This window comes from Zea mays, chromosome 3 (genome assembly GCF_902167145.1).
Source record: "Zea mays cultivar B73 chromosome 3, Zm-B73-REFERENCE-NAM-5.0, whole genome shotgun sequence".
Classification (NCBI taxonomy): domain Eukaryota; kingdom Viridiplantae; phylum Streptophyta; class Magnoliopsida; order Poales; family Poaceae; genus Zea; species Zea mays.
Window position 1 is genome coordinate 187,672,234 of NC_050098.1, and position 70,738 is coordinate 187,742,971.

At 50.2% G+C, this 70,738-nt stretch overlaps 2 protein-coding genes across 14 annotated transcripts; one reads left to right on the forward strand and one right to left on the reverse strand.

Annotated features, from left to right (window-relative positions):
• Positions 1-13,622: 13,622 nt before the first annotated feature.
• On the forward strand, positions 13,623-17,649 carry LOC100273111 (uncharacterized). Of its 10 annotated transcripts, none has more exons than XM_035965727.1 (6): positions 13,623-13,991; positions 14,966-15,072; positions 15,149-15,514; positions 16,012-16,233; positions 16,470-16,589; positions 16,726-17,649. In XM_035965727.1, exons 2-6 carry the CDS (start codon positions 14,995-14,997, stop codon positions 17,425-17,427), a joined length of 1,488 nt encoding a protein of 495 aa, XP_035821620.1. In that variant the 5' UTR covers positions 13,623-13,991; positions 14,966-14,994; the 3' UTR covers positions 17,428-17,649.
• A 1,992-nt stretch (positions 17,650-19,641) lies between these two features.
• Positions 19,642-51,726, reverse strand: LOC101027153 (histone deacetylase 10). 4 transcript variants are annotated; one of them, NR_183228.1, is made up of 9 exons: positions 51,497-51,697; positions 50,356-50,660; positions 49,813-49,887; positions 49,399-49,500; positions 49,191-49,275; positions 21,015-21,071; positions 20,663-20,914; positions 20,379-20,560; positions 19,642-20,250 (listed from the first exon to the last, which is right to left on the reverse strand). NR_183228.1 is itself a non-coding variant. In NM_001279674.2 (9 exons), the coding sequence occupies exons 2-9, from the start codon at positions 50,605-50,607 to the stop codon at positions 19,950-19,952; spliced, it is 1,293 nt and encodes a 430-aa protein (NP_001266603.1). In that variant the 5' UTR covers positions 50,608-50,612; positions 51,497-51,697; the 3' UTR covers positions 19,642-19,949. The 4 variants fall into 4 exon arrangements, 3 of the variants coding, with proteins under 3 accessions (NP_001266603.1, NP_001402758.1, XP_020405596.1); NM_001279674.2 differs by having other exon boundaries at positions 49,191-49,262; positions 50,356-50,612; NM_001415829.1 differs by having other exon boundaries at positions 49,191-49,262.
• Positions 51,727-70,738: the final 19,012 nt, after the last annotated feature.

The following is a 70,738-nucleotide window of genomic DNA, read 5'->3' on the forward strand; positions in this document are numbered from 1 at the left end:
GGCTGCCCACTCCTTCCGCCCGTTGGTCTGGGCAAAAGTGGGGGGTCGCTTGTAACCGCTGGGCGGTTGCGTGCACCACGCGCGGCGCTTTGGCTTCTTCTGCTCTGAGCCGGTTTGCATGACATGCGGGACCCAGCCCCCGCGCCGCAGGGGAGGGCCTTGGAGCGTGTTGGAGAAGACTCAGCCCGTGGCGTTTGGGGGCGCACGTAGGGAGAGTTGCCTTTAAAAGGAGGGCGACCCCTTTCGAAAGGCAACCATGTCTTCTTCCTCCCTTATGCGTCGTGTCTTTCCATCTTCCAAGCCCCCGGATGGGGGGTACCCGCCGTCTTTCCGCCTCATCGTTGGAGGAACGCAACTCCGCGGGAGTTGGTACCTTTCAGCCATCGTTCGGCTTCAAGGATTTTCATCATGCAGCCCGGCTGCGCCCCTCCACCGACGGTCACCCAAGATGGTGACCTCCAGCTTGATGGTGGGGGAAAGCGAGCCGGGCTGCGGCCTCTGCCCCTCCCTCAGCCTCAAGGATTTTCATCACCAAGGCTGGGGAGGGGAGAGTGCCGAGTTGGGGTCGGCCCCTGCGCGGGCGGTGGCCCGCTCCTTCACTCAGTGATGGGGGGAGGAGCGGTTGTTGTCCGTGGCGCTGGCAGCTGCAGCATGCCCGGTCTTCAGACGCGAGTGGCTTCGGAGCCGCTCGCGGCGCCGGCGTCTGCCACAGCAGCTGGAAGAGGTTCTTCCGCCGGCGTGATAGCCGGGGCCGGCCACGGGCTGACCTCCAACTCCACGGCCTTCTGCCGGTCCTTGCCTCACAAGTTTTGGCATGGGCGGGGGCCTCCTGGCAGCAGCATCCGCCCTGAGGTCAGTGCTGCCGCTGTTCGACCCCCCGGAGCAGAAGTCGTCGTCGTCGCCGCTGCTGGAGCAGGTGACGGTGCGCCGTTCGTCGGCCTTCCGTTGCTCCGCAGGCCTTCCCCCATGGAGTGGGGTTGTTCGTACCTGCGGAGGGGGAACCGGAGTTCCGTTTGTGATGGCACCTTGGATGCCAGTGTTTTTGTTCATTGTGGCTGTCGAGGCCTGAACATGTATGTAGTTTCGGCACGGAGCCGTGTTTTTTCCTCATTTTCGAGCACTAAGTCTCGCCTGTTGATTATCTTGAACCGCTTCACCAAGCATGAGTCGCCCCGTGTCAAGGTGACGAGTGAGGTATCCGTATCCCGGAGGCGTAGGAGTCCCTCGGCTCGATCGGCCTTGTTGTCTGAGGCTCCTCTAGCTTAGTTAAAGAGACCCCTCGGCCGCTCTTCGATGAGCCGAGGCCAGGGGTAGCGATATCAGCTCGAATAGAGGCAGAGTTGGCTCGAAAATGGGAACCTGGTTGGCCGGAGCCTAGCCGGGTTGTCCGTCAGCGGGGCCAACGCCGGAGTCGATCAGCCGAGGCCTCGGGCCGGGCTGGCGCCCTTGGAAGATGGTTGGCCGAGGCCCCAGGGGTAACCGGCCGAGCCGCCTGCTCGGGCCGGATTCCCGGAGAAGTCCCTGGACCGCGTCGCCGTCCGAGGCTGGGTCGAATCTCGCTGAAGGCGTCGTCGATGCCGAGGGTGCTATAGCCCCCTTCCAGCGTGAAGACCCGAGCCTGCAGGATCAGATTATCTTGTAGTGTGTGCCTTTTGCGGCCGCTGAGGCCAGAAAACACACCCTCGCTGCGCTATAAAGCTGCGTCTCTTTTCCTCTTATTCTGAGCATCTGGACTTTTTTGTCGGTAACAGGGATGTTTGTGCGGGCGAGAGTTGCTTCTCGCGGAAGGTGATGAGTGAGGTATCCGTATCCCGGAGGCGTAGGAGTCCCTCGGCTCGGTCGGCCTTGCCGCTTACGCGTACTTTCACCAGTCCATGAGGCCCTGTCTCCGACTCAGTCGAGAAGGCTTGAAGGACCGCTTCGGCAGAAGAGCTTATGAACGTGAAGACTTGTCCGGTCCATGGAGTCACTTTATCCGAACGCGAGTTACTTATCGCAGAAGGTGATGAGTGAGGTATCCGTATCCCGGAGGCGTAGGAGTCCCTCGGCTCGGTTAGCCTTGGCTGCTTACGTGTACTCCGTCGTTTCCAGGATCCGCTTTTCGAAGTAGTCAAAAAGCACGAAAGAAATTCTGCTAAAAAGAGATCTTTTTTCGAGGAAAAATTCGACGCAGAGGGGGTCTCCCCCTTTTAGCCCCCGAGGGAGGGTCGGGCTTTGCCGAGGCGAGGCCGACCCTTCCTTGATGACTAAACTTTTTTGCGTGGGCGCGAGGTATATGAACAACTTGAAAACATCTTAAGGGTAGAAGCGACGTAGCTGTTTGATGTTCCAAGCGTTGCCGTAGACCTCGCCTTGATTGTTGGCCAGCTTGTATGTTCCGGGCTTCAGAACTTTGGCGATGACGAATGGCCCCTCCCAGGGGGGCGTGAGCTTGTGCCTCCCTCGGGCGTCTTGCCGCAGCCGAAGCACCAGGTCGCCCACCTGGAGGTCTCGGGACCGGACCCCTCGGGCGTGGTAGCGTCGCAGGGACTGCTGGTACCACGCCGAGTGTAGTAAGGCCTTGTCCCGAGCCTCTTCCAGCTGGTCCAGTGAGTCTTCTCGACTAGCTTGGTTGCTTTGATCGTTGTAGGCCCTCGTCCTCGGGGAGCCGTATTCCAGGTCAGTGGGCAAGATGGCCTCGACCCCGTAGACCAGGAAGAACGGCGTGAAACCCGTGGCTCGGCTTGGCGTTGTCCTCAGGCTCCAGATCACCGAGGGGAGTTCCTTCATCCATCGCTTGCCGAACTTGTTGAGGTCGTTGTAAATCCGGGGCTTGAGCCCTTGTAGAATCATGCCGTTGGCACGCTCCACTTGCCCATTCGACATGGGATGAGCCACGGCGGCCCAGTCCACCCGGATGTGGTGATCCTCGCAAAAATCCAAGAATTTTTTGCCGGTGAACTGGGTACCGTTGTCAGTGATGATGGAGTTTGGGACCCCGAAGCGATGGATGATGTTGCTGAAGAACGCCACCGCCTGCTCGGACCTGATGCTGTTCAGGGGTCGGACCTCGATCCACTTGGAGAATTTGTCGATGGCGACCAGCAGGTGCGTGTAGCCCCCGGGCGCCTTCTGCAAGGGACCGACGAGGTCCAGACCCCATACAGCAAAGGGCCAGGTGATGGGTATCGTCTGCAGAGCCTGAGCGGGCAGGTGGGTCTGCTTCGCATAGAATTGGCACCCTTCGCAGGTGCGGACAATTCTAGTGGCGTCAGCCACCACCGTTGGCCAGTAGAAGCCTTGCCGGAAAGCATTCCCGACAAGGGCTCGAGGCGCTGCATGATGGCCGCAAGCCCCCGAGTGTATTTCTTGCAGGAGTTCCTGACCTTCGGCGATGGAGATGCATCGCTGGAGGATGCCCGAGGGGCTACGGTGGTAGAGCTCCTCCTCATCGCCCAGCAAGACGAACGACTTGGCGCGTCGCGCTACCCGCCGAGCCTCGGCTTGGTCGAGGGGTAGCTCTCCTCGGCGGAGATACTGCAGGTACGGGGTCTGCCAATTTCGATGAGGCGTGGCTCCGCTCTGCTCCTCCTCGACGTCCAGTGCCTCGCCCTCGGGGGCCGAGGGTACCTCGGGCTGAACCGAGGACGCCTCGGGCTGAGCCGAGGGTGCCTCGGGCTGTGCCGAGGGTGCCTCGGGCTCGGGAGCGTCGTCGATCTTGACGGAGGGTTGATGCAGATCCCGGGAGAAGACGTCCGGGGGAACCGTTGTTCGCCCCGAGGCTATTTTAGCCAGCTCGTCCGCAGTCTCGTTGTAGCGTCGAGCGATGTGGTTGAGCTCGAGCCCGTAGAACTTGTCTTCCAGGCGCCGAACCTCATCGCAGTAGGCCTCCATCTTCGGATCGCGGCAGTGGGAGTTCTTCATGACTTGGTCGATGACGAGCTGCGAGTCTCCGCGGGCGTCGAGGCGTCTGACCCCTAGCTCGATGGCGATCCGCAACCCGTTGACCAGAGCCTCGTACTCAGCCACATTGTTAGACGCCGGGAAATGGAGGCGTAGCACGTAGCGTAGGTGCTTCCCGAGGGGTGAGATGAAGAGCAGGCCCGCGCCGGCTCCCGTCTTCATCAGCGACCCGTCGAAAAACATGGTCCAGAGCTCCGGTTGGATCGGAGCCGTCGGCAGCTGGGTGTCGACCGATTCAGCTACGAAGTCCGCCAACACCTGGGACTTGATGGCCTTCCGAGGGGCGAACGAGATTGTTTCGCCCATGATTTCCACCGCCCACTTTGCGATCCTGCCCGAGGCCTCTCAGCACTGGATGATCTCCCCCAGGGGGAAGGATGACACCACAGTTACCGGGTGAGACTCGAAGTAATGTCGCAACTTTTGCCTCGTCAGGATTACTGCATACAGCAGCTTCTGAACTTGTGGGTAGCGGATCTTGGTCTCGGACAATACTTCGCTGACGAAGTAGGCTGGCCTCTGAACGGGCAATGCATGCCCTTCTTCTTGCCTCTCGACCACAATCGCGGCGCTAACCACCTGAGTGGTCACGGCGACGTAGACCAAGAGGGCTTCTCCATCAGCTGGGGGCACCAAGATAGGCGCCTTTGTAAGGAGCGCCTTCAGGTTCCCGAGAGCTTCCTCGGCCTCAGGGGTCCAAGCGAAACTCTCGGCCTTCCTTAAGAGGCGGTACAGAGGTAGGCCTCTTTCGCCGAGGCGTGAGATGAAGCGGCTCAGGGCCGCGAGACATCCCATGACCCTCTGTACGCCTTTTAAGTCCTTGATGGGTCCCATGCTGGTGATAGCTGCGATCTTCTCCGGGTTGGCTTCGATGCCTCGCTCGGAGGCGATGAACCCCAGGAGCATGCCCCGGGGCACCCCGAAGACACACTTCTCAGGATTGAGCTTGACTCCTTTCGCCTTGAGACATCGGAATGTCACTTCAAGGTCGGAGAGGAGGTCGGAAGCCTTCCTTGTCTTGACTACGATGTCATCGACGTAGGCCTCGACTGTGCGACCGATGTGTTCGCCGAACACATGGTTCATGCACCGCTGGTACGTTGCGCCCGCATTCCTCAAACCGAACGGCATGGTGACATAGCAGTACATGCCAAACGGCGTGATGAAAGAAGTCGCGAGTTGGTCGGACTCTTTCATCCGGATCTGGTGATACCCTGAGTAGGCATCGAGGAAGGACAGGGTTTCGCACCCAGCAGTGGAATCCACGATTTGATCGATGCGAGGCAGAGGGTAGGGAACCTTCGGACATGCTTTGTTGAGACCAGTGTAGTCTACACACATCCGCCATTTCCCCCCTTTCTTCCTCACAAGCACAGGGTTGGCAAGCCATTCGGGATGGAATACCTCTTTGATGAACCATGCTGCCATTAGCTTGTGGATCTCCTCGCCTATCACTCTGCGCTTCTCCTCGTCGAATCGGCGCAGAGGCTGCCTGACGGGTCGGGCTCCGGCCCGAATATCCAGCGAGTGCTCGGCGACATCCCTCGGTATGCCGGGCATGTCCGAGGGACTCCACGCAAAGACGTTGGCGTTTGCGCGGAGAAAGTCGACGAGCACTGCTTCCTATTTGGGGTCGAGCCCGGAACCGATCCGGATCTGCTTGGAGGTGTCGCCACTTGGGTTGCGAGGGACGGCCTTAACCGTCTCCGCTGGCTCGAAGTTGCCGGCATGACGCTTCACGTCTGGCACCTCTTTGGAGAGGTTCTCCAGGTCGGCGATGAGGGCCTCGGATTCGGCGAGGGCCTCGGCGTACTCCACGCACTCCACGTCGCATTCGAACGCGTGTTTGTACGTGGGGCCGACGGTGATGACCCCGTTGGGGCCTGGCATCTTGAGCTTCAGGTAGGTGTAGTTGGGGACGGCCATGAACTTTGCGTAGCATGGCCTCCCCAGTACCGCGTGGTAGGTTCCTCGGAACCCGACCACCTCAAACGTCAAGGTCTCCCTTCGGAAGTTGGAGGGCGTTCCGAAGCAGACGGGAAGGTCGAGTCGTCCGAGGGGCTGGACGCGCTTCCCAGGTACGATCCCGTGGAAGGGCGCAGCGCCTGCCCGGACGGAGGACAGATCGACGCGCAGGAGCTTGAGGGTCTCGGCGTAGATGATGTTGAGGCAGCTGCCCCCATCCATCAGGACCTTGGTGAGCCTGACGTCGCCGATGACGGGGTCGACGACGAGCGGGTATTTCCCTGGGCTCGGCACGAGGTCAGGGTGGTCAGCTTGGTCGAAGGTGATGGGCTTGTCGGACCAGTCTAGGTAGACTGGCGCCGCCACCTTCACCGAGCAGACCTCCCGGCGCTCTTGCTTGCGATGCCGAGCCGAGGCATTCGCCGCATGCCCGCCGTAGATCATGAAGCAGTCGCGGACCTCGGGGAACTCTCCTGCTTGGTGATCTTCCTTCTTGTCGTCGTCGCGGGCCCTGCCACCCTCTGCGGGCGGCCCGGCCCTGTGGAAGTGGCGTCGAAGCATGACACACTCCTCGAGAGTGTGCTTGACGGGCCCCCGATGGTAGGGGCACGGCTCCTTGAGCATCTTGTCGAAGAGGTTAGCACCTCCGGGGGGCTTCCGAGGGTTCTTGTACTCCGCGGCGGCGACAAGATCCGCGTCGGTGGCGTCGCATTTCAATTGCGACTTCTTCTTGCCCTTCTTCTTGGCGCCGCGCGGAGTAGACGCCTCGGGAGCCTCTTCCGATGGGCGGCCCTGGGGCTGCTTGTCCTTTCGGAAGATAGCCTCGACCGCCTCCTGGCCAGAGGCGAACTTGGTGGCGACGTCCATCAGCTCGCTCGCTCTGGTGGGGGTCTTGCGACCCAACTTACTCACCAGGTCGCGGCAGGTGGTGCCGGCTAGGAACGCGCCGATGACATCCGAGTCGGTGATGTTGGGCAGCTCGGTGCGCTGCTTCGAGAATCGCCGGATGTAGTCCCGGAGAGACTCTCCCGGCTGTTGCCGGCGGCTCCGGAGGTCCCAGGAATTCCCGGGGCGCATGTACGTGCCCTGGAAATTGCCGGCGAAGGCTTGGACCAAGTCGTCCCAGTTGGAGATCTGCCCCGGAGGCAGGTGCTCCAACCAGGCGCGAGCAGTGTCGGAGAGGAACAGGGGAAGGTTACGGATGATGAGGTTGTCGTCGTCCGTTCCACCCAGTTGGCAGGCCAGGCGGTAATCCGTGAGCCACAGTTCCGGCCTCGTTTCCCCCGAGTACTTTGTGATAGTAGTCAGGGGTCGGAACCGGGTCGGGAACGGCGCCCGTCGGATGGCCCGACCGAAGGCCTGCGGACCGGGTGGTTCGGGCGAAGGACTCCGATCCTCCCCGCTGTCGTAGCGCCCCCCACGCCTGGGGTGGTAGCCTCGGCGCACCCTTTCGTCGAGGTGGGCCCGACGGTCGCGACGGTGGTGCTCGTTGCCGTGGTGGCCCGGGGTCGCAGGCGCGGTGTTGCGTGTGCGCCCGGTGTAGACCGAGGCTTCCCGCATGAATCGGGAAGTCGCGGCATGAGGTTCCGAGGGGTATCCCTGCCTTCGGGAGGCAGTGCTCTCGGCCCGTCGGGCCGCAGCGCCTTCCAGGAGATTCTTGAGCTCTCCCTGGATTCGCCGACCCTCGGTGGTTGATGGTTCCGGCATCGCGCGAAGGAGCATCGCCGCGGCTGCCAGGTTCTGACCGACCCCGCTGGATGCGGGCGGCGGCCTGACCCTGACATCGTTGGCGACGCGGTGCTGGAGACTTTGGGGCAGGTGACGCATTTCTCCGGCCGGGGGTTGGCCCGCCCATACCTGCCCGACGTCCCGATGGATCGGCTCAAACGCTCCTGCCCCCTCGTCGAGCCTGGCCTGCGCCCCGCGGACTTGCTCGAGCTGTGGGTCGTGACCCCCCGCCGGAACGGGGACCACAGCTAGCTCCCGCAGGATGTCGGCGCGAGGCACCGGCCTAGGGAGATCACCGTCCTCCGGCATGCCAAGATTGTTGCCTTCGGAGGGATCCCCTAGCTCGACGTGGAAACATTCGCGGCTTGGGCCGCCGTCCTCGTCGTCAAGGCTGCGGCTATCATCGGAACAGTCGGAGAGGCAGTAGTCACATGCGGTCATGAAGTCCCGCATGGCACTGGGGTTGCCAAATCCGGAGAAATCCCAACAGATGTTGGGATCGTCATCTTCCTCGGACCCAGAGGACCCGTAGGTCGAGACGTCCGTCAATCGGTCCCAAGGCGACCGCATACGAAACCCCAGTGGGGTTGCACTCGCCTCAATGAGAGCGCCCGCCAAAGCAAGGTTGCTAGGCGGGTTGAGGCCGAGTCGAAATGACGTAAGATGGGAGTTAGTCAGTACCTTTTGGTCGACGAGGAGCGACGTAGTCACATCGGGGACTGGTTGCACCGTCATCTCAGGTACGAGGGCGACGTCCTGCAAGCTCTCCGCGAGTGCGCCGGCGTCGTCCACTTGCTCGGGATTGGCGTGTCGCGGGGGGACGGCGCTCGCCTTCGTCTCGAACGCGAGGTCGACGCCCGGCGTGCCTTCTGTCGGGGCGCTGGGGACGTCGATTTGCTCGACAGCCGACGAAGCGCGGCCTCCCGCTTGGCCTTGGTTGCCCCGCCTCCTCCTCCGTTGGTGGGGGAGAGGACGGGGCGAGCTCGAATGTTGTTCTTCCACCGCGCGGGGAAGATGTCGTCGGTTCCGCCGCCGGCGGGCGGGATGTCGGCCGCCATTGTCGCTGTCGCGCGGCGGTGGAAGGAGTATCATGTCGTAGCTGCCGTCGAAGGACATGAACTCAAGACTCCCGAAACGGAGCACCGTCCCGGGCCGGAGAGGTTGCTGGAGACTGCCCATCTGGAGCTTGACGGGGAGTTGTTCGTCAGCACGCAGCGTGCCCCTACCTGGCACGCCAACTGTCGGCGTTTCGAGACCGGGGGGTCCCTAAGCCGACGAGTGAGTGTGCCGCGTGCCCCAGCCCAGATGGGTCGAGCGCGTGGGCGAGCGCGAAGGGGGGAAGGCGAGGTGGCCGGAGACGGGCGTGAGAGAGGTGGAAAATCCCGCGGCCTTCGTGCTCGTCCCGCGCCCAGGTCGGGTGCGCTTGCAGTAGGGGGGTTACAAGCGTCCACGCGGGTGAGGGAAGCGAGCGGCCCCAAGAGAGCGCCTGTCCCGTCCTCGGTCCCGCGCGGCCAACCTCCTCTAAGAAGGCCCTGGTCCTTCCTTTTATAGTTGTAAGGAGAGGATCCAGGTGTACAACGGGGGTGTAGCAGAGTGCTACGTGTCTAGCGGAGGGAGAGCTAGCGCCCTAAGTACATGCCAATGTGGCAGCCGGAGAGATCTTGGCACCCTGCTGGTGTGATGTCGTGGCTGTCGGAGGAGCAACGGAGCTTGGCGGAGGGACAGCTGTTGGAGCGGTCGAGTCTTTGCTGACGTCCCCTTGCTTCCGTAAGGGAGCTGAGAGCCGCCGTCGTCACAGGGCACGCGGGGCGCCATCATTGCCTATCTGGCGGAGCTGGCCAGATGGGACACCGGTCTTGTTCTCTGCGGCCCGAGTCGGCTCGGGGTAGGGTGATGATGGCGCTCCCTGTTGATGTGGCGGGCCCGCGCCCGAGGCCGGGCGACGTGGGGGCTCCTCCGAAGCCGGGGTCGAATCTGTCTTCCGTTGCCGAGGCCGAGCCCGAGCCCCTGGGTCGGGCGAGGCGGAGGTCGTTCGGTAGAGGCCAGGGCGGAGTCCGAGCCCTGGGGTCGGGCGAAGCGGAGTTCGTCGTCTTCCGGGTCTTAGCCCGAGTCCGAGCCCTGGGGTCGGGCGGAGCGGAGTTCGCCGTCTTCCAGGTCTTAGCCCGAGTCCGAGCCCTGGGGTCGGGCGGAGCGGAGTTCGCCGTCTTCCGGGTCTTAGCCCGAGTCCGAGCCCTGGGGTCGGGCGGAGCGGAGTTCGCCGTCTTCCGGGTCTTAGCCCGAGTCCGAGCCCTGGGGTCGGGCGGAGCGGAGTTTCCTATGGCGCCTTTGGCAGGGCCTGACTGCCTGTCAGCCTCACTCTGTCAAGTGGCACTGCAGTCGGAGTGGCGCAGGCGGCGCTGTCCTTCTGTCAGACCGGTCAGTGGAGCGGCGAAGTGACGGCGGGCACTTCGGCTCTGCAGGGGAGCGCGCGTCAGGATAAAGGTGTCAGGCCACCTTTGCGTTAAATGCTCCTGTGACTTGGTCGGTCGGTGCGGCGATTTAGTCAGGGTTGCTTCTTAGCGAAGGCAAGGCCTCGGGCGAGCCGGAGATGTGTCCGCCGTTAAAGGGGGGCCTCGGGCGAGACGGAAACCCCTCGGGGTCGGCTGCCCTTGTCCGAGGCTAGGCTCGGACGAGGCGTGATCGAGTCACTCGTATGGACTGATCCTTGACTTAATCGCACCCATCAGGCCTCTGCAGCTTTATGCTGATGGGGGTTACCAGCTGAGAATTAGGCGTCTTGAGGGTACCCCTAATTATGGTCCCCGACATCCACTCTCTCTCAGGTGCGAGCAAGGAGCACGAGCGCGAGCCCAGCCATACGACCTCGGCAGGACACCTCACAGCATCGTATCCAACAACTCCAGGTTATTCCTTATCTATTCATCGTTCATTGATTTTTATATATCTTCTCTTTGCATTATCGTAACATTAGGGCGAAATATTACAGACTCAGCTAGATGATGAGAGGAGGCAACGTGAGGAGCTGGAGAAGAGGATGGCGGAGATGTTCGCGTACATGCAGAGCCTTGGCGCCGCACAGGGTCATGCTCCACCACCTCCGTTGTTCCCTGCAGCTGACCCTACAGAGTTCACTACTCCTGTGAGTATCAAAATTTTAGTACTGCATGATATTTATTCATATGTTCTCACACATACAATCTCTTCTCTGTGCAGGGTCAATCGGCGGCGTCGAACAACCCTCATGCTTCGTCCAGCCCTTCGCCGAACCAGTCCAGATGCCCACCTCGTTGATGATCTGTTTTGTGATGATCCAGACTTACCTTTATGAGTGTTGGTGATGTTAGTTAGACTTTATCTTGTGAGATACTTGGTGATGTTAGTGATGATGCAGACTTATATCTGTTTTGTGATGATCCTTACTTATATTTATGAGACTTTGTGATATATATGGTGTTGATGATAAATGTGTTCATTATGTGATGTGATTGATATATAATGTGATGTGAATGATATATATCTTTTGTTTGTTTGGATGGAACAACAAAAGCAAATAAAAAAGGGACATCCTGGTCACTTTGCCGAGTGTAACACTCGGCAAAGGGTCGCTTTGCCGAGTGCTATGACCATGGTACTCGGCAAAGAAGGCAACCTGGGAACCGGTAAAGCCATCTTTGTCGAGTGCTCACAAAGGCACTCGGCAAAGAAGGAAACCTGGGAACCGGCAAAGACATCTTTGCCGAGTGCCTTTACCAAAGCACTCGGCAAATATACTGGCGAAGGGGCCCACTGGAGGGTTCTTTGCCGAGTGCCAGTCCACCTGACACTCGGCAAAGAGGCTGGCGGTGGGGCCCACTGGACCAGTCTTTGCCGAGGGCCTCTAGAGCAAACACTCGGCAAAATTGGCCTCTTTGCCGAGTGCCACAGAAGGCACTCGGCAAAGGATCCGTCACCGTCACTTGGTGCCGTGACGGTGACTTTTCTTTGCCGAGTGCCCGACAAAAAGTACTCGGCAAAGAGGCTGTTGCCGATGTACAGTTCGTCGAGCGTTCTTTGCCGAGTGTTACACTCGGCAAAGCCTTTGCCGAGTGTAAAATAGCCTTTGCCGTGTGTCTCAGACACACGACAAAGGAGCTGATTCCGGTAGTGAGTATGATATATAGTGCTATATATATCCGATAACACTAGTGCTTTTGCAAAAGTTGGACCGCCCATTTAATTATCTATACGGTTAGTATTACTCCCTACATTCTAATTTATAATTCGTTTGACTTTTTCACCCTAAGCTTGACCGACTCGTCTTATTAAAAAATCATAATTATTGTTAATTTTTGCTATGATAGTGTTTAGTATATAATATATTTTAAATGTGGCTTCAATTTTTTTTATTTTTTCGCAAAAAAATGAATATGACAAACCGATCAAACTCTTCAACATAGATAAATTTTGACGAGTTTTGTATTAACAGTTCGTAACTGCGATGAACAAGGACACATTTTTTTCGGTAGAAAGTCCAGTCGAGGGTGCCCGATAATTCCTGCGTTCAAATTAATACAAAATCGATTTGACTCAAATTTAACATTTTTTATCGCTCTGATCGATATTAGATAACGTGAGTTGTCTTAATTTAAGAATTCTCTGCTGCTTTGTTCAAGACGAAGGGAAGAAAAAAAATACTAAAACCTAGTCCTATATGAAATTCTCTACAACTATTATTTAGGACCCACACCCGCTTAAATATTTTGACTACGATTTTCCAAAACAGCCGAATCCACTGCCTTTAAGCCTATTAGGTCGACTAGAGTTGGAAGTTTAATTAAGCAAATTGTCGAACAAAAACCTTGCTTAAAATAACCTATCTAATAATCCTAACAACATATCCTATACTAGAGCACACACACCACACAGTTAAAAATGTGATAATGGTTTACAAACCTTGATCAAGCAAGTCTAACTCATTCTAAGATAATTTAGCATACATACACCACTCCCTAGTAGGATAGAATTCAAGAACATAAACTTCTAGTGTTTTCAAGCACATTCATAATCCACATCAAATGACAAACAACTCATGAATTAAATTCAAGTTACGAGTGATTAATAATATTTGTATAAACATGTTTAACACCATGTTACACTACCCGCCGTCCCCGTACAATGGCGAAAAAAATGCGTGACGGTAAAGGTGGCTGGGCGACTGCCCAATCTGGCCTTCGGCACGTGCGAGAGCACTGGCCACCGGGAACCGAGGGCAACAACGATGGCCGTGGCCACCACCAGTGGCCTCCACCGAGTTGGCAAGATCCGGCAGGCATCAGGACGAAGGACAACCGCGCGAGGCTGGCGCGCGTAGTTTTGAATAAAAAACACACACATACAAGAAAACGGATCTCATCGCAGGTCGCAGCCACTCTCGGTTGCACTGACACCAACGCTATTCTAATCATATACGTACTGATGTGGCCGTTCCATCGGCTTTGGCCTTTGCTCTCGGCTCCACTCGACTACTCTCTCTCAGTCAAGTCTCGCTCCTCCCCATGCATGGGCCTATCCACCTGTGGGAGTAAAAGAATGGCAGGCAGGTAGGCAGAGGCAGGCAAAAAAAAACTGCAAAAGACCAGCAGCGTTTCACAGGCTACTGCACCATCAACTGATAAAAGCTGTAAAAAACGGCCGAGCGAAGCCTTTCCAGGCCTTTTTCCACCGTTGGGGGCGTTTAATGACGGAGTCACCAAGGTGTAAATGCCCCCCATTTAACACGGGCATTTAACGGGATCAAGTTGGAACGGTAGGGGCGCTGCCGCTGGGTACTTCCGTACTACCCGCTATCGGTTGCCTAACACACGGTGCCGCAGCAATCGCCGCGAAGAAAGATCAGCGTCCGTCCATGACGTGTGGGCCACCAGCCGGTTGGCCAGCGGCGGGACCGCGGGGCTGCAGGCTGCTGCTGCCTACAGGCCACAGGCCATGAGCCAACGCCAACGTCTCCTACTCGTACTCTACCAGTCGTCGCAACGCAACCGGCTAACGTCTTCTGCCGCGACTGGTCTGCGGCCGCGTGGCGGGCCCCAGCTGTCATGCTCCCCTCGGCGGGGCCGCCCCGCTGCCAATATAAGAGGCGAACAGGGACAGCGCCTTTCGGCTGGCACCGGGAGCGTGCGTGACCGTCACGAGGAAGGAGATCGGGAGCGCAGCCGCAAGCCGGCAAGCGGAAGGGAACGGCTCGTCGCCGGCGGGGCCACGTACCCAGGCCGGGGTCACCGTCCGGGCGGCTGGGGTGGGCGAATCGATTCTGCGTGCGCGGCTGGGTCGAGGTCGAGATAGCCTTTGGACGGGGTGAGGAAAGCGAGAGATAAAAGGTTGGGCCGCTTGCTTGCCCTTCCACTTCTATCTATCCCCACCTCCTTCTCCCTTTCCGCCCCCGGTTTATTTTTTCTTCGTCCTGGATGCGTCGGTCGCGTGTTTGATCTGACTAAGCCGCGGAGGAGGGTGCTAGATGTCCGTGCGGTGGGCGGTGGCTCCCGAGGGCGACCGGAGTTAGGTCCTTGCCGCCTTCAGTGCGGTGGGGAAGGTGAGGGGCTCAGGGCTTTTCGGTGGGTGCTTGACTCGCTTCGACGTGAAAGCTTGCCTTTCTCGCGGTAAATTCGGATCTTTTGGGGTTTCGCGCGCCCTGCTGTTCGTGTTCGGTTCCTCTCGGTACGGTTGGCTTTGCCTGAGGTTTTGTTCTGGGGGTCCGGGTTTCTGGCTGGTTTTGCGCAGCGACTGTGGAAGAGGTGCCAGGCTCAGTCTTCCCGTTTGTGTCTCGGCCTTCCGGTGAGTCGTTCCCTGCTGAACGCTTACTTGATCGAGTGCCCAAGGATAGAAGTTGCCACACGAAGCTTGGTTTCTGTGCCAACGCCCCTTTCTTCTTCTGTGAAGAAATTGCCGTTTACGGCGAAGACTTGTGCGCTGGCTCAGTTTCACCTAGTTCGTGCTTATTTTTACTCGATCCACTCCAATCTTTGGTATGCTTGTAATCCTGCTAATTCGTGGTGAAGACGGGATTTTCTTTTCTTTTTTTCTGTACGACATTTGAGCAGTGGGAACTGGGGAGCTATTCTTGTTGTCGATTTGTGATAGAAGTCCGTAGAACCTCTCTTGTTTTTTAGAACTTTTACTCTTGGATGCATGAATTATGAGAGAGTACTGCTGACCTTTTTTTCGTGTTTAACATCATGTTTTAGTTGCTGATGCAAATACTAGATTCTGATGGTCAAATATTTGGGTACCGCCTTTTTTTAGTGGGGACATTCTGGCACACCTCTGATCTGTTCTTGTACTTGCAATCTTTCAGCGAGACATTGAAGGCGCAGAACCCAAAGAATGGGTAAGAGAGGAAAGTGGTTTAGTGCGGTGAAGAAAGTCTTCAGCTCCTCCGATCCAGATGGAAAGGAAGCCAAGGTACGTCGAAATTCCTTATTCACAACAAAAAAAAAAGTCCACTTGGTGACATGTGGCTACTATGAAGGCCCAGAAGGCAGACAAATCGAAATCCAAGAGGAGATGGCCATTTGGAAAGTCCAAGCACTCGGAGCCTTCCATATCGACGGTGCCAGGCACTGCTCCAGCAGTAGCTCCGTTGCCATCACCACCAGCAACTCAGCCCCACTCTCTGGAGATCAAAGATGTCAATCCAGTTGAAACAGACAGTGAGCAGAACAAGCATGCCTACTCCGTTGCGCTTGCGTCTGCTGTCGCTGCTGAAGCTGCAGCAGTTGCTGCCCAGGCTGCTGCGGAAGTTGTCCGCCTCACAGCAGTTACCACGGCTGCACCAAAGATGCCTGTTAGTTCGAGGGAAGAACTTGCCGCCACCAAGATTCAGACTGCCTTCAGGGGTTATCTGGTAATTCATCTGCACTTGTAGGTCATTTACTACTCACATCTGTTATCTTGTTGATGTCGTGCACTACAGCCCTATAGTAAGAAAATTCAGATCCTCTGACTGCTGTTTGTCACTGTCTTGAACTTGTTAGCACCTGAGACCATGCACGCAATGACGCAAGCTTCCTTTTGGTTAATATTTTGTAAGACATCTGATTTGGTTGGTAAAGCGTTGCTGTCTAATTCATCATTGTGTATCTCTATAATCTGTTCGTTTTAGAATACAGTCAAGATTGCACTTGCTTGTCGTTTTCAAACTTATATTTGTCTGATATTTCAAATATTGTGCCACTTAAAAGAGATGGTGATGCTAATGTTATATCTAAAAAACACTGAACATGATCTATTGAGAATACTTCCACTGATTGGATTCACTGACCTATATTTATATATATGCATATTTCTATGCGATATTAATTGCTTGCTAAATCTGCAAAAAACGAATTTTAATTTTTTTAGGCAAGGAGAGCATTGCGTGCACTAAGAGGGCTAGTTAGATTGAAGTCGCTTGTTGATGGAAATGCTGTCAAACGCCAAACCGCTCACACCTTGCAATGCACACAAGCAATGACAAGAGTTCAAACTCAAATCTACTCTAGAAGGGTGAAGTTGGAGGAGGAGAAACAGGCTCTTCAAAGACAACTCCAATTGAAACATCAAAGGGAACTTGAGAAAATGAAGGTGAGCACACCATTTTGATGCAAGCAAGAGTCTAAGCTACATGATATCTAGGGAAAATTAATGTTTTTCTATCACTACTAAGCTACATTGATATCTAAGGAATATATGTTTTATATCATGATTTAAAATATAATAATGTTGCACCCAAGTAGTTTTTTTTTTGGGTACTGATGTTGCAACTATAGAATAGGACGGTCCTGACATAAGAGATTTCTTACACTTATTTTTCTTATCAGATTGATGAAGATTGGGATCACAGCCATCAATCCAAAGAGCAAATTGAGGCCAACCTAATGATGAAACAGGAAGCTGCACTGAGGCGAGAGAGAGCACTTGCATATGCATTTTCTCACCAGGCAAGCTGTCCCTTCTGTTTCTGTGGAGTTCATATATTATTTTTCTTGGTCCCAACTTCTGTTGTTACATCGAATTATTCTGCTATACATGTATCTCTGTTTCATTCTTTCGCCATTCTTTTCCCCCCTCACGCAGTGGAGGAATTCTGGTCGAACTATAACCCCTACTTTTACGGAACCTGGGAACCCCAACTGGGGCTGGAGCTGGATGGAGCGCTGGATGACAGCAAGACCATGGGAGAGTCGGTTGGCGGCGGCATCGGACAAGGACCCTAAAGAACGTGCTGTGACAAAGAATGCGAGCACCAGTGCTGTTCGAGTACCTGTATCCCGTGCCATCTCGATTCAGAGACCAGCAACACCAAACAAGTCGAGCCGCCCACCAAGCCGGCAGTCACTTTCAACCCCGCCATCGAAGACCCCGTCAGCCTCAGGAAAGGCCAGGCCGGCAAGTCCAAGGAACAGTTGGCTGTACAAGGAGGATGACCTGAGGAGCATCACGAGCATCCGCTCCGAGCGCCCAAGGAGGCAGAGCACGGGTGGAGGCTCGGTCCGGGACGATACCAGCCTGACCAGCACACCACCTCTCCCCAGCTACATGCAGTCGACCGAGTCTGCACGGGCCAAGTCTCGGTACCGCAGTCTACTACTGACTGAGAAGCTTGAGGTTCCTGAGAGAGCGCCTCTGGCCCACTCCGTTGTCAAGAAGCGCCTGTCGTTCCCCGTCGTCGAGAAGCCAAGCGTTGTGCCGACAGAGAAGCCCAGGGAAAGAGTGAGGCGCCATTCCGACCCTCCGAAGGTCGATCCTGCGACGCTCAAGGATGCCCCTGCTGCCTGACCAGTGACCAGGCCTTATGTGATTGTTAGGTTTCGTGCTCTTTTAACACCGTGATGTATTATCTGAGTTAGGTTGCTTTGTTCGTGTCATCGTATGATCTGTCCGGGTTGATTTTGAGACAGTTCTAACTGTGTTTACAGACAATGCGTGATGCTAAATGTATGTGTGGTTGGTTGGCTTTAAATGTACTGATATGATAGTATTTGATTTTAACTTTGCTAAGGACTTGAGGTGCAATGTGAATAGATTTCAGGGTGCGGGAACAAAGTTTTTCTACAGTATTGACTCAACAGACGTATTAAGCAATATTGTAGTATTATATACTTTGAGGTATTTAGAAACTCATCTAAAATCTCTATATACTAAACTGTAGTATTGTTAATACTGCACTTGTTTTGCAGTTTTGGAAACTTTGGTCTCAACCAAAGTTTTTCTCTGTAAAAAGAGCGACGCTTGGTCCCGTTCTGACCGATTAGTCTGAACTAAAGTTTTTCCAAATATTCTGATGTATTGGATATTGTAGTATTCCAAAACTAAAGTAATGTGAACTGCAGTAATGCTATGACTAAAGTATACTATATTATTTGAAAAACTACAGTTTTAAAAAACTGTGTTTCCAATCAGAGCCTCACTGTATGTCCCGACCAATAACGAAGGCGTGTTCCATTTGCTCCACCACTAGTGACCGAGGCCTGATTGCCCTAGCCTAGCAGCACCAAGAGGTCCACTCATAGTGCCTTGTCCAGCAGTAGACCCGGATGGATGGCCCAGATGTTCACTTTAATCAGTGGATGCATTGGCCATTGGTCAGCGCTTGCAGGCCACAGGACCCCAGCCCACACCCCCGCACCCCCAGCTTGCTACTAATAGAGTTTCCCCCCGAGTTCACAGTTTCAGACTGGTTTTGCTCGTCCTGTTGCTCCGCAAGTGTTCCCAGAGACAGGCCTCAGAACTTCACTTGTGCAGTTGTGCTCGCAGAGACAGGCTCTGAAGTAGGGCTGGAAAAAAAAGATCGAGCTCGATGAGCTGGCTCGGGCTCGCAACAGCTCGGCTTGACTCGGGCCGGCTCGACGTTCAGAACGAGCCCGAGCCAAGCCTGTTTTTTGGCTCGTGAAAAGAGCGAGCCAGCTCGGCTCGGTGCAGCTCGCGAGCTGTCTCGTGGCTCGATCCAACAATTCTAGGGATGACAATTTTATCCGTGGACCGTGGATTTGGATATCCGTCGGATATCCGACCCGACGGAAAGGATATGGATATGTTTTTTGACCCGCGGGTAAGACCCGTATCCGATCCGAGATAAAGTGGGCATGGATTTGGATATTAAATCTCACCCGCGGGTAATCCGTTGGATATCCGAAATTAACCATTAGTCCATTATTGACAGGATGAACATGATTCTACTTTCATTGACTAAAAAATTCAAACACAGCTACTATAGCGCTAGCTCAAGTGCTCAACACTACACTCGGATCGGATCAATATTGATTATCATGTATTTGTTTTCATGTTGAGACATGTAGGCATGTATTTTTGTCATGTTGAGAATGTTGCTTGTTGAAGGATATGTATATTTGTTTAAATTTTTATTAAATTTTAAGTTGTGTATGATGTTGAATTGGGAAGAAATTTGATTAATTATGTTATTCAATTGCTGAAAATGGTTCTTTATCATATCCGATGGATATCCAATGGATATCTGAAACCCGATGGGCATGGATATGAATTTCTATCCGTGGATATAGTCACGGGCGGATATTATCTATAATTGTGGATATGTCTGTGGGCGGATATTTCCAATATCCGATCCGAATCCGACCAGTTGTCATCCCTAAACAATTTGTTACATAAAATCTTAATTAACATATAATATTAGTAACAAGTAAACAATAATTTATGTTATTTGAGATTACTATAAAAAATAAGTTATTTTCTATATTATATTAGTGATATATCTATTTTACTAATTTAAAATATGTTATTTAAAGTATTTTTAAGATTTTATAGTATAATTTAGAGAGCAGATTTACGTTTATGGCTAGGCTTTTGACTCGGCGAGCCGGCTCGCGAGCCAGGAACGAGTCGAGTCGATATTTCGAGCTCGCCAGATGGGCGAGCCGAGCCGAGCTCGGCTCGTTACATGCTCGGCTCGTTTCCACCCCACTGTGAAGTTCTGTGTTACAGCTCATGTTTCAGTGCCTGCATCCGAGCCAGTTGTGCCTTTTGACCTGCTTATTAGCTATTAGAATCTTTAGCATAGTTTTAAAATTAATAATGTAGCACATAACTTTTGGTCAATATATACAGCTAGTATTGAGAGAACGGTAATTCCATTTTCTGGTGAGAATTGGCTAAATTAAAATGACCATGCCTTCCAAGTTCAAACTATGCACTACCTACCTGCAAAATGCCAATTGCCACAAGATCTTGCAGTTCTGCAGTGCACACTGCTGACAGCACCTTTTCCCAATTTAGGGCTACCCCTCCGGGATTTCTGGGGATTGGGGGGAAAATTAGCTGACAGCCTAGAGTGAGTGGATGCTCTTGGCCTTCTCGATTGCTTCCTTGATCTTCCGAGTCGGCTCTTCGAAAAGTATCGCTGGATCATCAAACTGTGCTGCGAGGCTGGGCTCATCAAGGAATGCACGGAACGTGTCGGCAACGGAGCTGGAGAGCGACTGCAGGTTGTACCCGCCTTCCAGGAAGAAGACACAGCGGCCACCACAGAGTTCCTTGGTCACCTGCTTGATGCTGGATGCCAGCATGTAGAACGTGCCTGTTGTGAACTGAAGGCCAGCCAGAGGGTCCAGCGCGTGTGCGTCGTATCTGAGACGTACATGATGAGTCAGTTTGGCTAGCCTAGAACACTGATCATCTGCTGGTTCGTACACCCAAGGGTCAGCTTGTTCATGAGCTGCAGAGCTTGGTTTTAAGGATAGATAGGAGAATCTCACCCAGCTGATACAAGGATTATATCAGGCTTGAATCGATGGGCCGATGGAGCAATGACCTCATCAAATGCACATCTCATTGCGTAGTCACCTGCGCCACCGGGCAGAGGAAGGTTGAGTGTCGTGCCTTCACCATCACCCTGTCCGACTTCATTGATCTTACCAGTACCAGGGTAGCTTCCAAGCTATACATCACACAAGGAAAACAAAGATTGTTTCATGGTAAAGTTCAGCGCCTAGTTGCACAAAGAGATGTCACAGACTCACAGAAAACAGGGGTACAAAACCTGGTGAGTTGACAAGAAGAAGATATCTGGATCATCATAAAATGAATCTGACGTCCCATTGCCATGGTGAACATCAAAATCTATTATCATCACACGCTTTAGTCCATGTTGATGCTGAGCGTACCGAGCTGCCACTGCAATGTTCCCAAAGACACAAAAACCCATGGGACCTTGAGGAACAGCATGATGTCCTGGTGGCCTTATCAATGCAAAGCCAAGGGGCGGATTAGGACCTAACTTTGACGCTGCGACCTAAAAAACATGGAAAAATTCTTGGGAAAACAGCACTGCAAAGTAAATTTTAAAACATCTTGAAACCACCGTAATAGTCAACAGAGATAAGATTAGTTACCACTGAATCAACCAGTGTGATTCCGGCACCAGCTGATAGAAGTGATTCTCGGAAAGTCTACAGAAAAAAATGAAACGACTTCAAATGGTGGTATCTAAAATTTTGCTGATTCCAGTAGTGTGCGCATAAGTGAAGTAAACTATGGAACAATCAATGAGTAACAACTTAAAATAACCATATCACAGAAAAAATGAGTAATGAAATCAACATTACCCTACAGTTTTGCCCTCAAAAACCTTGTCTTATATATAGTTTTATAGCTTTCTTTAGTGCTCGGGGCCATTATGTCCCGGGACACTTATAAGCCTAAGTCCCCAAGGTCCCTTCTATTTAGGGGAACTTGTAACTTGTAAGTATAAGTTCTTGAGGTCCTCATGTACCAAGGCACTTATAAGCCTAAGTCATTGGGGCCATGTGTCCCAGGGTAATAAGGTAACGGGTGCTTGGGGCACTCCGTCCCCCAAACACTAACAACACTTAGCCACTCGAGGTCCCCACTGGCAAAGAGTCTACGACCTCAATACTTCGAGGGCGTCCAGGACCCAAGCCCTCTAGGGCATGGGCCCTCGAAGATGCTAAGAACTCAACCACTTAGGATAGTTAAGTGTAATCCTATCTTTTGACATAAGGGTGTGCCAGGCCCACTAGATACAGTACAACTTCAAAAGATGGACCCCACATCTAAGGCTATCTCCAGCAACTTACCCATCCACATACTCATATTCAAACTCCACTCTATGAACAGTGCACTCTACAGTGCAAAACTATGCAGAACAGTGTTTTGGGTGACCATATGGGTGAACTGTTGGACACGGTCTAAGCGACTAGGATAAGTGAAAGGGAAATGTGCCCTTGGGCCATTTCTAAGTATTTTGGTGATTTAGTGTCCAACACAAGTGCCTAAGTGTTAAATGGTGGACAAAGTACAAATCAAGTATAAAAGTACGTTTCTCAGACTTAGTACATTGTTTTAGAGACTAATGTATTGTGTCTAAGTGCTGGAAACAGGAAAAATCAAGTTGAAATTAAAGATGACTTTGTTCAGCCAAAGTCAACTCTGTCTGGGTGCACCGGACTGTCCGATGGTGCACCGGACAGTGTCCGGTGCGCCAGGCTGGCTCAGGCGAACTTGCTGCTCTCGGGAAGTGATTAACGGCGTACGGCTATAATTCACCGGACTGTCCGGTGAGCCAACAGTCGCCCGCGCGATCCGTACGAGACACGTGGCTGAGCCAACGGTCGAAAGGGGACCGGACAGTGTCCGGTGCGCCAACGGCTCGAAATCTGCAACGGTCGGCTTCGCCAAAGAAGGAAAGAAATCCGCACCGGACAGTGTCCGGTGGTGCACCGGACTGTTCGGAGTGCCAGGCGACAGAAGGCAAGAATTGCCTTCCTGGAATGCACTCAACGGCTCCTAGCTGCCTTGGGGCTATAAAAGGGACCCCTAAGCGCATGGAGGAGTACACCAAGCATTCTAAAAGCATCCCTAAGCACCAAGACCTCGATTCCGCGCATTTGATTCTTTGTGATAGCAATTAGAGCTCTATTTGAGTTGTGAACTCGTCGAGTTGTGTTGTGAGCTCTTGTTGCGACTTGTGTGTGTATTGTCGCTCTGATTTTGTGTCTTGTGTGTGTTGCTCATCCCTTCCTTACTCCGTGCTTCTTTGTGAAAATCAAGTGTAAGGGCGAGAGGCTCCAAGTTGTGGAGGTTCCTCGCAAGTGGGATATAGTAAAGTGAAAGCAAAACACCGTGGTATTCAAGTGGGTCTTTGGACCGCTTGAAAGGGGTTGATTGCAACCCCCGTCCGTTGGGACGCCACAACGTGGAGTAGGCAAGTGTTGGACTTGGCCGAACCACGGGATAAACCACTGTGCCATCTCTGTGTTGATCTCTTTGTGGTTATCGTGTTGTGCAAGCTCTCCTCTCTAGTCACTTGGCTTAATTGTGCTAACTCCTAATCAAGTTTTGTGGATTAAGTTTCAAGTTTTTACAGGATCACCTATTCACCCCCCTCTAGGTGCTCTCAATGGGTATCAGAGCCGTTCTCTTCACGAAAGGACTAATCGCCTGAAGAGATGGATCCTAAGGGCAAGGGGATTGTGATCAATGATAAGGAGGAGTCCTTCGTCAACGAGCCGAAAGATGACAAGCCTACCGACTCAGGCTCGGGCCACAAACGAAAAGATGGAAAGAAGAAGAAGACGAGGCGCATCAAGGAGATCGTCTACTACGACGACAGCGACGAGTCCTCCTCTTCCCAAAAGGACGACGACAACGACTACGAGAAAAAGAAGACGGTTAACTCAAACTTCTCTTTCGATTATTCTCGTATTCCGCATAACTCAAATGCACATTTGCTTTCCATTCCTCTCGGCAAACCTCCTCATTTTGATGGAGAGGACTACGGATTTTGGAGTCACAAAATGCGTAGTCACTTATTCTCTCTTCATCCTAGTATATGGGAGATAGTAGAGAGTGGAATGAAATTTGATAGCTCGGATAGTCCTTTGTTTATCAATGAACAGATTCATAAAAATGCACAAGCTACTACTATGTTGTTAGCCTCATTATGCAGGGACGAGTACCATAAGGTGAGCGGCTTGGACAATGCCAAGCAGATCTGTGACACCCTCAAGATCTCACATGAGGGGAACGACGTCACCATGCTCACCAAGATGGAGCTGGTGGAAGGCGAACTCGGGAGATTCGCGATGATAAGAGGGGAGGAGCCAACCCAGACGTACAACAGGCTCAAGACTCTTGTCAACAAGATAAGGAGCTATGGAAGCACGCGGTGGACGGACCACGACGTGGTCCGACTAATGCTAAGGTCCTTTACCGTCCTTGATCCACATCTTGTGAACAATATTCGTGAGAATCCTAGGTACACGAAGATGACGCCCGAGGAGATCCTTGGAAAGTTCGTAAGCGGGCGGATGATGATCAAGGAGGCTACATACGTCGACGATGCATTAAATGGTCCAATCCAAGAGCCTCAAACTATTGCTCTCAAGGCAACAAGGAGCAAGGAGGCGCTACCTAGCAAGGTGGCACAAGTTGAGGCGGCCGGGCTTAATGATGAAGAGATGACCCTCATCATCAAGCGCTTCAAAACGGCGTTAAAGGGTCGCAAGGAGCACCCCAACAAGAACAAGACGAAGGGAAAGCGCTCCTGCTTCAAATGTGGTAAGATTGGTCATTTTATCGCTAATTGTCCCGATAATGATAGTGACCAGGAAAAGAAGAGTGGAAAGTGGGAAAAGAAGAAGAACTACAAGAAGGCGAAGGGCGAGGCACATCTTGGAAAGGAGTGGGATTCGGATTGCTCCTCGTCCGACTCCGACAACGAAGGACTCGCCACCACCGCCTTCAACAAGTCATCCCTCTTCCCCAACGAGCATCACACATGCCTCATGGCAAAGGAGAAGAAGGTATGTACTCGAAACAATACTACTTATGCTTCTTCAAGTGAGGATGAATCTAGTGATGATGATGATATAGACTATTCATGTTTATTCAAGGGCTTAGATAGAACTAAGATTGATAAGATCAATGAATTGATTGATGCTTTGAATGATAAGAATAGATTACTAGAAAAACAAGAGGACCTTTTATATGAAGAGCATGATAAATTTGTTAGTGCACAAAATTCTCTTGCTCTAGAAGTTAAAAGGAATGAAATGCTTTCTTGTGAACTATCTACTTGTCATGAAACCATTTCTACTTTAAAAGGTGTTAATGATGATTTAAATGCTAAACTAGAAGTAGCAAATAAATCTAACTCTTGTGTAGAACATGTTATGATTTGCAATAGGTGCAAAGATTTTAATGTTGATGCTTGTAGTGAACACCTAGTTTTAATTTCTAAATTGAATGATGAAGTGGCTAGTCTTAATGCTCAACTTAAGACTAGCAAGAGTGAATTTGACAAGCTAAAATTTGCAAGGGATGACTACACGATTTGTAGACACCCCTCAATTAAGGATGGTCTTGGCTTCAAGAGAGAAGTCAAGAGCTTAACAAGCCATAAGGCTTCCATCTCCGGCAAGGAGAAAGGGAAGGCCCCTATGGATAGTAGTGCTCAAAAGAACCATGCCTTCATGTATCATGATAGGAGACATTTTAGAAATGTTTATAGAAGTAATGATGCTTTTGATTCTCATGCCATGGTTGCTTATAGTTCTTCTATTATGCATGATAGAAATTTAGCTAGGAGAAATGTTATTAATCACATGCCTAGAAGAAATGTTGTTAATGCTTCTAGGAAAATAATAAATGAACCTTCTACAATTTATCATGTTTGCAATGCTTCATTTGCAATTTGTAGAAAGGATAGGAAAGTGATTGCTAGGAAACTAGGGGCAAAATGCAAGGGTGATAAAACTTGCATTTGGGTCCCTAAGGATATTGTCACTAACCTTGTAGGACCCAACAAGAGTTGGGTACCTAAGACCCAAGCCTAAATTTGCCTTGCAGGTTTATGCATCCGGGGGATTAAGTTGGATTATCGACAGCGGATGCACAAACCACATGACGGGGGAGAAGAAGATGTTCACCTCCTACGTCAAGAATAAAGATTCACAAGATTCAATCATATTCGGTGACGGGAATCAAGGCAAGGTTAAAGGCTTAGGCAAAATTGCAATCTCAAATGAGCACTCTATTTCTAATGTATTCTTAGTTGAGTCGCTTGGATATAATTTGTTATCCGTAAGTCAACTATGTAATATGGAATATAATTGTCTATTCTCAAATGTAGATGTGTCTGTCTTTAGAAGAAGTGATGGTTCACTAGCTTTTAAGGAAGTATTAGACGACAAACTCTATTTAGTTGATTTTGCAAAAGAGGAGGCCGGTCTAGATGCATGCTTAATTGCTAAGACTAGCATGGGCTGGCTGTGGCATCGCCGCTTAGCACATGTGGGGATGAAGAACCTTCACAAGCTTCTAAAGGGAGAACACGTGATAGGTCTAACTAATGTTACTTTCGAAAAAGATAGACCTTGTGCAGCTTGTCAAGCAGGGAAACAGGTGGGAAGCTCTTATCATGCCAAAAATGTGATGACAACATCAAGACCCCTGGAGTTACTTCATATGGACCTCTTCGGACCCGTCGCCTATCTAAGCATAGGAGGAAGTAAGTATGGTCTTGTTATAGTTGATGATTTTTCCCGCTTCACTTGGGTATTCTTTTTGCAGGATAAATCTGAAACCCAAGGGACCCTCAAGCGCTTCCTAAGGAGAGCTCAAAACGAGTTTGAGCTCAAGGTGAAGAAGATAAGAAGCGACAATGGGTCCGAGTTCAAGAACCTTCAAGTGGAGGAGTTGATGGAATAAGTCTTGAGTCTTGAGCATCTAGAGGACAGCCTGCTTTTGACTGTCCTCTGTAGTCCTTTAGCATCTAGAGGACAGCTTGACTGTCCTCTGTAGTCTCTTTAGCATCTAGAGGACAACAGTCGCTTTTTGACTGTCCTCCGTAGTCGCTTTAGCATCTAGAGGACAACAGTCGCTTTTGACTGTCCTCTGTAGTCTCTTTAGCATCTAGAGGACAATCTTGTTGTGTAGTGTGTGTGAGAAGGTGTGGTAGTGCAGCCCCTAGGGCTATAAATATGTGTCCCCAACCCCTCTAAGGGTATGGCATTGTGTAGTGTTTGAGGAAATAAACAGAAAATTGCCCCAACTCATAGTGTCATCCTCTTGATGAGAGTTAGAGTCCCTCTACTTACAATTGGTATCAGAACCAAACTATCCTGCAGCCTAAACATCTCGTGCTCATCTCCTTCCCGCGCCTCTCCCCACACTCAGTCGGCAGCAAGAGCTCCAACTGTTCCTTCCTCCCCTGCTCAGACGAGCAGCCTTTCGTCTGAGACAGCCTCTTCCACACGCAGCGACCCCTCACAAGCCCACCATGTCCCTACGCTCGGCCACTTCGAGTGCGCGGCGCCAGCAGGAGGCTGAGGTCGCCGCGGCACAAGAACGCGAGCGAGCAGCAGCAGCGGCTGCAGCGACAGCGGCGAGGGCAGCACGGTTGGCAGCGGCGAGAGCGGAAGTAGAAGCAGCGGAGGCGGCGGATGCTGCACGTGCGGCGGCAACAGAGCTCGAGGTTCTGCGCGGCAGTAGAGCTGACAGCTCTGCTTCTGTCGACGACAACACCGACGAAGAGCTCAGACTGGCGAGGGAAGCAACGCGAGAGCAGGCGGCACAGTGGGCAGCCGCGCATCCCCATGGGGGCGCGCGTGGCGGCAGCCCGGATAGGCGTCGACACGCTGACGGCGCTCCAAGCGGGGGCGCACGCGGCGGCAGCCCAGACGGGCGTAGACGCGCCGGCGGTGCTCCCGGCGGCGGCGACCGAGTTGACGGAGATCGCGGCCTCTACAGGCGGCGCGGTTCTCCCTCCCCGGATCGGTACCATGGTCGCCGCATGGCCCAAGCCATTGTCAGGGACATCGGTCCCGGCGGTGGGTGGCCTACCCTCACCAATACCAACTACGTCGAGTAGGTCGCGGTGATGAGGGTACGGCTTCAGGTTCGCCACATGTGGGAAGCAGTTCATTACGACGACGTCGACTACCACGAGGATCGGCGGGCGCTGGATGCCCTCATTGCTGCAGTCCCGCCCGAGATGCAGTTTTCGCTTTCCCAGAAGCGGACTGCCAAGGAGGCCTGGGACGCCATCGCTGCGACCCGCATCGGCAGCGACCGTGCCCGCAAGACCACACTGCAGACACTTCGCAAGGAGTGGGAGAACCTGGCCTTCAAGCCAGGTGAGGATGTTGATGACTTTGCTCTCCGCCTCAACACTCTGTTGCAGAAGATGGTGCAGTTCGGCGACGACACCTACGATGAGGAGAGAGCTGTTGAGAAGCTCTTCCGTTGCATCCCCGAGAAGTACAAGCAGATTGCTCGCTCGATCGAGTCTCTGCTAGACCTCTCCACGATGACGATCGAAGAGGCGATAGGTCGTCTCAAGGTGGTCGACGGCGACGAACCACATGCTCCCTCTGGCCTATCACTATCGGCGGGAAGCTACATCTCACTCGGGAGCAGTGGGAGGCCTGCCAGGGTGACAAGAAGAAGGGGGAGTCCTCCTCGACACGAGGCCGCAAACGCGGCAAGCAGCGCAAGGCGCGTGGAGGCGCCCAGGCCGGGGCGCGAGGACATGCTGAGGGTGGTGCACGTGGAGGTGCCCAAGGCGGCGCCGTCGGCAACAAGAAGCCGGCACGAGACGACGGCTGTCACAACTGCGGCAAGCTTGGCCACTGGGCCAGGGACTGTCGGCAGCCACGACGTGGTCAGGCCAACGTCGCACAGGCGGAGGCGGAGGAGGAGGCCCTGCTCCTGGCACATGCAAGCATCGAGCCATCTCCAGCGGCACCGGCCGCAGCGGCACTCCTCCACCTTGATGAGTTGAAAGCACGCGCTTTCCTCGGCGACGGCTCCAACAAGGACATGATCGAAGGATGGTGCCTCGACACCGGCGCCACTCATCACATGACCGGCCGACGGGAGTTCTTCACCGAGCTTGACTCTAGCGTCCGAGGCTCCGTCAAGTTTGGGGACGCCTCCGGCGTAGAGATCAAGGGCGCCGGCTCAGTCGTCTTCACCGCCGCGTCTGGTGAGCACATGCTGTTCACCGGAGTCTACTACATCCCCGCGTTGAGGAACTCTATCATCAGCTTGGGACAGCTGGATGAGAACGGTTCGCGCGTGGAGGTTGAGCACGGAGTCATGAGGATCTGGGATCCCTCTCGTCGCCTTCTTGCCAAGGTACGCAGGAGTGCAAATCGGCTTTACATCCTCAATGTGAAGGTGGCACAACCTTGCTGCCTTGCTGCTCGTCGAGACGACGGGGCATGGCAGTGGCACGAGCGCTTCGGGCACCTTAACTTCGAGGCCCTGAAGCGGCTCAGTGCCAAGGAGATGGTACGAGGCCTGTCGTGCCTTGACTATGTGGAGCAATTCTGCGATGTCTGCGTGTTGACAAAGCAGAGACGGCTCCCCTTTCCCCAGCAGTCGAGCTTCCGAGCCAAGGAGAGGCTCGAGCTCGTGCATGGGGACTTGTGTGGCCCGGTGACACCAGACACACCAGGAGGAGGACGCTACTTCTTGCTGCTCGTCGACGATCTCTCCCGCTACATGTGGGTGATGATCCTTGGCAGCAAGGGAGAGGCTGCGAACGCCATCAGGCGTGTGCAGGTCGCTGCGGAGGCGGAGTGCGGCCGCAAGCTGCGTGTGCTGCGCACAGCGCACCGACAACGGCGGCGAATTCACGACGGCTGAGTTCGCGTCATACTGCGCGGATGAGGGCGTTCAGCGCCACTACTCAGCGCCGTACAGCCCGCAGCAGAACGGCGTCGTCGAGCGGCGCAACCAGACGGTTGTGGGGATGGCTCGGGCTCTCCTCAAGCAGAGAGGAATGCCAGCTATCTTCTGGGGAGAGGCGGTGGTGACAGCGGTTTACATCCTCAACCGCTCGCCCACCAAGGCTCTCAACGGGATGACACCGTACGAGGCTTGGCATGGGCGCAAGCCGGCGGTCTCTCACCTACGGGTCTTCGGCTGCCTCGCATTCACCAAGGAGCTTGGCCACATCAGCAAGCTCGACGATAGGAGCACCCCGGGGGTGTTCATTGGCTACACGGAGGGCTCGAAGGCCTACCGCATCCTTGACCCAAGAACACAGCGTGTGCGCACGGCGCGCGACGTAGTGTTCGATGAAGGGCGAGGATGGGCGTGGGACAAGGCGGTGGACGACGGCACGACTCCGACGTACGACTTCACCATCGAGTACGTCCACTTTGAGGGAGCTGGGGGAGTAGGCAACTCTTCTCCGAGCAGGTCTACCCCAGCTCCCAAGTCTCCACCGACTCCAGCGCCAAACTCTCCAGCTCCTGCTACAACGAGCTCTTCACCACCACGCACTCCAGCCACGACTCCGGCTACAGCGAGCTCTTCGCCACCACGCACTCCAGCACCGACGGTACCCTCTCCGGGAACGTCCTCTCCGACACCAGCTCGTGTCGAGCACGACCCAGTGGAGCTCGTGACCCCTCTGTCCCGCGACGAGGAGCGCGTCGACGCGTGCTACGACGACGAGCCGTTGCGGTATCGAAGGGTGGAGGGCCTTCTCATCGACCCGTCGGTGCCGGGCCCTGCGTCTCGCATTCTGGCAGGAGAGTTGCATCTTGCATGCGACGATGGTGAGCCTCGGTCTTTCGCGGAGGCCGAGAAACATGCGGCTTGGCGTGCCGCGATGCAGTCAGAGATGGACGCGGTTGAGACGAACCGCACTTGGGAGCTCGCTGATCTCCCTCATGGTCATCGCGCGATCATCCTTAAGTGGGTGTTCAAACTGAAGAGGGATGAAGCCGGCGCCATCGTCAAGCATAAGGCTCGCTTGGTGGCACGCGGTTTCTTGCAGCAGGAGGGGATCGACTTCGACGATGCCTTCGCCCCTGTAGCACGGATGGAATCCGTGCGATTCCTCCTCGCGCTGGCAGCCCTGAAGGGCTGGCATGTTCATCACATGGATGTCAAGTCGGCGTTTCTTAACGGCGACTTAAAGGAGGAGGTCTATGTACACCAGCCGCCAGGTTTTGCGATCCCTGGCAAGGAGGGCAAGGTGTTGCGCCTGCGCAAGGCTCTCTACGGCTTGCGACAGGCACCAAGGGCGTAGAATGCCAAGCTGGATTCCACGCTCAAGAGGATGGGCTTCATGCCAAGCCCGCACGAGGCGGCCATCTATCGGCGGGGCAATGGAGAAAATGCCCTGCTGGTGGGTGTCTACGTCGACGACTTGGTGATCACCGGCGCCAAGGATGCAGAGGTGGCAGCGTTCAAGGAAGAGATGAAGGCCACCTTCCAAATGAATGACCTGGGGCATCTCTCCTTCTACCTGGGGATTGAGGTGCACCAGGGAGACTCCGGGATCACACTTCGCCAGACCGCCTATGCTAGGCGCATTGTTGAGCTGGCTGGGCTCACCGACTGCAACCCAGCTCTCACTCCGATGGAGGAGAGGCTGAAGCTGAGTCGCGATAGCACGACGGAGGAGGTGGATGCTACTCAGTACCGGCGTCTTGTGGGGAGCCTTCGCTACCTCGTCCACACACGGCCTGACTTGGCATACTCTATCGGCTACGTTAGTCGGTTCTTGCAGCGACCGACGACGGAGCATGAGCAGGCTGTGAAGAGGATCATCCACTATGTTGCGGGGACTCTCGACCACGGTCTCTACTACCCGAGGTGCCCTGGGGAGGCACACCTTGTCAGGTACAGCGACAGCGACCACGCCGGCGACATCGACACTAGCAAGAGCACAAGCGGGATCCTCTTCTTCCTCGGCAAGTGCCTCATTAGCTGGCAGTCGGTCAAGCAGCAGGTGGTGGCCATGTCCAGCTGCGAGGCCGAGTACATAGCGGCGTCCACTGCTTCGACTCAGGCGCTCTGGCTGGCTCGACTGCTCGGTGATCTCCTCGGGAGAGACACTGGAACGGTGGAACTCAGGGTGGACAGCCAGTCCGCTCTGGCATTGGTCAAAAACCCTGTGTTTCATGAACGGAGCAAGCACATCCGGCTGAGATACCACTTCATCCGAGACTGCTTGGCAGAAGGGAGCATCAAGGCACGCTACATCAACACCAAGGATCAGCTTGCAGACCTGCTCACCAAGCCCCTTGGAAAGATCAAGTTTGTTGAGCTTTGCTCCAGGTCCGGGATGACCCAACTTTCTCACAAGACGACGCCCAAGACTTAGGGGGAGAATGATGGAATAAGTCTTGAGTCTTGAGCATCTAGAGGACAGCCTGCTTTTGACTGTCCTCTGTAGTCCTTTAGCATCTAGAGGACAGCTTGACTGTCCTCTGTAGTCTCTTTAGCATCTAGAGGACAGCAATCGCTTTTTGACTGTCCTCCGTAGTCGCTTTAGCATCTAGAGGACAACAGTCGCTTTTGACTGTCCTCTGTAGTCTCTTTAGCATCTAGAAGACAATCCTGTTGTGTAGTGTGTGTGAGAAGGTGTGGTAGTGCAGCCCCTAGGGCTATAAATATGTGTCCCCAACCCCTCTAAGGGTATGGCATTGTGTAGTGTTTGAGGAAATAAACAGAAAATTGCCCCAACTCATAGTGTCATCCTCTTGATGAGAGTTAGAGTCCCTCTACTTACAGGAGTATCTTGAGGAGGAAGGAATAAAGCACGAGTTCTCCGCTGCCTACACACCACAGCAAAATGGTGTGGTAGAGAGGAAGAACAGGACGCTTATTGACATGGCGAGGACGATGCTTGGAGAGTTCAAGGCCCCCGAGCGCTTTTGGCTGGAAGCCGTGAACACAGCTTGCCATGCCATCAACCGGGTCTACCTTCATCGCCTTCTCAATAAGACTTCGTATGAGCTACTAACCGGTAACAAACCCAATGTTTCGTATTTCCGAGTTTTTGGGAGTAAATGCTACATTCTAGTGAAGAAGGGTAGGAATTCCAAATTTGCTCCCAAAGCGGTAGAAGGATTTTTGTTAGGTTATGACTCAAATACAAAGGCGTATAGGGTCTTCAACAAATCATCGGGTTTGGTTGAAGTCTCTAGCGACGTTGTATTTGATGAGACTAATAGCTCTCCAAGAGAGCAAGTTGTTGATCTTGATGATGTAGATGAAGAAGACGTTCCAACGGCCGCAATACGCACCATTACGATTGGAGATGTGAGGCCACTGGATCAAAAGGAACAAGATCAACCTTCTTCCTCAACAATGGTGCATCCCCCAACTCAAGACGATGAACAGGTTCATCAAGAGGAGTATGATCAAGGGGGAGCACAAGATGATCATGTAATGGAGGAAGAAGCACAACCGGTACCTCCAACTCAAGTCCGAGCGATAATTCAAAGGGATCATCCCGTCGACCAGATTTTGGGTGACATTAGCAAGAGAGTAACTACTCGGTCTCGATTAGTTAATTTTTGTGAGCATTACTCTTTTGTCTCTTCTATTGAGCCTTTCAGGGTAGAGGAGGCCTTGCTAGATCCGGACTGGGTGTTGGCCATGCAGGAGGAGCTCAACAACTTCAAGAGAAATGAAGTTTGGACACTGGTGCCTCGTCCCAAGCAAAATGTTGTGGGAACCAAGTGGGTGTTCCGCAACAAACAAGACGAGCACGGGGTGGTGACAAGGAACAAGGCACGACTTGTGGCAAAAGGTTATGCCCAAGTCGCAGGTTTGGACTTTGAGGAGACTTTTGCTCCTGTGGCTAGGCTAGAGCCCATTCGTATTTTGTAGCATATGCCGCTCACCATTCTTTCAGGTTGTTCCAAATGGATGTGAAGAGCGCTTTCCTCAACGGGCCAATAAAGGAGGAGGTGTACGTGGAGCAACCCCCTGGCTTCGAGGATGAACGGTACCCCAACCACGTGTGTAAGCTCTCTAAGGCGCTCTATGGACTTAAGCAAGCCCCAAGAGCATGGTATGAATGCCTTAGAGACTTTTTAATTGCTAATACTTTCAAGGTTGGGAAAGCCGATCCAACTCTTTTTACTAAGACTTGTGATGGTGATCTTTTTGTGTGCCAAATTTATGTCGATGACATAATATTTGGTTCTACTAACCAAAAGTCTTGTGAAGAGTTTAGCAGGGTGATGACTCAAAAGTTTGAGATGTCGATGTTGGGCGAGCTAAGCTATTTCCTTGGGTTCCAAGTGAAGCAACTCAAGGATGGGACCTTCATCTCCCAAACGAAGTACACGCAAGACTTGATCAAGCGGTTTGGGATGAAGGACGCCAAGCCCGCAAAGACTCCAATGGGAACCGACGGACACACCGACCTCAACAAAGGAGGTAAGTCCGTTGATCAAAAAGCATACCGGTCCATGATAGGGTCTTTACTTTATTTATGTGCTAGTAGACCGGATATTATGCTTAGCGTATGCATGTGTGCTAGATTTCAATCCGATCCAAGGGAATGTCACTTAGTGGCGGTGAAGCGAATTCTTAGATATTTAGTCGCTACGCCTTGCTTCGAGATCTAGTATCCAAAGGGGTCTACCTTTGACTTGATTGGATACTCAGACTCTGATTATGCTGGATGTAAGGTCGATAGGAAGAGTACATCGGGGACGTGCCAATTCTTAGGAAGGTCCCTGGTGTCATGGAGTTCCAAGAAACAAACTTCTGTTGCCCTATCCACCGTTGAGGCCGAGTATGTTGCCGCAGGACAGTGTTACGCGCAACTACTTTGGATGAGGCAAACCCTCAGGGACTTTGGCTACAATTTGAGCAAAGTCCCACTCCTATGTGATAATGAGAGTGCTATCCGCATGGCGGATAATCCTGTTGAACACAGCCGCACAAAGCACATTGACATCCGGCATCACTTTTTGAGAGACCACCAGCAAAAGAGAGATATCGAAGTGTTTCATGTTAGCTCCGAGAACCAGCTAGCCGATATCTTTACCAAGCCTTTAGATGAGCAGACCTTTTGCAAGTTGCGTAGTGAGCTAAATGTCTTAGATTCGCGGAACTTGGATTGATTTATAGCATACATGTGTTTCATGCTTTGATCATGTTCCTTTAAGCATTTTGTTGTTTATTTATGGTGCTCAAGTTGTACAAACACTCCCCGGACCTTACAAGTCCATTTGCAAGTGATGCACAAATTTAGGGGGAGATGTGCTACAACTTGACCCTTTGAGACTAACTGTGTACTTGAGTTTGCTTAAATTTAGTCCCAAAGGAGGTTTGAAAGGGAAAAGGTGGACTTGGACCATGCAAGACTTCCACTGCACTCCGATGAAAGAGTAACTTATTCCAAGTTCATCTTTGTACTCTTATTGCCTTTTTACTCTTAGTTGAAGATTTTGTGAGGCAATGAGGTTAAATGGCCAAAATTGATCCCGTTTTGGTGCTTGATGCCAAAGGGGGAGAAAATAAGGCCAAAGCAAGAAATGGATCAGCTACCACTTGTGAATTTTGAAAATAGTAGAGTTAGAGTTTTTGTTTGTCAAAATACTTCTATTTGTCTCTTAGTGTCAAAAGTTGGTCTCTTGTGGGGAGAAGGCTTAATTATGGGAAAAAGGGGGAGTTTTTGAATCTTTAATCAATTTCTCTTGAAATATCTCTCTTTATGTTTCAACAAGTGTGTTTGACTTAGAGATAGGAAATTGAGTTTGATTTGCAAAAACAAACCAAGTGGTGGCAAAGAATGATCCATATATGCCAAATTTGAATCAAAACAATTTTGAGTTCTTATTTGGATTGATTTTGCACTTGTTCTACTTGCTTTATGTTGTGTTGGCATAAATCACCAAAAAGAGGGAGATTGAAAGGGAAATGTGCCCTTGGCCATTTCTAAGTATTTTGGTGATTTAGTGTCCAACACAAGTGCCTAAGTGTTAAATGGTGGACAAAGTACAAATCAAGTATAAAGGTATGTTTCTCAGACTTAGTACATTGTTTTAGAGACTAATGTATTGTGTCTAAGTGGTGGAAACAGGAAAAATCAAGTTGAAATTAAAGATGGCTTTGTTCAGCCAAAGTCAGCTCTGTCTGGGTGCACCGGACAGTGTTCGGTGCGGCAGGCTGGCTCAGGCGAACTTGCTGCTCTCGGGAAGTGATTAACGGCGTACGACTATAATTCACCGGACTGTCCGGTGTGCACCGGACTGTCCGGTGTGCACCAGACTGTCCGGTGAGCCAACAGTCGGCCGAGCCAACGGTCGGCCGCGCGATCCGCACGAGACACGTGGCCGAGCCAACGGTCGGAAGGGGACCGGACAGTGTCCGGTGCGCCAACGGCTCGAAATCTGCAACGGTCGGCTTCGCCAAAGAAGGAAAGAAATCCGCACCGGACTGTCCGGTGTGCCAGACTACGGAAGGCAAGAATTGCCTTCCTGGAATGCACTCAACGGTTCCTAGCTGCCTTGGGGCTATAAAAGGGACCCCTAGGCGCATGGAGGAGTACACCAAGCATTCTAAAAGCATCCCTAAGCACCAAGACCTCGATTCCGCGCATTTGATTCTTTGTGATAGCAATTAGAGCTCTATTTGAGTTGTGAACTCGTCGAGTTGTGTTGTGAGCTCTTGTTGCGACTTGTGTGCGTATTGTCGCTCTGATTTTGTGTCTTGTGTGTGTTGCTCATCCCTTCCTTACTCCGTGCTTCTTTGTGAACATCAAGTGTAAGGGCGAGAGGCTCCAAGTTGTGGAGGTTCCTCGCAAGTGGGATATAGTAAAGTGAAAGCAAAACACCGTGGTATTCAAGTGGGTCTTTGGACCGCTTGAAAGGGGTTGATTGCAACCCTCGTCCGTTGGGACGCCACAACGTGGAGTAGGCAAGTGTTGGACTTGGCCGAACCACGGGATAAACCACTGTGCCATCTTTGTGTTGATCTCTTTGTGGTTATCGTGTTGTGCAAGCTCTCCTCTCTAGTCATTTGGCTTAATTGTGCTAACTCCTAATCAAGTTTTGTGGATTAAGTTTCAAGTTTTTACAGGATCACCTATTCACCCCCCCTCTAGGTGCTCTCAATAAGTACGTATGCGCACAACCCGGAGCCCCGAAGTAAAGCAGCCCAGAGCAATTGGATAGGGTTCGGACCCCATAAGTGGGCTCCGGACCACCCATAACAAGGTCCCGGGAGAGGAAGTGTCGTAACATAGGCATGGGTCCGGTATTGACGTGTGTCCAGGCTCTATCCGGGGCGCCTCCGCTCCCCGCTCGGCCGAAGGTCTAATGCGGCCTCATGGCTGATTGTCCGTGACGTAGGCCAGCGGGCGGAGCGTGACATAAGGGCTCTGAGCCGCGCGGCCTCCGCATTTATTGCGGAGGGGACACGCCGCCTGTCCACCCTTCTGACAGGTGATGTGCCCCCACGGCATTTATTGCGTCCTGTCCATTCCGATGGCAGGCGGCGCCAGGGCTACCCTGCAGACGGCGCACCTGTCCAGTCCGTTGCCGAAACAGTACGCCCGTGCTGCGCGGTGAACTGTACTCATCTCTTATGCGAGAAGCTTCCCCCTGCACGCCGAGACTATGCAGATCTCGGGTGTCAGGGCGCAAGAAGATTGCTCCAGCAGAAGATATTAGTAGCTACATCCGCTATGTTCCTGGGCCTACATGTCGGGGCTCAGTACTCTTGTACATGTCCCCCTTTAGCTATAAAAGGGGAGGCATGCAACATTACTACACAAGCTCAATCTGGAGGCTTAGACTCTCAAGTTTCCACAGCAATCCAACACACAGTGGAGTAGGGTGTTACGCTCCGGCGGCCCGAACCACTCTAAACTCTCGCGTGTTCATGTGCTTGATGTTCGCTTAGCAGGACAGGCAAAACGCTTAAGCCCCTTCCTCATCTTAGGATTTAGGGCGGGTGCACTCTGCCACCCGGCCGGAGAATTCCCTCTCCGACATTTAGCGCGCCAGGCAGGGGGCTAGGCATTAGGTTTTTGCTGGATTTCTCGACCAGCATGATGGTGCAAATCGTTGAGCACCGCGCCGAGACATCAACGGATTTCCTGGTGGAGGAAGAAGTTGTTTCCTCCATGCCACAGGTTCCCAATCGCCCAGTGCCGGGCACTGCTGCTGTGCACGCTGCACGGCAGCATACAGCTGCACAGACATCCCGGACACCGTCGAGGGCGGCTCCGGGAGCGTTGTCAATAGCCAGGGAGTTGCTGCGACACCCTCCAAGCTCCACGGCCTCACCAGGGGCCATGAAGCAGTGGCGGGACGACGTCGACCGACTGCTCGACATGGCGCATTCTACCTCGACCAGGTCGAGGTCACGGTCATCCCGGCGCCAACATGAGGCGTCGGCGTCTGTGCGCTCACCCTCAGTAAGGGGCGCACAGACCAACGACCTCCGGGCCAAACTCAACCACAGGCGCGCGGGAGAGGACGCCCGGATCTCTTTGGAAAGGGCGCGCGAGCGCCGCCAAAACATCGAGGGTCGCAACCTCGATCAAGTCTTCGTTGCGGTAGCACCATAGGCCCCAATGGGCACCCGGTCCCAAGCGGGTGTCCCCTTGGCCGGCATGGGCTGCGCCGCTCTCACAGATCATCTCCGCGCGGCATCATGGCCACCCAAATTCCGGCCATACCTGCCGGAAAAGTACGACGGAACGTCAAATCTGTCGGAGTTCCTGCAGGTGTATGTCACCGCTATCACAGCAGCCGGTGGGAACACCGCTGTGATGGCAACATATTTTCATGTCGCCTTGTCTGGTCATGCCCGGACTTGGCTCATGAACCTCGCCCTAGGGTCAATCTACTCCTGGGAAGAGCTCTGCGCCCGGTTCGTTGCGAACTTCGCCAGTGCTTACCAGCAGCATGGTGTGGAGGCCCACCTCCATGCGGTGAGGCAGGAGCCCGGGGAGACCCTCCGGACGTTCATCTCCCGCTTCACCAAGGTGCGAGGTACAATACCTCGCATTTCCGATGCTTCCATCATCACGGCCTTCCGTCAGGGAGTACGTGATGAGAAAATGTTGGAGAAGTTGGCCACGCATGACGTGGAGACTGTTCCCACACTCTTCGCTCTGGCCGACAAATGCGCCAGAGCCGCCGAGGGCCGCGCATGGCACTCGGCCCCACAAACCAGGGCTGCCCAGTCGGGTGGCTCGGGTGCCGTCCCCCAGGACGGTAAGAAGAAAAAGAAGAAGGACCGTGACTACCAGAAGTCGCGGTCCACCGCTCTAGTCGTTGCAGCCGCGACCGGGGGCCGGGGCGACCGCAACAAACGCCCACGGTCGCAGAGGGGTAACAACGGTTCATGCCCTGTGCACCCCAATGGTCGCCACAGCGCCGCGGAGTGTCGCGAGATCATTGACCTCGCGAAACGCGTCAGTGAGCGGCGCGAGCAGTCTTCCAAGGACGGCTCTCCACCTCGTCGACGACCTGGCAAAGAAAAGGCCGACGACGGCGAGGTGGCCGCGGCTGAACGGGACCTCGGGTATCAGTCACCCGAGGGGGACCTGAAGGATGTCTTCGCTGGAGGCTCCTACTCCGGTGGAGATAACTAGATGGACCCCCAGGGGGACCCCGTGCTCCCCGGTCTACGGGGCCGAAACCTGCCTTCCCCCGGAAACCCTTCTGGAATCCCCACGGGTCCAGACTTCTGACAGGTTCATGCAGAAATGGCCACAGCCGAAAACGAGGGCTCCCTCATCAAACACAGATGAGAACCCAGGGTCGGGACCTAGTCCTACGGCAAGTACCAAACCAAGAAGGGCTCCGCAACTCTCCCCCAGCTGGGAAGGACCCTTCAAGGTAACGGGAATACGCCGACCCGAGGGTGACCGTCTAGCTACGACTGAAGGAGTGCCTCCCCCTGGCGCTGGAGCATCTCTGTAAGTTCTATCCATAGGAGCAAGTCTGAGGGGTCGAATTTGTTTCCCTTTTGTAACTAGGTAACGCATACGTGTACGCCAACCCGATGAGGTCCGTCCCCATAAGCCCAGCCTGTTGGTCTGCACCCATGCATGATAAGTTATAAAGAAAAGAATTACCCCCTCAAGATGTGCCCCTATGATAGTTTCATCTTACTGCTCCATGGTCTTACCTTGCAGTTTTTCAGATATTATTTTATCTAACCCACCCGAACAGTTCTCTTTTCATCAGACATGATGACATCCGAATTGAACAGCCAGGATTGCAGTTTAGGACCTCTCTGCGAAAGCAGGAGGGCCCGACAGCCTGGGAGCCGGCTCTAGAGAACGGGACCCCGTTCCATGGGGTGGTCCGGAGCCTGTGTGGCCGCTTAGCCTAGTTCCGTACCCGAAAGCCTTCACACTCCACCACTCCGTGACGGGTACCTAGTATTTGGAGCTATAAGTCCTGTGGGTCCGACAACCTGGGGTCCGGAACTAGAGAATGGACATTTGTCTCCTGGGGTGGTCCGGAGCCCGTGTAGCCGCTCAGCCTGGTTCCGTACCGTGGGCCTGCACACTCCACCACCCTGCGACAGGTGCCCTAGTACCTAGAACCACCATCCAGGGGGTCCGGACGCACAACTTGGCCTCCCAGACTAGACCCTGTAGGTCCCGAGCATGTATCAAAGGATGGCTAGTGTCAGATGACGGGTCTTGTGGGTGCACTACTAATGCTCCCTAGCTGAAGCTGTGTGCAGGCCCAGGTCCCAGTCGAGGCTACCTCCTGGGGGCCACCGCCAAACTCTTTCTTAGGTATGCTGGTCTGCAGCCTCGACAAATCGAGCCTACATCCCAGGGGGGCCAGGTACCAAGGAGGAATCGGTTACACCACACACAACAGGGACAAGTGGTACACAGATAAGTGCTAATACTGCTTGATAAATAGTACTCAAAAGTACCTTACAAAAAGAAAAAGGTATTACATCCGCCTTCAAGCGGAATCCTAGTTCCACCTCTACTCTGCAGGTATAAACTACTAGACGCCAGCGGAGTCGCGATAGAAAGCTGTGGCCACTGGCCTTGCGGAATCCTCCAGAACGGCGTAACAGCAGTGATGGCCGCCTCAATACGTGCGCCATTGCGAAGAGGTCCTCGCCCCCGTCTTCCTACGGGGGCGGCAACGAGGCCATTAAAGCCAAAGAGTTGGAGGCTCGGCGGCAGGTGGTGCTGGTGGTCTCGCCAGCGGAGGCAACCACCTCTGCAGCGGGCAACCTCACCAGCAGCGGCGACCACCTCAGCACCGACGACAGCAGCCACCTCCGCACCGTCGGCTTACCGGCGACGGCGGCCGCCCCCACCGCGCACGAAGAGGTCCTCGCTCCCGTCCTCCTACGGAGTGAGGACAAGACCATCCAAGAACGCGGCCGCCACCTCTGCGGCGTACGACGTCTTGTACGACCCCCTGGGGCGGCGTCGGAGCAGTGCGCCACAGATGCGGCAGACCTGCGCACGACGCGACCATCGCCCGTGCGGTGGACGAACAGCCGCGCCCCGCTTGGCGGCGGCAGGCGGCACTGGAGGCGGCGCCAAAGCCATCCAAGCCAAGGAGCCAGACACGCGGCAGCTGACGGCGCCCGCAGCTGGCCGGCCCCGCGTAGCCGAAGTTCGCCTCCTCCGCAAGGCTGGTGAACATCCTTCTCCTCCAAATGTTGGAGGAAGAAGCGGGTCACCAGCCCATGCGGAAGGCAGGACCCCAACTCGGCTCGCCTTCCACCCCAGCGAGGATGATGGACATCCTTGAAGCTGAGGGCAGGGGGGAGGCCGCAGCCCGGCTCGCTTCTCTCCACCACGAGGCTGGTGGTCATCCTTGTAGATGACCACTGGCGGGAGATTGCAGCCGGGCTGCATGATGAAAATCTTTGAAGCCGAGCGATGGCAGAAGAGCGCCAACCCCCATGGGGTCGCGCTCCTCCAACAACAGCAAGAAGAAGACAAGATTGACAGCACCGCCGTGCAGGAAACGAAAAGCACGAGCTCCCCGGCGGTGAGACCGCTGGGGGGTGGCCCTGACGCGGATCCCTCCAGCGAACACCGGCGTGCCCCATCCAGAGGCACGGAAGGCGGAAGGGCGTGGTGAATGCAAGAAAAGCGAGGCATGGCTACTGTCCGAGGGATGAACTCCTTTTTAAAGGCAGATTTCCTCGCTCGTGCCCCGAAGCGTCACGGGCAAGGTCTCCCCCGACGTGCGCCAGGGTTCCCATTCTATGACATGGGGGCCAGGCCGCACATGTCGTACAAGCTGGCCCGAAGTGCGAAGAAGGCGAATCGTCGCACAGGGAGCGTGCAACCGTCCTACGGTTATTCGCCCTTCCATCTTCACCACAACCAGCGGTCAAGGAGGCGAACCGTTGCACAAAGAGCATGCAACCGCCCCGCGGTTGCGCGCCCCCTCAGCTTCGCTGCAGCCGGCAGTCCAACCTCTGGCATGGGGGCCCGGGCCCACATGTCATACATCCGGCGCGCCGATTCCTAGGTGCAGGAAAGTCGCACCGCCGCTCGCGTCAATACCGCGCCTTCTCGAGGCCGTCGTAGAAGGCTAAGGAGATAAATTTTCAAAACCGATGCAGCGACTCGAGGCACCCCGCGCATGCCCCAACAAAGACATTAAGTACGGAGGTCACGGGCCAGTCAGCCGCGGCGACAGGCGTGGCAGTCAGCGTGACCATAGGCGGGCCGGCAGTAACTGCATCAGCGGGTGCGCAAGAGCAGCGAGCCGATCACCAGTCAAACTCTGGCCCCACCTGCAGGCTCGCATCTTCCCCTGAGGCGGGCCCGGGGGCCACTGTCGGTACCCTAGATTAGGGGTACCCCTTACTACGGTATAAAGGCACGATGCCTGTGCGGCTACCCTTAACCGCGCGGAGAACAGCCCCAGGGGTATCTCGTGAGCGGTTAAGGTGGCGTTCTCGGAGATGATGCCGTCAGGCCCAGAAGGCGCAGGACCCCTATGCGCACAACCCGGACCCCCGAAGTAAAGCAGCCCGGAGCCATTGGATAGGGTTCGGACCCCATCAAGCGGGCTCCGGACCACCCATAACAAGGTCCCGGGAGAGGAAGTGTCGTAACCTAGGCATGGGTCCGGTATTGACGCGTGTCCAGGCTCTATCTGGGGCGCCTCCGCTCCCCGCTCGGCCGAAGGTCTAATGCGGCCTCATGGCTGATTGTCCGTGACGTAGGCCAGCGGGCGGAGCGTGACATAAGGGCTTTGAGCCGCGCGGCCTCCGCATTTATTGCGGAGGGGACACGCCGCCTGTCCACCCTTCTGACAGGTGATGTCCCCTCACGGTATTTATTGTGTCCTGTCCATTCCGCTGGCAGGCGGCGCCAGGGCCACCCTGCAGACGGCGCACCTGTCCAGTCCGTTGCCGAAACAGTACGCCCGTGTTGCGCGGTGAACTGTACTCATCCCTTATGCGAGAAGCTTCCCCCTGCACGCCGAGACTATGCAGATCTCGGGTGTTAGGGCGCAAGAAGATTGCTCCAGCAGAAGATATTAGTAGCTACATCCGCTATGTTCCTGGGCCCACATGTCGGGGCTCAGTACTCTTGTACATGTCCCCCTTTAGCTATAAAAGGGGAGACATGCAACGTTACTACACAAGCTCAATCTGGAGGCTTAGACTCTCAAGTTTCCACAGCAATCCAACACACAGTGGAGTAGGGTGTTACGCTCCGGCGGCCCGAACCACTCTAAACTCTCGCGTGTTCATGTGCTTGATGTTCGCTTAGCAGGACAGGCAAAACGCTTAAGCCCCTTCCTCATCTTAGGATTTAGGGCGGGTGCACTCTGCCACCCGGCCGGAGAATTCCCTCTCCGACACAATGTTTCTCTCAAAGCTCACTCACTTAACCGTGCCATTACAGCACTCCACATTATGGAAGTTGTCTGTTATCTCCAATATAGGTCCATGACAGTTCCCTTACTTGTCATTCCGTTTTAAAAAACAGTTTTTCTTGCATGGTCTGTCAAAACATATATGCCTAAGTAACTGTTTCGTCTTGACAAGTTTCACCAACAGGAGTAATGTTGTTTTACTGGTGTGTTGCCCTTACTGGCCCCAGCACCACCACATATATTACTCCATATTGCAAGTAGGTCCTCTTACATTAAGCTATTTACACCAACACTCCCCCTCAAGATGGGCTAAATATATTCAACATTCCCATCTTGTTACATGCCAATTCACTATCCTTAGGTCCTAGACCCTTTGTAAGACTATCAGCTAACTGATTACGAGACTTGACATATTCAACTTCAAAGCCCCGCTGTCAATCTTTTCCTTGATGAAGAATCTATCAATCTCCACATGTTTCATACGGTCAAACTGGACTGGATTATTTGCTATATTGAGCGCAGCAACATTATCACAATGAAGTAACATTGTCTCATCTTTCAACACCCGAAGCACTTTCAAAAGACCTTTCAACCACATCATCTCACATATAGCTAAAGCCATTGCTCTATGTTCGGCCTCAACAGTAGACCGAGAAACCACACCTTGTTTCTTGCTTCTCCACGAAACAAGGTTACCTCCCACAAACACACAATATCCAGATGTGGATCTCCGATCGTCTCTACTGCTTTCCCAATCAGCGTCACAATAGCCCTCTAGATTCAGATGTTGATTTGATCTAAACCACAACCCTTTGCAAGGGGTTCCCTTCAGGTACCTCATGATTTGATTGACCAACTCCATATGTCTTGTTCTCGGATCATGCATATACCTACTCACCACACTCACTGCATAAGCAATATCCGGTCTTGTATGACAAAGATATATCAACCGACCCACTATTCTCTGATATCTTTCTCGATTCACCGGGTCACCTGACTCGGCACAAGTTTGGTGATTCTTATCAATGGGTGAGCCACTTGGACGACACCCAAGCATTCTTGTATCTGTCAACAGATCAAGAACATACTTTCTTTGAGAGAGGATGATTCCTCTAGATGATCTAGCGATCTCAATCCCAAGAAAGTAACGAAGTGGTCCTAGATCCTTTACCTCAAAGACTCTACTTAGCTTTTTCTTCAATTTCTTAATCTCCTCCACATCATCTCCAGTGATCACTATGTCATCAACATAAACAGCCAGGATGGTGATATAAGGACCCTGATGTTTGTAGAAGACCGTGTGATCTCCATTGCACTGATAATAGCCCATATCACATACCGCCCGCCTGAATCTGTCAAACCATGCACGTGGTGACTGCTTCAGGCCATAGAGTGACTTCTTAAGTCTGCACACTTTCCCAACAGTCTGTTCATTTGCAAACCCAGGGGGAATCTCCATATAGACCTCTTCCTGAAGGTCACCATGAAGGAAAGCATTCTTCACATCCAGCTGATGAAGTGGCCAACCAAAATTGGCTGCACATGAGAATAAGGTCCTCACTGTGCCCATTTTGGCCACAGGGGCAAAGGTCTCATCATAGTCAATCCCATATGTCTGACTATATCCCTTTGCCACCAGTCTTGCTTTGTACCTGTCAACCTTTCCTTCAGGAGTCTGCTTTACCGTGAAGACCCACTTGCATCCCACTGCTTTCTTTCCTTCTGGAAGATGAACAAGTTCCCATGTCTTGTTCTTTTGAAGAGCAAACAACTCTTCTTTCATGGCATCCTTCCACTTTGGATCATGTTTAGCACACCTCCAATCCTTCGGGATAGACACATTTTGTAAAGATGCAATGAAGGCTCCATATGCTAAAGAAACACTAGAGTATGAGACATACTTAGCAATGTCATGTTCATAACAATAACGAGAAGGGGGTTTTCCAGCATTTATTCTAGGTTCTCTTCTTTGTGCAAGGGGTAAGTTTACATGTTCATCAGGAGGAGAAACATTACCAGTTGAGACTGGAGAGGAGTCTAGGACTGGAGATGGGATTGGAGCTTCAACTTGTTCAGGTTGTGGTTGCCCCCCTGGGCTTCTTAGTCCGCTTTCGATAGTACACTATCGGTTGCTCTTGCTCCCCCTGTTTATCATTCACTCTTCCTCCAGCAGAACATGGGATTGACCCAACAATCACAACTTCATCGTCCTTTGTCTCCTTGTGATCATCACTACTTCTTTCACCACTACTCAATATCTCTGTAGTTATCTCTTCCTCCATTGCTGGTGGAATCATACCTCCAACAATTACCCCTCTTGAAGCCCTACTACCTTGACCACAATCATCCTGGGCACTGTCATCTTCTCCCTCTCTACGGTCCCTTCCATGAACCGAAGAGAAATCTTCTAGGATGTGATCTAAATCAACCTTCTTTGTGTAGTATGGTTCTTCTTCTCGAAATGTCACATCCATACTCACAAACAATCTCCTACCAATAGGATCCCAACACTTGTATCCTTTCTGAGTAGACGCATAACCCACAAAAATGCACTTGACTGCTTGAGGATCCAACTTGCTCACCGTAGGTCGATGATCTTTTACAAAGCAAACGCAGCCAAAGACTTTGGGTGGAACTCGAAAGTCATTCTTTCCCAACAAAAGCTCCATAGGTGATTTCATGTCAAGTATTCTTGAGGGCATTCGGTTGATGAGATATGTGGTTGTCATTACTGCCTCACTCCACAAATATTTAGGCACATTCATTTGAAACAAGAGAGATCTTGCTACCTCCAACAAATGACGATTTTTTCACTCTGCTACACCATTCTGAGGTGGAGTTCCAGGACAAGTTGTTTGGTGAATAATTCCTTGACATGATAGATATGATCTGAATTCATTGTTCACATACTCTGTTCCATTATCGGTCCTGATAACCCGAATCTTTGCATTAAATTGATTTGCCACCAATTTATGGAAGTCTTGAAAGCACTTTAACACCTCGCTTTTATGCTTAAGTATATAGATCCAAGTCATACGAGTGTAACAGTCAATAAAATTAACGAACCACTTTGCACCATTCACAGAAGTGACTGAACAAGGACCCCAAACATCCGAGTGTATTAGAATAAACGGTTCACAATTGCGTAGACCAATACTAGGATAGATAGATCTAGTATGCTTGCCAAGTTCACATGCATCACATACAAGCTGACTTTTGTCCACTCCCTTAAACATCCTGGGGTGCAACCTACTTAAGCTCTCAAAAGATATATGTCCTAACCGACGATGATGTAGCAAAATCTCCTTCACATCCACTTCAACAATTGCTTTCAATGCTGACTCCTCATGACTGATGAACCACAACCCATTACGCCTGACTCCAGTCCCAATCCTTTTCCCAGTCCTCCTCTCCTGAAAGACACAAGAGGTTTCATCAAATGTTACTGTACACTTGAATTGGTCAATGATTGAACTTACAGAAAGGAGATTGACTGGAAAAGATGGAACATGCAGGACTGAAGATAAGTTAAGAGATGGTGTACACTCGATAGACCCTACACCATGGATTTGTTGAGATGTACCATCAGCAATTTGAACAGACTCAGAATGTGTGTAAGGAATGTATGTTTTGAAAAAAGTGGATATGCCAGTCACATGCTTTGATGCTCCTGAATCTATGACCCAATCTATGGGATGCCTACATGAGGATGAAAAAACTTGTGTCTGAGTACCTTCGCCCATGTGGGCGTAGTTGGCAAAGTTACCGAAGGAGTTGGCGGCTTGTCCATTAGGTGAAGTGAGGCACTCAGAAGACTTGCCCTTCTGCCATTGTTCCCACTGCTTAACTTGTTCCCCAGTCAAAGTAACAGAGGGACTCTCTTCAATGGTAGCTATGTTGGCCTTAGAGCCACCACGACCTCTACCTCGACCTCCACCACGACCACCATGGCCTCGACCATAGCTCCCACGAGTACCACCTCGACCCCCACGAGATCCTCCTCGGCCATCATTTCCCTTAGGATTGGGACAATTGTAACTGAGGTGTCCCTTTTCCCCACAATTATAGCATTCTCTATCTTCAATTGTAACATAGGCCGACTTCACATGATCATCATTTCCCATCACTCGACGTCTGCTCTCTTCATCAATCATGGCTGACACAACCTCATCCATGGTTGGAAGACTCTCCTGGTGACAAAAGGCAGCTCTCCTGCTCTCAAACTCAGGATCCAGATTCTTCAAGAAGTGGGTCACTCTTCTGTCATTTGCCCACTTATGAACACTCTGTGCATCCTATGGACAAATCATTTGGAGGGGAGCATAGTGATCTAGTTCCCCCCACAAGTACTGAAGCTCACTAGCATATTGTTCCACTGGTCTCCCCATTTGTTTCACGGCATCTGCCTTGCTCTGGATTTCCATCGTCATCATCACATTTCCCTTTCGAGAGTATATGTTACTCAAGGTCTTCCATATCTGGGATGCGGTGCGCATAGCTTCTACCCTCATGCTGACAGTGGGGGAAATGGATGCCAACAACCATGCCACTATCACAGAGTTTGTTGCATGCCAGATTCTCCATTCTATGCTAAGCTTATCAACCAGCTCAACACATGTCTCCTCCAAATAATGCTCCACTCCTTTGCCTCCCAGAAGCACATGCACTCTTCTAGACCAACTCAAGTAATTCTTGCTGCCCTCTAACTTCACATCATTAGGCACAAGTTCCAATTTCAGCTCAGACGGGCCTGTATTGGCCTTGGCACCAATCAACCCAAGTCCCATGAGCTCTTGGATCATGCTTCTCATCTCACTCATCTTCACACAATCATAGAATCAAATAGCACAGGCAGCCGGCTTCCAATCCGATCCTCCAAAACCCCTCAATCTGCATATCCCATCAACACTCTTCTTCGTCTTTGGGAACCTTAGCCTTTGGTCTAGACTCTGCTCTTGACTGCACTTCCTGTGGTACCACTTCTCGCAGTTATCGCAGCAGATCCGGAACGGGTCCTTGCTGTAGCTGGTCCCGCAGGTTCCACACAGGGTGTTGTCGTGATCCCGTGCTCCTCCAACTCCTCGTCCCCGTCGTCGTCACCGTTCTGCGGGAGCAGCCGCGAAGAAGGACGCGCGCGGAGGTGCGAGGCGGCGCGATGGCTGCAGCAGATGGAGCCCGCCGCAGCAGAGTTCCTGTCGGAGAGGCCACTGCTAGGACACGCCGCCGGGGGTCTCACCCACCGTGCCCGAGTCGTCGTGCCTGAGCCGCGCGCGTGCCGCGCCGGGCCGCCGGGGGCCAAGCCCGCGCGCCGTCCGCGCCGTTGCTCGGAGGGTCGCGCCCGTGCCGCTTGGAGGGCGGTCGAGGACGACGGAGTCGCCGGCGCGAGCGAGAAGGCGACTTGCGTGACGAGGATGATGGCACACCTGGGTGCCGGAGCGCACGGCGCGGAAGCACAGGGCACAGCTACGCCACCAAATCGAACCAGCTCGCGTCCGCCGACTCCGCGCGAGGCACCGCCGACGCGCTGCACACAGCCGGTCACGACGCCCTCATGTGCGCAGGCTCGAACTCCGGCGGCGACGGCGACGGACACAAACCCTAGCTCCGTATACCATGTTGTTTTACTGGTGTGTTGCCCTTACTGGCCCCAGCACCACCACATATATTACTCCATATTGCAAGTAGGTCCTCTTACATTAAGCTATTTACACCACCAAGTAACAATTTTATCAGTTTTAAAACATGGAAAAGAACCCCTAGAGAAACACAAACGTACATGAATCCAGCCACATGAGTCCTCACAAAAGGAACGCTTGATAACGGAACTCAAGTAAACTTGTGACAGTACAGCAGCGAAATAGTAGATGGCATGCACAATTAGCATCAAAATCATGTAAAAACGAAAAGAGCACAAGCAGAACACATTACAGTTTCTGTAGCGTATGTTGGTCCTGTCCCTTCAATCAATATCAGACCTTCATCTGAAGCTCTGCCCATAGCCTGCAGCCACATTCTGCCACATATTAAGCAAATCGCAGCATTATTTCAAACCTATCTGATAGATTTTCACCAGTAGAGAAAAGTATCTTATTGTCAGAAAAGTAAGAATAAATAAAGAGAGCTTGATGACAAGTACCTTTTCTAGTCCAGTGATGTAAGATCTTGAATGAACTCGTGCAACATCATCTAGAGAAGCAGGGTTGAAATTTTGAATTTCAAGAACCTGTGAACCACGATGCTGAAAAGTAAACAAATGAGATGACATTTAACTTATGAATACTCATCCTTTTCTAGTGAAATGGAATTGTACATGGTACAAGAAAGAAACATGCCAAAAACCCAGAAGGTTTGACTAAAGACAAAAGGAACTGTTGAAACATAGTGAAAAAAAAGACAATGTCCTCAAGTGGATTGCTCATCCTATTTCATTTTATATGATTCAACTTTAGCATGTTTTCAAATAAAGGTCAACTGAAACAATAAAGGTGCCTTCTTTAAGGCAAATTTCCAAAAAAAATAGTTGTGAATATTTGTAGTATTGCTGGTATACCTTGGGACTAAGCTCCAATTTCTCAAGAGTATCAACTATCACAGGAACTCTTTTGTTCGATTCTGGGTGTGCTTCCTGGATACAAAAAAAGAAGCAGAAAATATTATGATATAATGCACAACACGGATAGGACCACCTATTACATCGTGACTTCTATAAGTCTATGTATATTTTTTCAAAAAATTTGTTGCATAGTAAGGTACAGAATGGTTTTTAGTTAACAACCATTTACATAGATGGTCTAGAACTATTGCATATTATTCAGCAACTCAGTATTTAAGTTTTCAACCATGACGACATAAAGTAGTCATGTATTGTTGACATAAAATCACTGCTCCTCCCCCTCCCCCACCCTGCCCCTCCTCAAAAAAAAGTCGAAAGGCATTCTTCAAATATGAATTTTAAGATGAGGTATGCTTTATGGAAAAATGAATCATACGAAATATTAAAGTTTGAGTCAACAGGCAGCTCATGAAAATGAGTAGCAAAGCATTCATGCAACTGAATGTATTCTACTATGAAACAGGAACCTGAATTGCTTACTTTGTTATGACCCAGGGCAGGAGAGGTACAATAGAGAATACGAGCATCGAGAAGTGAATTATCAGGTATTGGTAAATTCTTTGGAGCATTGCATTTCTCTATAGAAGCTTGATCCTGATTTGCTGAGCACTGTGCATCCCAACTCCTGATTTGTTTTTGTTCTCTTCGCGATGTTTGGAAGATGTTCCTCCAAATTAAGGGATGAGGATGATGACTTCCAAAGGCACAGCAGTGTCTAAACAAGGGCAACATCCTCCCTGAAAAAAGGGACAGATTTCCGGTATACGTTACACCAATCATTACAACTGCATGTGGACAGAAAATAGAAGTTAAGATCATAACTAAGGCACCAACTGCACACTCCAAGTTGGTGGTTTGTAATAAACTTAGAATGATATAAATGTTGTCATCCTGATAGAAGAAAAAGGCTTAGTATAGGCATTATATCATGTGAAACAATTGAATAAAAATATGTGCAGCACACGTCCAAACACCATCCTACCAGATGTAAGTCAAATGTTTGGTATGAAAAATAGAACTACAAATGAAATCAAGGTATTTCCCAATCATATCTTCTTCCATCTTTACAAATTACGAGTAACTAAGCAGTGCAGTCTAGTGACACCCCGCTCCATTCTAGCATAAAATGATTACATAAACGACCACTGTAAAAGGTGATAAAGGGTTCAAGGCAATATAATTATAGCATGTGGTTTCAATCTGAGGCAGGGCCAACAACGGCCCCTCTTCATTCCAACAGCTTTTAGCATATAAATCAACATGCCATCTGATGATGGCAAAATTCCAACTATCTCCCCCAGGACCATGGAGCTCTGCGCATCTAGTTGAATCCGTAATTTTCTAGTTCTGCTTCCTCTGCTTGACATGAACGTAATTTTCTAGTTCTGCTTCCTCTGCGCATGATAGAAGTGGCGGACCACGGACCCAGTAAAGAACATAAATGCACCGTGCCACCCTGCTTTTTTTTGCGCATAAAAAACGAAAAAAGAACTTCTGTAGGCATTGGTGCATTAAATATGCATAATACACTTATAATTGGATATAGCATGGGTTTGGGTGCTCGGTTTAGCACAGCAGTAACGGAAGAGAAGGGGTGCGCTGTGCCGCCTGTGCGCAATACCTGGTGAGTGTTCGTTGCCGGCGAAGGTCCCGAAGACGGTGAGCACCTGGCGTAGGGCGGCCGAGCGGGGGTGGCGGCGGCCACCCAGTAGTCGCCACCACGGTCCACAGAGCGCACGCGATAGGACGGGGAACCAAGACACCGACAGAGGGTAGTATCTAGTATGCCGGCCAGCCGGGGGCAGGGGAAACTGGATGGAGGACAAAAGGCTGGCGAGCAGGGTGAGTTATGGGTCACAGTCACTAATCAATCCTAAAATCCTGGTACTGGTACTGTATATTCTGATTTTGCCCTCCATTTATGGATCGGAGTTCTCTGTTTCAATTAAACTTCCACACTTTATTTATTGCTTACCTAGATTGTGTATTTAATTTTCTAGTTTAGTTTTTTTAACTAGTGATAGGATTAGAATTTAGGTTGTAGAATTCCATAAAGATATATTATTCATTGTATAGATTTTTAAGTGGATAAAGGATAGAAGTTGTCAATAATATATACATGGGTAGCCAAATTAAGCTTAAGGAGAAGATATGTACTATGGTCATGAGGTCATGGGTTTGGCTGCGAGCCCTCGACAATTACAAGGCCTATCGTTAGAAGGATTTCAGAAGTATAAACATGATACAGATCTTAACTGAATATAAGATATGGAAAACATTGTACTAGATATGACACTACCATAATATATAAGGAAGAATACACTTGTAGAAACGAGATCGCCTAAGAGGAGAGTGAATTAGGACAACTATTTTTTTCACTGACCAACAGTTTTATTCTTTTCTCTTAAATAAAACCTATACAAATAATCAAACATTTATATGTCCAATGTTTTCTCTAAGTATTGATATCTCTACCGTAAGAGGAGTTTTATAACATAGGTTCTAGACATATCCACTTGTCTATAACTAAGCTAATCAGATAAATCACACAACCAAAAGTAACAGTATAAAAGTGCAGAAGCTTAAATACGATAGAGATATAAACTCCTATTGAGGTGTCGATATTTTTACTGAGGTATCTAGAAGAGCAAGCCAACCTTAAATACTTGTCGAGCATAGCCAACATCTGTTATTATTGGAGGTGAAGCCTCCTAGATGGTTAGGCGTTACCCAGCAGGCTCCCGTGCTTGTGGTGAGCCACGAGAAAGTTTGTATTGCCAAAAATATTAGGGAAAATCTTAAGCTCATCACCTTGGTGGTGAGTTATAGAAGAAGAACAAGTTAAAAGATACTCCAAAGACTTCATGGCTTCCTTAACAACATGTGCATTGTTGAGCCTTAGTGACGAGCTAAACCACAAGATAAATTATGTGTCATGTATCTTATGTTTTAAATTACATTACTAGCTGATTGTCGCCTAGATGGGGGTAAATATGTGAAACCTGAAATTTACAGCTTTAAAGCAAAACTTGATCCCCTTAGTTAGCGGTTAGAACAAGATGAACAATAATCGGAGTATAGAACTAAGTCTTTTTCTTGCAAAAGTGTTGCTTCTAAAGAATGCGGAATTAACTCGAGGCAACACAAAGGAATATGTAGCGAATAGAGCAAGAAGGCTTAGATAAGAAGAGGAACAAAAACAAGTTCTTCCTTGCCAAGAGTTGCTTCTTCAAATGAGAGTCTATCTTCTAGCACACATGCAAATGGAAAGCATAATATCCAGTCTACTTTCCCAAATATAAAGCAAGGAACCTATCATAGACCGATATACCTTTTGATCAATGGACTTACCTCCTGCGTCGAGGTCCAAGTGCTCGTTTGTTCCCATCGACGTTTTGATGGGCTTTGCGTCCTTCATTCCAAATTCCTTAAGAAGATCTTGTGTGTACTTTGTTTGAGAGATGAAGATTCCTTCCTTGAGCTGTTTTACATGGAATCCTAGAAATGTATGTCAGCTCGCCCATCTTTGACATTTCAAGCTTTTGCATCATTGGCATGCTAAACTCCTCTAAAGACTTTTGATTAGTAGAATCAAATATTATGTCATCGACATATATTTGTTATATAAACAAATCACCATCACATGTCTTAGTGAAAAGAGTAGGTTCGACTTTCCCAATCTTGAAAGCATTAGAAATAAGAAAATCTCTAAGGCATTCATACCATGCTCTTGGTGCTTGCTTAAGCCCATAGAGCGCCTTAGAGAGCTTATAAACATGGTCGGGATACCTATCGTCCTCAAAGCCAGGGGGGTTGCTCCATGTACACCTCCTCCTTGATAGGCCCATTAAGGAAAGCGCTCTTCGCGTCCATTTGAAAGAGCTTAAAGGAATGGTGAGCAACATAGGCTAATAAAATGTGAATAGATTCAAGTCTAGCTACAGGAGCAAAAGTCTCCTCAAAATCCAAACCTGCGACTTAGGCATAACCCTTTTCCACAAGTCTCACTTCATTTTTTGTCACTGCCCCTGACTCATCTTGCTTGTTGCGGAACACCCACTTAGTTCCCACAACATTTTGCTTTGGATGTGGCACCAAGCTACATACTTCATTTCTCTTGAAGTTGTTGAGCTCTTCCTGCATGGCCATCACCCAATCTGGATCATGCAAGACTTCTTCTATCCTGAAAGGCTCAATAGAAGAAACAAAGGAGTAGTGCTCACAAAAAATAGCAATACATGAACGAGTAGTTACTCCCTTGCTGATGTCACCTAGGATTTGGTCACGGGATGATCCCGTTGTATGGTGGCGCAGATTGGTGCTGGAGGTGCCTGTGGTATTTCTTCTTCCTCCTTGTCTTCTTGTTCATGCGCTCCCACTTGATCCATGCCAACATCTTGAGGTACCTATTCCTCATCTTTACTTGGAGGTTGCACCATCATTGAGGAAGAAGGCTGGTCTTGTTTCTTTTGTTGTTCCTATGGTCGCACATCTCCTATCGCCGTAGTCCTCATTGTGGCCGTCGAAACCTCATTCACATCTATATCATCAAGATCAACTTGCTCTCTTTGAGATCCATTAGTATCATCAAATACAACATCACTAGTGACTTCAACAAGTCTAGAAGAGTTGTTGAAGACCCTATATGCTTTTGTTTTTGAATCATAACCAAGTAAAAACCCTCCAACGACTTTGGGAGCAAACTTTGAATGCCTACCTCTCTTAACCAAAAGTAGCATTTGCTCCTAAATACACGAAAATAAGAAACATTGGGTTCGTTACTAGTTAGAATCTCATATGTCGTTTTCTTGAGGAGGTGGTGGAGATAGAGCCGGTTTATGGTGTGGCAAATTATGTTCACGGCTTCTGACCAAAACTGATCCATCATCTTGTATTCTCCAAGCATTGTTCTCGCCATGTCGATGAGTGTCATGTTCTTCCTCTCCACCACACCATTTTGCTTTGGAGTGTAGAGGGCAAAGAACTCACGCTTGATGCCTTCCTCCTAAAGGTACTCCTCCATTTGAAGGTTCTTGAACTCAGAACCGTTGTCGCTCCTTATCTTCTTCACCTTTAATTCGAACTCATTTTGATACTGCTTTATGAAGCACTTGAGGGTTCCTTGGGTTTCAGATTTATCCTGCAAAAAGAATACCCAAATGAAGTGAGAATCATCATCAACAATAACTAGACCATACTTACTTCCCTCGATGCTAAGATAAGCAACAAGTCTGAAGAGATCCAAATGAAGTAACTCCAGTGGTCTTGACATTGTCATTACGTTCTTGCTTGTATGACTTGTTCCCACCTGTTTTCCTGCTTGACATGCTGCACAAGGTCTGTCTTTCTCAAAACAGACATTCGTTAGTCCTAACACATATTCTTCCTTTAGAAGCTTATGAAGGTTCATCATCCCAACATGTGCTATACGGCGATGCCACAACCAACCCATGTTAGTCTTAGCAAGTAAACATGCATCTATATCATCATTCTCTTTAGTGAAATCAACCAAATAAAGCTTGTCGTCTAAACCATCGGACAACGACCACGTCAGGTCGTTGGAGTTGATGTCTGGTGCACCGGGCAGTGCACTGTTCACTGTTCGGTGAATTTTATAATTAAAATTCCTAAGAGTTGTGTCTTCGGTTGTATGCTTCACCGGACAGTCTGGTGCACACCAGACAGGTCGGTGGGTCCAGACTTGCCAAGTTTGGATCTTTTGAGCCAAACGCATCCAACTTATTTTGGCTCTTCTTGAGATGTTCCCTAACACTTAGACAAACATAGTTAGCAACTAAAACAATTTACTAAGTGTTGGGATCATACATCTTTCATTCCTTTTCTCTAGGATTTACAATGTGTCCACAACTAATGCCAATTTTATTTCACAAAAGAGTTAGCAACCAAGCAACGGTGCAAGAAACATAGTATTATGTATGTGCAACTTGTTCAAGTACTTAAACCTCATGTTTTTGTAGCTTTAACCAAAGTTGCACTTTTGGCCTTCTAATTCCACTCATTTGGACTTCTTGTCTTCAATTTTCTTTTGCTACTCCTGTGCTCATGCTCATATAAAAAGAGTTAGTTTAAAGTGTTGTGTTAGACATTTAATAACCAAAACAACTAGAAATGGCTCCATGGCACATTTCCCTTTCATCGGTGGCGTCAAGGAGCACTTTTCTTTTCTAGGAGAACCTTCGAATGTAACCTCGGAGACTCTCCCCACTCTTCTGGGTACACCTCTTGAGGTCCCAGGAGCCCCTAAGGAATTTGTAGGTGTGGCGGAACTACCCGAATTATTCCGACTTAAGTGCCTAAGTCCCGCCTTAGAGGCTAGACCACACTTAAATGGGAATAACCCGTCAATCCCTCGGATCTAGTCCGACGAGGCCACTGACAGGATCAAGTACCACAATCTCACTCGATGGTGAGTCACAGAGCAAATACAATAAAGCATAAAACCATACATTAAGGAGTATTAATTTTATTACATCATCATCGGAGTTTTTGCAAAAGTAGTCATCATCATTCGAAGTGCAGCGGAATAAAACTAACGATAATTAAACAGAGAGATGGGGAAGCCTGTCCCATCACTCCTCACGCTCCTCCTCAGCCGAGGCGGGGTCCCACTCGACAGTCCAACCCGGTGGCAAGATGGACGGCCAAGTCACTCCAGCAACCATGTCCTCCAAAGAACCTGTAAAAAATATGCCACAAGCAAGGGTGAGTATACTAATACTCAGCTAGACTTACCCGGTGTGAGGAGTCTACTCCTCTACCTCTAGACATGCAACTGTTTGGCTGTGGGGTTTGGTTGCCAAAAGCACTAGCTGAGTTTTCTAAATCAAGTTTTAGCTTTGTCAAGTTTAAGTGTGACTCTCTTAAGGCTAAATATGTACTATTTACTCATACATAGTAGCAAACATTTTTAGCAATCAACATCTTGTATCAACTCATCATATTTCCACTTGTTACTCAATGCAGTACAATGGATCAAGCAGTCTCATTAGCTGCGAGAAGCAGACGATTCGAATTGAGTTTTTATCCTTGCAAGGTAAACCTAAACACACGACATATAGGGGCACTCCGTCCCCACACATATCAACCGTCCCCATCGATTCCCCGTCAGCAGATCAGGGCTCACCGTCTTGGCGTACAATGCCTCACTGACCCCGACTGCCGTCGTGCAGTGACCGCACTTGTACCCACCATAACCGGAATGGGAGACCACGTCTCAGGTCGCGTGAGAGGAAAAGTCTACTGCCAGGTTCAATCAGGTACTAGGCTTACCGATTTACCATATTTCTCGGCATGTGCTTAGTACGTTCAAACGCTTGACACAGGTATCCGCACGTTAATCCTTATTCCAATTTCCCAGCTCGTAGACAACCAATCCCCATGGATTGTTGTCCACAGACCATCATTATTGTGATATGAAAGTGGGTACAGCCAATTCCTGACCTCGCGCGAGTGCTAGAAAATCACTCGACTTCTACCGAGATCCTAATTAAATAAGCAGCTACTCGACCTAGCATACTAGTATTCAGCTCAATAGGATTCCTGAGATCATGCAACTAGGGTTTCAAACAACTCCTACACTTAAGTGCACATCCAATCCTACAATCAATAAGTGTAGTAAAATAGCATAAATAACAGGTTATGCATAAACCGGGGCTTGCCTTCTAAAGCAGTGGCAGGCAGATCCTCTGGTGTAGGCTCTGGTGCTGAATCCGGGGCTACCTCCTGAGCAGCTCCTTGCTCCGGCACGAGGACGTACTCTCCGTCAGCGAGGTTGCAGTCTATTGAAATGCAATGAATATGTATGTCATGATTATGCAGGATTTAACAACATTAAGCTAAAGGAAGAAAACTAAGTTAGTTAGTAACTTAGGGTTTCATGGTCATACGTGGCCTTTTAGTGGTTTATGCTTATCATTCTAGGTTTAGGTTTGGTTGAGAATAAGCATAGTGGATTTGTATTTTCCTCACATGTTTTAGTGGGCAATTTAAAAAGGGTTTTGCTAGTGGGGTTAGGGTGACACAGGTTTCCATTATCAATTTTCCCTTTTTCATTTTCTAATTAAGAATTCTAGTGTGGGTTTGAACTACAACAGTGGTTTAACTTTTCCCAAAAATTTGGTAAAAATTACAGTGGGTTACTATTGATCACTGTAGTTTTTCATATGAATTTGAGGTCCAGAATAAAAAGAGTAGGCCTTGGACAAAAATAACCAAAGTTGGGCAAGGGAGGTCACTTTGCACTACAACTCTTTACTAGGGGTGGGTTCTGTCCTAAGGGTCATTTTTGTTGGCATCTATCAATAATAACAAGCTTCTGTGCCAAAAATCACAGAGAGTTAATTGATGGTTATTTAGTTGTGATTTTCTAAAGTTAAATGCCCAAAAAGGCTCTTTCTACTGCCTTGTTATTTGAAAAATGTCAAACAACAGATTTCATATTTTTCCTATGTTCTTAATAACAAAACATTAATCATCCCAAGGTTTGGGGTGTTTTCACCTTGGGGTTATTTTTCTAGGGTTTTTCTAAGTTTTTCTTATTTTCTTAAAATAAAAGGCATTCCAATTATTTTTTACTAAACAAGGGTATAAAATTTTTTTCTAGTGAACTATACTGAATAAGTAGACTAACAAAAATATGGGTGCTTCCTGGTTCCTTATTTAAACCTTCATTAACATTGTCTTTAACTTTAGGCTAAAAAGGGTTTAAATGGTAATCTCTATCTTAACTGGATGTACAGAGGGGTTTATTATTTTTAAACAGGTTAGGAAGTAATTAGGTGCTTCTCCAAATTTTCTTAGCCTCAGTCTAACAGTGTAACCATTTTTCCTCCTATTATTTAGCTTTTGGTTAAATCAATATTTAAATCAAAACCTTAAAGTTTTCTCTAACACTTAAGGGTTTTATATTTTTCTTAAGTAGTTTACATTATTCAAGATCTGGCAAAATTGGTTTGACTCAATTTGGGTGAACAAAACAGAAGATATGAATTGTTTAAGCTCTGTTTGAATTTAAATCAGATTTTTAAAAAGGTTTCCTGGAAAAACAACTTTGCACCGAAGTCCTCGGGTTCTTTCCAAACTAACCCTCTCAGTTATACCCCTACGCTACTATTTCTCTGAGTCACTGACAATGCGCAAAAACCCCTAGCCTTTTCTTCTTCTCCCCCGCAGTCCCTCCCTAGGTTTAAACAGTACCCGCGAAAAAGAAAAGGGCGGCGCGGCTTACCGGCGGCGAGAGAGGTCCGGCGAGGGGCGGGGTTGGCTCCGGGAGGTCCTGGCGGTCACAACGGTATACGGCTTGACGGCTAGGGTGGCCGGAATCGTCCGGTCCACGTGCGCAGGCGGGTGCTCTCGTCGGCGGCGGGTGTTCCGGCCAAACCACGGCGATCTAGTTCAATACAATGGCACGGTGAGCTTCACGGGGTGACGTAGAGGCTTTGTGCACAAGGAATCGAAGAATGGAGCACAGGATTACCCGGTCTACGTTCACCGGCGGTCGGGCGAAGTCCGGCGACCGTGGACTGGCTTCTCCGGCGAAGCAAACTCCGATTCCTCGCTCGGGGAGCTTCACCGAGGTGTGCATAGTCTTCTCTGAGGGTCGGGCGTGGCTGGTAAGGGCTCGGTTGGCCGATCTACGGTGGCAGGGGGATCGGGTGGCCGCGGGCACGCCGTGCACGGGCAAACGCCAGTGGTTTTGGGCTCCGGTGAGGTCGAGCGCGTGCGGAGGGGTACGGTCGAAGTCCCTGGGTGCTTTATAGGCGCGGGCGCGGGCCATGGCGCCGGCTTGGCTTTGGCGCGACGCGGGGCACGCGGGGGCGCACGTCGGGCGTGCTCTGGCGAGCTCAGAGCGCGTCGAACACGTGGCTCTTTGCTTCTGCCCCTGTTCTTCCCTCTGCTGAGCGGCCAAAACGTACGAATCTTGCCCTAGAGCCTGTGAGAGATCTCTTCCCTGCACCTAGAGCTACCTAGTTCATGTGAGTTCCAAGGGTAGATGTGGTCGGGTTAGAGAGATATGGGGGTGGGAAGTCAGCTATGTCAGAGATGTCCAAACCGAGACAAAACTTGTGCCAAGTCGTGTCAAACGTCTTAGGGTAGGTGTCAACTTTCTCCAGGGCATTCTAGATGTAATTTGGCGCCACTTTGTCAATTGGGTCGAAATGTTTTGAAGTTTGAATGAGGGTGAACATGTGTGATCTTTGGCCAAGGGTTGGTTTTGGACTTAGAAAAATCCTGATTTTTCTTTTGTGCTCAACCCTTTTGTGAACCTTTTGGGGCTTTTCTAAAATCTTTTTGGGGTTACTTTCTTACTATTATTTGTAGGTTATTAAGGGTACTACAACTTTTATATTTGTCCCAAGCCATGATCATAAGGTTTTCATGACCTTTTGGTCATACTTACTTCTAGGGTTCCCATTGTCCAAAGGGGTTTGCATTAGGGTTTTGAGCAATTCTCCACTTTAGAGGTGCATGATAGGTTAAGGTATGATATCTATGATGGGTTGCACTTGCTTAGGATTTTGATTTCCAAGTTTGGTGCACTTTGCTCAAACTAAACCACATGTGATAGTAGGTTTAAATGATGTAACCTTGGGTGGACACCCTAAGTAACACCTGAGGTGTTACAGCCCTCCCCCCTTAAAGGAATCTCATCCCGAGATTTTAGGTAGAGTCCCTTGGAGGGGTGCCGTGAAGGTGTGTTGGTGTGCTAACTTTTCTTTTACCCAAGTTTCTCTTGTTAACTGCTCTTCAAATGTCATTCTCTTTGCGACTTCAGAAGGAAGCCCTTTTTAAGTTAAAACCACAACTTATACTACCCTTATCATCTAAGTTTTTCTTATATTTGTATTCAAAGGGCAGGTGGGGGTGGGGTTTTGGGTTACGTACCGACTCCTTTGGGCAGAAAGTCGGGGAAGCGAGAGCGTAGAAAATCCTCAGTCTCCCATGTAGCTTCTTCCACTGAATGGTGACTCCACTGAACCTTATACATTCTGATCGACTTTGCCCGCGTTGACCTCTCTTTCTGATCCAATACCTTGACGGGGTACTCTTGATAGGACAAGTCTGGTTCTATCTCAATGTCTGGTTCAGGTAGCACTTCAGTGGGTAGGCGGACACATTTTCGCAGCTGAGATACATGAAACACATTGTGAATTGCTGACATGTGAGGTGGCAATTCCAATTGATAGGCTACTGGTCCACAACTTGCTTTGATCTCAAAGGGTCCAATGTAGCGAGGAGCTAACTTGCCCTTGATCCCAAATCTCTGGACACCCTTGGTGGGTGACACCTTAAGGTAAACATGATCTCCCACTTCAAATTGTAGAGGCTTCCGCCTCTTATCATGATAGCTCTTTTGCCTGGCCTGAGCAACTTCTAAGTTCTTCTTAATGACTCTGACCTTTTCCTCTGCTTCAAGTACCAAGTCTGGTCCAAATATTTCCCTCTCTCCTGCTTGAGACCAATTCAGCAGGGTCCTACACCTTCTCCCATACAAGGCTTCAAAAGGTGCCATCTTCAAACTGGACTGGTAACTGTTATTATAAGAAAACTCTGCCAAAGAAAGGCACCTGTCCCAATCCTTTTCGTAGTGTAGTACACATGCTTGCAACATGTCTTCGAGGATTTGATTTACTCTCTCTGTCTGACCATCTGTTTGAGGATGGTATGCTCAGCTTCGTATTACCTGGGTCCCAAGTGATTCTTGTAGCTGCTCCCAAAAGCGTGCCACAAACAGTGCTCCTCTGTCAGATACAATGGTCTTTGGAATACCATGCAAACGCACTATTTGATCAACATAGATTTCTGCATATTTCTCTGTCTTATGGGTGGTATGCACTGGTAAGAAATGAGCGGTCTTGGTCAATCTGTCTACAATAACCCAAATGGAATCATGGTGCCTGGAGGTATTGGGCAATCCCACGATAAAATCCATGCAGATGTCCTCCCATTTCCAAGATGGTATGGGAAGGGGTTGCAAAGGGCCTGCTGCCTTCAAATGACTGGCTTTGATTCTCTGGCAAGTATCGCACTCGGATATGTACTTGGCAATTTCCCTCTTCATTCTGGTCCACCAGTATAAGGATCTGAGATCGTGATACATCTTGTTGCTGCCGGGGTGCATGGAGAATTTTGAAAGGTGAGCTTCATCCAATATCTTCTTTCTGAGTTCAGGGTCCTTGGGAACAACCAATCGAGCTCCAAACCATAGAATTCCCTTGCTGTCCTGACGGAAGCACTTGTATTTCTCTGCCTTCTGCTTGATCATTTCTTTGATAACCTGAACACCCTTGTCTTCAATCTGTGCCCTGACTATTTGCTCTTGTGATGTGGGCTCCACCGAGATATAATTAAAATCACCTGAAGAAACCACTTCCAGGTTCAACTTGCACAATTCATCACACAGGGTGGTAACTCTTGCATCCATGTTCATACAATTGCACTGGGCCTTTCTGCTCAAGGCATCTGCCACAACATTGGCTTTGCCCGGATGGTAATGCACCTCCAAATCATAGTCCTTGATTAACTCTAACCATCTCCTCTGCCTCATGTTAAGATCTGCTTGAGTGAAAATGTATTTGAGACTCTTGTGATCAGTGTAAATGTTACAGTGAGCTCCCATCAAGTAATGTCTCCATATCTTGAGAGCATGAACTACGGCTGCTAACTCCAGATCATGTGTAGGGTAGTTCTGCTCATGGGGTCTAAGTGCTCGGGAGGCATAAGCAATTACTCTGTTATCTTGCATTAAGACGCATCCCAATCCAGTACCAGAGGCATCACAATAAACTTCAAAGGGCTTGGTGTTATCAGGTTGAGCTAGCACTGGGGCTGTTGTCAAATGCTGCCTTAGCGTATGAAAGTCATCTTCGCACTTTTGGCTCCAATTATACTTGACTCCCTTCTTCAACAGTTCAGTCATTGGCTTGGTAATTCTGGAGAAATCCGAAATAAATCATCGATAATACCCTGCCAATCCCAGAAAACTCTGAATCTACCTCACTGTAGTCGGGGGTTTCCAATCCATTACCTCTTGTACCTTCTCAGGATCAACAGATATCCCATCCTGAGAAATTGTGTGACCCAAGAATTTAATTTCCTTCAGCCAGAACTCACATTTAGACAACTTAGCATAAAGATGATGATCGCGCAGTCGCTGAAGCACGGTGTGCAGATGCTCAGTATGTTCGTCTTCATTCCTGGAATAGACCAGAATATCATCAATGAAAACGACCACGAACTTGTCCAACTCTGGCATGAATACTGAGTTCATCAGGTACATAAAATAAGCCGGGGCATTGGTCAGCCCAAAAGACATCACCAGAAACTCATAAAGCCCATATCTGGTTGAGAAGGCCGTCTTGGGAATATCGCTGGCACGGATCTTGATCTGATGCTAACCCGAGCGAAGATCTATCTTGGAGAACACTTTGGCTCCCACCAACTGATCAAACAAAACATCAATGCGGGGCAGTGGGTATTTGTTCTTGATGGTCACCGCATTGAGAGGGCGGTAATCGACACACATTCTCAAACTCTCATCCTTTTTCTTTACAAATAAGGCCGGACATCCCCACGGTGAAGTACTTGGGCGAATGAATCCCTTGTCCAACAACTCTTGCAGTTGCTTCTTCAGTTCTGCCAATTCCGCGGGAGGCATCCTATATGGTCTTTTGGAGATAGGAGCAGTCCCGGGTTGCAATTCAATGGCGAACTCAATGTCTCTGTCAGGTGGCATCCCTGGCAATTCATTCAGAAAAACATCTGGGTAATCACGGACCATTGAGATCCCTTCCACTGGTGACTCTATCATAGTGAATGCACAAGAACGGGTACAACCCTGGTCGGGTAGGTACAAGGTGATCTCGCCATCTAGAGGGGAGTGGACTTCTATGGCTCTGGCTGCAACATCAATCACCGCGTGGTGTCGCGATAACCAATCAGTACCTAGGATGATATCCACACTATCCAATCCCATTATCAAGAGAGTGGTTTTAAAGATGAAACTACCCAACTTAATTGGTACGTGTCTATTGATCTGATAGGTGGCAATCCTGCCTCCGGGTGTAGAAATTGTAATACCCCCATTGGTGTGGTGAAAAGGTAACTGACACTTGGCACTAAATTTGGCACTGATAAAACTATGCGATGCACCAGAATCAAAAAGAATAATAGCAGGATAATTCAAAACTGTAAAGATACCAGTCAAGACGGGTGCTCCCTCTGGAATATCAGCCAAGGTGGTGAAGTTCAGCCTGCCTTGCCTCACTTGCACTTTCTGTCTCTTGCCTTGATTCTGATTAACATTCTGCCCCTGCCTCTGCTAGTTTCTGGGGCAATTATTGACATAATGTCCGGTGTTGCCACATGTGAAACACCTGTTGTCATTTGTCTGGCGATATTGCTGCTGCTGTTGATTGTTCCTCTGAGCTGGAAACTGGGTACGGTTGGGTGCCTGCTGCTGCTGCTGTGGTCGGATCACCCAACGTCCTTGCTGCTGCTGCGGTCCCCTGTTCTGAGTGTCAGACACAATCCTAAAACGCTGTGGCTGAGCTGAAGGTCCTGCCACAGGGGTCTTCCTCTTCTTTTCTGCCTGACGAGCTGTGATACAGTCCTCCTGGGAGATGGCCATGTTGACCAACTCATTATAACTATTGGCCCTGACGGTGTTGAGGCGGTCACGGAGCTTAGTGCTGAGCCCCCTCCTGAACCTGTCCCTCTTCTTCTCGTCCGTGTCTGCGTGATACCCCGCATACTGGCACAGGTCATTAAAGGCCTGAGCATACTATAGTACTGTCCGGTTCCCTTGAGTGAGTGCCAGAAACTCGTTGAGCTTTCGGTCCATAATACCCGCTGGTATATGGTGCCCCCTGAAAGCTGCCTTGAACTCTCTCCACTCCACCTCTCGGTCCTCTGGCTGCATAGCAAAAAAATGGTCCCACCATGTCCTTGCGGGTCCGCGAAGCTGCTGGGTGGCGAACCTGACCTTAGTGACCTCTGAACAAACTCCATGGAGTAGCGGGAATTTGGATTCCACTACTCTCAACCATACATCCGCATCAAGTGGGTCCTCTGCCCTGGTGAACAATGGAGGCTGGGTACTGAGGAACTCCTGGTAGGTGGCTGCTGCGGGGTGACGCTGATGATCACCACCACCATAGTGCTGGGGTGGCAGCTGACGCTGAGCTAGCTGCCTCAAGATCTCATTCTGCTGGGCCATTAGCTCCTGCAGAGTAGGAGGCGGTGGCGGCGGTGGAGGAACGCACTCATTTTGACCACGACGCGCTCTCCCGGCCATCTGAAAAATCACATATATTTTCAATACACATCTTTGAGGTTCAAGGTTCAATCGCGATGAAAGAGTCAAAAGGCGAAATTGATAGATTCTTGCATAATTATAAAAGATTTCACAAGGCATAAACTTTTCTTCTTAAATTAAGACTAACATCATCCATCAACCATGCTTCCAAAAGAGTTTATCGCGATTACATCAATAGCCCAAAAGACTCAACTCTATCTAGCCTAGTACCCCAAGGGTGCAAAAGCTAAGCTAGCTTCGAGGAGTCCTACCATTACCGACTTCTAGCTCTATCCCTGAGACCTAATGAGTGAACGAGGCAACACTCGACTCGGGGGAAGGTGGTCTCCCTGAGCCAGCAGTGTCCAAGCTGGAGGCAGGCTCCTCTCCTCCCTCAATGTCGACATCCTCGTTGGCCTCCATGTCCTGGATCTCCTGGTGATGCATATCCAGGTGCTCATTAGCCTCGGCAAGCTGCTGCTGGGTGTTGATAAGCTGATCCTCGAGAACCTCGATGGTGTTCTCCCTGGTCCCCACTAATTCCTCCAGCTCTTGGATCTCATTTGACAGCTGCTCCACCTGTAAGTCTTTTTCCACCATCTCAGTGGACAAGTCAACCACAAGCTCCTCTCTATTATCCAGGGTGATCTTAGTTGCCTCCAACAGTGCCATCAGATGGGACATTGCCTCACCACGCATCACTTGCAGACGGTACAGGGCATTCATGCACCGCACTGTCAAGTGAGCAGTCTGACTTGGGTAGATAGCCCAGATGTCCTTGGCATGCTCCACTCGGTCCTTCCACATTGGGTCGTCCTCCTTCTCAGCGGGGAACAAGCCAATGGGGTGGGTGGACAGCTCCAAGGGGTGGAATCCGCAGAAAGTGGTCAACCCGTGCAGAGCAATCGCCTCTATCGTATCCTCAGCCCGGTATCCAAAGGACTCAGAGTCCAGCGAACGCCATCCTGGCTGCAGGGGATGAGGCTCCAGGGTCATCCTCACCCTATAGCGGGGCACTCGGTGCTTCTCGAACTACTATACCGCGTACTGGGGAGGCGTCGTGTAACCGGCCCCCTGAAGTACCTCCCACAAAATACGGGGAAAGCCCTCTCGTGCAAGCCCGACAGTGTGGGACAGTGCATTCCCTTCGTCCAAGGATCCGTGGGAAGTCATCTGTGTACGATTAAGCGTAAGTAAAAGAAAAGGAATAAAAAAAGAAAAAGAAAACACAACTCAGCCTCTTTCTAACTATAACAATGGTACTGGGGTACTTAGTTGGTCATTATTCTGTATAAAAGTCCTTACCCAATTATCCATTTGTTTAATTAAGAATGCATGCATGCTCGTCCTGAACGACCTCACATCAATGTAAAGGGAATAGGGAAGAACTCCCATCCCACATAGTAGCTTGTAGGGCTTAATCACTTAGCCACCTAACTACCCCTCTATCCTCCTAAGGCCTCCGTCCTAGGTCTATCCTGATCGTCCTACGACCTATCCAACATTTGTTTCTATCAAGTTTTACTTTGGAAAAAGATGATATTTATAGTTTATTGATTCCTCTGTGGTGGTACAAGCTCCGATACCAGCTGTGGCGGAACTGCCCGAATTATTCCGACTTAAGTGCCTAAGTCCCGCCTTAGAGGCTAGACCACACTTAAATGGGAATAACCCGTCAATCCCTCGAATCTAGTCCGACGAGGCCACTGACAGGATCAAGTACCACAATCTCACTCGATGGTGAGTCACAGAGCAAATACAATAAAGCATAAAACCATACATTAAGGAGTATTAATTTTATTACATCATCATCGGAGTTTTTGCAAAAGTAGTCATCATCGTTCGAAGTGCAGCGGAATAAAACTAACGATAATTAAACAGGGAGATGGGGAAGCCTGTCCCATCACTCCTCACGCTCCTCCTCAGCCGAGGCGGGGTCCCACTCGACAGTCCAACCCGGTGGCAAGATGGACGGCCAAGTCACTCCAGCAACCATGTCCTCCAAAGAACCTGTAAAAAATATGCCACAAGCAAGGCTGAGTATACTAATACTCAGCTAGACTTACCCGGTGTGAGGAGTCTACTCCTCTATCTCTAGACATGCAGCTGTTTGGCTGTGGGGTTTGGTTGCCAAAAGCACTAGCTGAGTTTTCTAAATCAAGTTTTAGCTTTGTCAAGTTTAAGTGTGACTCTCTTAAGGCTAAATATGTACTATCTACTCATACATAGTAGCAAACATTTTTAGCAATCAACATCTTGTATCAACTCATCATATTTCCACTTGTTACTCAATGCAGTACAATGGATCAAGCAGTCTCATTAGCTGCGAGAAGCAGACGATTCGAATCGAGTTTTTATCCTTGCAAGGTAAACCTAAACAAACGACATATAGGGGCACTCCGTCCCCACACATATCAACCGTGCCCATCGATTCCCCGTCAGCAGATCAGGGCTCACTGCCTTGGCATACAATGCCTCACTGACCCCGACTGTCGTCGTGCAGTGACCGCACTTGTACCCACCATAACCAGAATGGGAGACCACGTCTCAGGTCGTGTGAGGGGCAAAGTCTACTGTCAGGTTCAATCAGGTACTAGGCTTACCGATTTACCATATTTCTCGGCATGTGCTTAGTACGTTCAAACGCTTGACACAGGTATCCGCACATTAATCCTTATTCCAAATTCCCAGCTCGTAGACAACCAATCCCCATGGATTGTTGTCCACAGACCAGCATTATTGTGATATGAAAGTGGGTTTGACCTCGCGCGAGTGCTAGAAAATCACTCGACTTCTACCGAGATCCTAATTAAATAAGCAGCTACTCGACCTAGCATACTAGTATTCAGCTCAATAGGATTCCTGAGATCATGCAACTAGGGTTTCAAACAACTTCTACACTTAAGTGCACATCCAATCCTACAATCAATAAGTGTAGTAAAATAGCATAAATAACAGGTTATGCATAAACCGGGGCTTGCCTTCTAAAGCAGTGGCAGGCAGATCCTCTGGTGTAGGCTCTGGTGCTGAATATGGGGCTACCTCCTGAGCAGCTCCTTGCTCCGGCACGAGGACGTACTCTCCGTCAGCGAGGTTGCAGTCTATTGAAATGCAATGAATATGTATGTCATGATTATGCAGGATTTAACAACATTAAGCTAAAGGAAGAAAAACTAAGTTAGTTAGCAACTTAGGGTTTCGTGGTCATACGTGGCCTTTTAGTGGTTTATGCTTATCATTCTAGGTTTAGGTTTGGTTGAGAATAAGCACAGTGGATTTGTATTTTCCTCACATGTTTCAGTGGGCAATTTAAAAAGGGTTTTGCTAGTGGGGTTAGGGTGACACAGGTTTCCATTATCAATTTTCCCTTTTTCATTTTCTAATTAAGAATTCTAGTGTGGGTTTGAACTACAACAGTGGTTTAACTTTTCCCAAAAATTTGGTAAAAATTACAGTGGGTTACTATTGGTCACTGTAGTTTGTCATATGAATTTGAGGTCCAGAATAAAAAGAGTAGGCCTTGGACAAAAATAACCAAAGTTGGGCAAGGGAGGTCACTTTGCACTACAACTCTTTACTAGGGGTGGGTTCTGTCCTAAGGGTCATTTTTGTTGGCATCTATCAGTAATAACAAGCTTCTGTGCCAAAAATCACAGAGAGTTAATTGATGGTTATTTAGTTGTGATTTTCTAAAGTTAAATGCCCAAAAAGGCACTTTCTACTGCCTTGTTATTTGAAAAATGTCAAACAGCAGATTTCATATTTTTCCTATGTTCGTAATAAACAAAACATTAATCATCCCAAGGTTTGGGGTGTTTTCACCTTGGGGTTATTTTTCTAGGGTTTTTCTAAGTTTTCCTTGTTTTCTTAAAATAAAAGGTATCCCAATTATTTTGTACTAAATCAGGGTATAATAAATTTTTCTAGTGAACTATACTGAATAAGTAGACTAACAAAAATATGGGTGCTTCCTGGTTCCTTATTTAAACCTTCATTAACATTTTCTTTAACTTTAGGCTAAAAAGGGTTTAAATGGTAAACTCTATCTTAACTGGGTGTACAGAGGGGTTTATTATTTTTAAACAGGTTAGGAAGTAATTAGGTGCTTCTCCAAATTTTCTTAGCCTCAGTCTAACAGTGTAACAATTTTTCCTCCTATTATTTAGCTTTTGGTTAAATCAATATTTAAATCAAAACCTTAAAGTTTTCTGTAACACTTAAGGGTTTTATATTTTTCTTAAGTAGTTTACATTATTCAAGATCTAGCAAAATTAGTTTGACTCAATTTGGGTGAACAAAACAGAAGATATGAATTGTTTAAGCTCTGTTTGAATTTAAATCAGATTTTTAAAAAGGTTTCCTGGAAAAACCACTTTGCACCGAAGTCCTCGGGTTCTTTCCAAACTAACCCTCTCAGTTATACCCATGCGCTACTATTCCTCTGAGTCACTGACAATGCGCAAAACCCCCTAGCCTTTTCTTCTTCTCCCCTGCAGTCCCTCCCTAGGTTTAAACATTACCCGCGAAAAAGAAAAGGGCGGCGCGGCTTACCGGCGGCGAGAGAGGTCCGGCGAGGGGCGGGGTTGGCTCCGGGAGGTCCTGGCGGTCACAACGGTATACGGCTTGACGGCTGGGGTGGCCGGAATCGTCCGGTCCACGTGCGCAGGCGGGTGCTCTCGTCGGCGGCGGGTGTTCCGGCCAAACCACGGCGATCTAGTTCAATACAATGGCACGGTGAGCTTCACGGGGTGACGTAGAGGCTATGTGCACAAGGAATCGAAGAATGGAGCATAGGATTACCCGGTCTACGTTCACCGGCGGTCGGGCGAAGTCCGGCGACCGTGGACTGGCTTCTCCGGCAAAGCAAACTCCGATTCCTCGCTCGGGGAGCTTCACCGAGGTGTGCACAGTCTTCTCCGAGGGTCGGGCGTGGCTGGGAAGGGCTCGGTTGGCCGGTCTACGGTGGCAGGGGGATCGGGCGGTCGCGGGGACGCTGTGCACGGGCAAACGCCGGTGGTTTTGGGCTCCGGTGAGGTCGAGCGCATGCGGAGGGGTACAGTTGAAGTCCCTGGATGCTTTATAGGCGCGGGCGCGGGCCATGGCGCCGGCTTGGCTTTGGCGCGACGCGGGGGCGCGCGTCGGGCGTGCTCTGGCGAGCTCAGAGCGCGTCGAACACGTGGCTCTTTGCTTCTGCCCCTGTTCTTCCCTCTGCTGAGCGGCCAAAACGTATGAATCTTGCCCTAGAGCCTCTGAGAGATCTCTTCCCTGCACCTAGAGCTACCTAGTTCATGTGAGTTCCAAGGGTAGATGTGGTCGGGTTAGAGAGATATGGGGGTGGGAAGTCGGCTATGTTAGAGATGTCCAAACCGAGACAAAACTTGTGCCAAGTCGTGTCAAACGTCTTAGGGTAGGTGTCAACTTTCTCCAGGGCATTCTAGATGTAATTTGGCGCCACTTTGTCAATTGGGTCGAAATGTTTTGAAGTTTGAATGAGGGTGAACATGTGTGATCTTTGGCCAAGGGTTGGTTTTGGACTTAGAAAAATCC

Bases quoted from the DNA above. Each gene is read 5' to 3' on its own strand.
- LOC101027153 (NM_001415829.1), bottom strand. From the start codon at position 50,655: ATGATTGGTGTAACGTATACCGGAAATCTGTCCCTTTTTTCAGGGAGG. The intron at 21,072-49,190 runs GTAATGTGTTCT...TTTTTTCTGTAG, and splicing joins CAACATACGCTACAGAAACT to ACTTTCCGAGAATCACTTCT. The intron at 20,251-20,378 runs GTGAGATTCTCC...TGTACGTCTCAG, and splicing joins ATAATCCTTGTATCAGCTGG to ATACGACGCACACGCGCTGG.
- LOC100273111 (XM_008674184.2), top strand. From the start codon at position 14,995: ATGGGTAAGAGAGGAAAGTGGTTTAGTGCGGTGAAGAAAGTCTTCAGC. The intron at 15,073-15,139 runs GTACGTCGAAAT...GCTACTATGAAG, and splicing joins CAGATGGAAAGGAAGCCAAG to GCCCAGAAGGCAGACAAATC. The intron at 15,515-16,011 runs GTAATTCATCTG...TAATTTTTTTAG, and splicing joins CTGCCTTCAGGGGTTATCTG to GCAAGGAGAGCATTGCGTGC.